The sequence below is a fragment of the Cheilinus undulatus genome, linkage group 23, assembly GCF_018320785.1.
Source record: "Cheilinus undulatus linkage group 23, ASM1832078v1, whole genome shotgun sequence".
NCBI classification, from domain to species: domain Eukaryota; kingdom Metazoa; phylum Chordata; class Actinopteri; order Labriformes; family Labridae; genus Cheilinus; species Cheilinus undulatus.
Genome location: NC_054887.1, coordinates 19,949,403 through 20,021,491, shown reverse-complemented (window position 1 = coordinate 20,021,491; position 72,089 = coordinate 19,949,403). Strand labels below are relative to the sequence as shown.

General features: G+C 40.0%; 1 protein-coding gene across 1 annotated transcript; it reads left to right on the top strand.

The window, feature by feature from the left end:
* The first annotated feature begins 21,318 nt into the window (after positions 1-21,318).
* gpr37b (G protein-coupled receptor 37b) lies at positions 21,319-50,515 on the top strand. The gene is made up of 2 exons (XM_041781138.1): positions 21,319-22,728; positions 49,450-50,515. The coding sequence occupies exons 1-2, from the start codon at positions 21,700-21,702 to the stop codon at positions 50,266-50,268; spliced, it is 1,848 nt and encodes a 615-aa protein (XP_041637072.1). The 5' UTR covers positions 21,319-21,699; the 3' UTR covers positions 50,269-50,515.
* Positions 50,516-72,089: the final 21,574 nt, after the last annotated feature.

Sequence of the window (72,089 nt, the reverse complement as noted above, 5' to 3'; positions counted from 1 at the left end):
TGCCTGTTTTTACCAATTATTCCCCACTTTTTAACAGCTTTTCCCCATTTTGCCACCAATGTTGTCACTTTTTCCCCTTTTGCTGCCTAGTAACCATTTTTTATCACTTTTTATTGCCAATTTCTTTTAATCCATTTTGCCAACTTTCATCTTCATTTCTTTATGCATTTATTTACTTATTTTTTCCCCCTTAAAATTATTTCAGTTCCTTCTACTCGATTCTCTGGCACACATTTTTACACTTTTGCTGACCATGGCTTAGCTCTGAAGTCTGGTATTACTTTCCAAATGGTTTAGTCAATGGGCCTATCCACACAATGGGAAAATAAAATAATAATAATCTGTTTTCAAAAAAGGGGGTTGTTTCTTTGATAAGAGATGTTATTGTTCACGTTAAATGTAAAATATGGTTATCACAGATACATTAAATAATTACAAAAATAAATAAAGGCAACAATAGGCTAAAAATGTACAAAATTGGCCAAGAAAAGGTGATGAAGGGAGCTTACAGAGTAGCAACAAAAGGGGCAAAAATAGGTAGAAAGATGCAATAATTTGATAAAGGAAAGTGCTGAATGGTGAAAAAAATAGAAAAAGTAACAAGTGGCAAAACTGGTTAAAAAGCAGCACAAATTGGAAAAATATGGTGAAAAGTGGTAACAGACAGGCAAAAATTGGTTAAAAGTGGCAGAAAAATTAGTTAAAAGAGGCAAAAATTGAAGACATGCAAGAAATAATGACTAAGATGGGAATAAAGCAGTAAAAATGGATGGAAATTTTTGAAAAGTGGTTATAAAGTGGCAAAACTATGTTAAAAGTGGCAAAAAAAAATAATGATAATTGCCAAAAGGGTTTAAGAAATGAAACGTGGGCTGAAAGTGGTGAAAAGCTGTTGAAAGTGGCACAAATGGGTTCTCAATGGAAAAAATTTGATTGGTTTGCCGGTTAAGATGTTTTTGTTTTTGTATTGTTTTTTGCCAAAAAGCCAAACTATATCCACCATTACTGATCAAAAAAAAAAAAAAGAAAGAAAAAAGAAAAAAAAACAATAAAAGGGTAATTCTTGGTCAGACTTGAACCTGGACAACCTGCTTTTTGAGCTGTAGCCCTGACCGAACCACAAGGCCACTGCCAGTCCTATTTTCCCCTTTAAATTGCATTTCCATTGTTGGACATCTGTGTGCTTTTTTGAATTTGCTTCCTTTTTTTTTATTTCTAGTACCTTTCCTCAACTAAATATATCAATGCCTGATTTACCATTATTGGCCACTTTCTGCACTCATATGCTTACTAAAGCCTGAAAGACTGATTTCCCCCCTGGTCATACTGTAAATACATATCAGCATATCGTTTCCATGTTTTATTGTGTTATTTGATGGCACTCCATGACCAAAATCTAATAATACAAAGATTATCCCTGCTTACACTAAAACCCCTTCAAAGACCACAGAAAGTTGAAATGTATAATAGAGTAAAACTACAGTATAAGAGCAGTATTAAATATTCATGATATCTAACCCTTATAGCAGCTCTACATGAGCACAGAGTGCGGTAGAAGTGCAGGGATAGCAGCTTGAAGCTGTCAGGCAGTAGACAGTGTGCCCAGCGGGATCCCGGTAGAGCTAGCTCCTCCATCCCAGAGTCTTCCTTTATGTCTGGGTCACGGACTTGTACTCCTCCTCCTCCTGCTTCTTGTGAGATGGAGGCCACAGGACTCCCTGGTGGTCTGTAATGAGCTGCAAAGTCAGCACCTATATCACACAAACATACAGAAATGTGTATGGTCGCTGACATGCTTCTGTTTGTGTGAGGAAAGGCTAACACTGCTTAAGCTACAGTAAAACCAACACATAAATGTAACATGGAGCATTATGTCTTAGACACAGACAGCCTTACTATTAAAACTGAAGTCTGAATACTGTGTAAGCACGTCTGCACACACCTGCAAAGGCAGGGCCGCTCTTTAGACACAGGATTAATGAATCAACAAACAAGGCCACACGGAGCCACGGTCTGCTAGAGCTCTTCTGTTTCTTTACTTCACTTCTGAAACACTTTGTCTGTTGTTCGACATCATTTATCTGTCTCTGTGAGATAGCCTATACCTCTCTTTGTAGTGTTGTAATTTAGCTTGTTCCACCTTCTGTTTAAACAGCTTAGTGGAGGGATTGGAGAAGCGATTGCTCAAAACAGTGGGCTTATTAAAGTAGTTACAACCATCCTCTGTCTTCATAGCCTGTTTATAGCACTCCATGTACATGTGTACATATTATTTATACTAAAAGCTAACAAAATAGCTATCATACCTGATGCCTACTCAGATAAGGGAAGTTAATAATAGACAGATAATGTTTGCCATCTAGTGACACTACCTGAAATTAACAATGAATTCCCGTTAAAACATTTCCTTAAACCAGCTAGCTTGAGTACCTAGCTAGCTGTTGTAAGGAAACATAACAACAGCTAGCATGAGTACCTAGCTAGCTGTTGTAATGTGAGAGTACCTCGGCTGTGCTAAACTTACCCTGAAATTCCACATACTCCTGCGCTGAGTTCTGTGCATGCAGCGGCTTCACTCCAACCAAGGTGCATAACCTGGAAATGTTCCAGCAAAGCAGTCCAAGACAGTCTGGCTCAAAGCAGCTATGGTTAAGACATTCTATCAAGTCCCATCTGTTTGGTTTGCAATACAATGTCAAAAATTAAGAGGAACCTGGGGCGCAGATGGCTTAGCAGTTAAGTTCAAGACATATGCTGTACCTGTCAGAATGGAGGTAACTGATTATATGAATATGATGTGAGTAAATAAACAGAAAATGACTAAATGTGATATTAAAGAAATGATGCTAACCTAGTTTGATGGAGAGTGGATGATTTGAGAATGAAGACAAACATAGTTAACGGCATAGAATTTGGAATATAAGTTTGGAAGAAATTAGATCTGAATTAATCGCTGGTTTTAACGGAACTTTTGGAGACACCATCACCTGGAAGAGTTGAAACGGGTTTGCCATAGAAGGAGGGCGAGGAGAGGAGCTGTCTGAGGAGATTCTTGAGTCCGGGGGCTACTGTTAGTATCAGCTTAGTCGGATTTTTGATCGTTGAGCTGGTTCGTTCAGCCACGGCACCAAAGTGGATCCCTCAGAAAGACAGTCTCATGAACACAGCAAGCACCTTCTCCACGGACTAGTCTCGTTCCAAAAACAGTTCTTACTTCGTCCAAATAATATCAAATTACTGTCTCAGGATGGTTGACATCACTTTGATTATGGAATCACAGTGAAGTCTGGGACATGTGAGGAAAAGAAAACCTGCATTGGCTACAAAAATTAATGCACAGGCTATAAAAGATTAAAGAATTTGTGCTGGATCAAAACAAAGTTTCAAAGTCTCAGAGGACTTGGCTCAAACTTGAAGAAAGAACTGGTTTCACGGAGAAGATTTAGAAAAAAAAAATAAAAGTTGCTTAGATAACTTAACAAGGCCAGACGAACAAAAAAAACTTGAAGAAAAAGGCAAACTCTCTTCTACAAGAAGATTAGAGAAAACTCCAGAAATGACAGGAAAAGATTTTAAGACAAAGCTTGAACAAAAAGACTGAAGACACAAGTGGAGTCTGTGAGTTCTAATGTCCACTCTTAAAGAGGAAGAAAGGAGAGGTCACCATACCAGTTCCTAGCTAGCTTTTGAAATGTTTCCTTCCAAGAGCTAGCTTGAGTACCAGGGAAGAGAGGTAACTGCCAGTACAATGGATTTTTTCCCATTATAGATTTTTTTTTTTTTTTTTTTTAATTGAACTTTATTCATAAACAACGTCTGACAGTTGCATTTATGAAGTAACCACATTGCAAAAATTAGAGAGACTCAGAAACATTTCTTAAATAACAGAAAAAATGTCAGCAGTCCAGTTGGGATTGAATTATGTACAGACCCCTTTTAGAAGTACTTTCACAAATGGTGTCTCACCTCAGCTTCATTAGCTTTAGCTAAAGCTGACATAGCTACACTAGCTTTGTAATTAACATTACTATGTAAGCCAATGTAGCTAAGTAAGCTTTAGCAAACATGACTATAGTTATTTATGTAGCTATGTAGATAAGCTACATAGTTTATGAACCTAATTTTAGCTGACTCCTATTTAATGGGAGGAGGATCAAACAATAAAAACAGAGAAGGTAAAGTCACACTTTCCACACAAGAGCTCTGATTTAGATGGAAATTTCCAGCAGTTTTGTCCAGCCAGATATGTTCGAAAACAGCAGAAACGTGTTTTTTCTTTTTATTCTCAATGAAATGCCAGCTTAAACTAGATTATAGTCTGTTTTCCCTCATATCCTATCCTCATAGCAAGATGAGTTGACTTAAAAAAGAAAAACAGAAAAACTCATTCTTGTGAGTCATGGTCCAACTCTCCCCAACAGGCTGTCAAATTGCTCCCCGCTCTGCCTTAACTAGACCTGGATGTAACTGTTGTAGAGCCATGATTCCCGGACGGGTCTAAACTCTCCTAAATCCTGTCTTGGCCTGAGGATTTCATAAACCTGCACCCTCTACTTCTCCACTGCTCTTCTCCTCCTCAGCTGAATAAATTCCAGGGCTTTCCTCTAATAAGTGGACACATACATGTATATTCAAAATAATATTCTTAAACATATCTGCTTTTACTGAAAATGTCTATTTCCCCACTATTATTTCTGTCAACTAGCAAATTGTGCTTTATTACCTGCTTTGCACCCAGTTCCCAGCAGCAAGCATGGCACACACCTTATCCAATCCAATTATTCAGTCTGACTTGTAATTGAGGCAGGCCATCTAGAGTTGCAGCTTAACAACTGGCTAGTCAGACAACTGAAACAAATAGTTCAGAAACAGATTATTTTGCCTGCTACTAATTTTTTATGACTTTTCTGAGTGACATTTTATATACCAATCCAGTTAAATAAGCTCTTTAACAAGTGCTATCCAAAGCTAGCTTAAAAATAAAACTGCCTGATCCACACTGAGGAAATATTTGACTATCTACAGAGCACAACCTCGCCATTGAGAGAGGACGCCACAGATAAAGCCAGATCTCTAAAGTAGAATGCACCCACTGCTGCCAACGGGAGGTGGACACAGAGCTGCACTTTCTAACCATCTGTCCTTTATAGAAGTACGTCAGAGACATGTTTTCTGCACTTTTAACCAGTAAACAAAAACAATTCACCAGCATGAACAATGAACACAGAAGCTATATTCTGGTCGAAGTGCAACAGCGTGCAAATGTTTCAGCACATTACCCGAGCTGTCACAAGCTGCATTTGATTTTAAAATATATATTTATTACATAATTTCTACATTTTTTAACTATAAAGCCAGATTTATGAAACACTTTCTGATTTTTTTTTCTGTAATTAACATAATTATAAATGTGTATATTGCTCTGGCAATGAGAGTGGAGATGTTTTCCATGTCAATAAAGCCAACTGGGTTTAACTGGATTGTTTTTTTGTTTTTTTTCAGGCAACTATTTTTTCATCTAACTAAACTTGCATTTAAAGTGCATTTGATCAACTAGTCAAAAGAGAGAAAATGCCAGAAAAACAGTCAAATTCACCACAGAGTCAGCGTGTGTGTATATGAAGTGAGGCTGATATGGTGAGTAGAGTGTGGCTAAAGTTAGCTGCTGGCTCCACCAGCTTTCATTCCTCTTTGCAGGTTAATAACATGCTTAATGTGGTTGCTGATCATTTAAGTTGCGCAGTTACACTTCAATAAATATCCTTAACAGTCTAGATACAACTTTAGATAGGTAAGTAGGTAGGTAGGTCTGCTTCTTTTCGTCCTCTTACATTACAGCAAGTACAAATGCATTTATTGAGTGGGTGCATATTACCAGATCCCACATGGTTAAGTTGAATGCCAGGGATATTAGGTATCCTCCCTCTGACCTCAATACTGAAATAGTATCATACATAAGGTAAGGAATCAGATTAACTCAGAAACAGGCAGAATAAATAATTTGTATGTAACTGGCTTAGCTAAAAGCCAGAGTTGTTGTATCTTCACTATGACACCTTGCTTTTTTAAATCCTCTCCAACCACTGCAGCATTTGTTTCTCTGTCTGGGGGCAGGAAGCTGAATATGGCTGAAATATGAATGTCAGCTGACGCATTTATATCAGCCAACAATCATAATGTAAAGATGTTAAAAACCAGCACTGTGCTGTATAATCTACCTCCCTTTCTCTCTTTTTATGTGGCACAGTGACACCTGCTGGCCATGTATTGAACTACACACAGGTGGTTTTCTTCAAGAATAATCATACGCCAGACAATATTCCATCATCCCCCCCACACTCAAAGTACACACTCCCATGCAGATATGTACACACAAGGAGAGACTCCACACTACCTTAAGACAAAAACAAATTTATCTTTCTGAGACTTCCATTAAAAAAAATATGCTGAAGATAAGAAATCGGGTTGCATTTGGTGCTTCTGTTTACCTCCTCCAACTGAGCAGGAAATGTAATTCCCACTGTGTTTGAAAAGCCAGAATATGAAATCTCCTCCATCTGTGCTCTGTTGAATTATGGCAAAAACTGAGCAGCGCTCCTTCAGTGTCAGGCAGACCTTTGGGTGACAGAATGGAGAAGATGAAAAGGCAGAGGGTGAGCATCAGGTGGCTGTCATGGTGGCCTGGGGTGCTTTAAATGTCACCTTTTGGAAACTTGAATGCATGGAAAATGATTGGATTTATATAGGATTTGTGCCAGATGGCTGCACTGTAAAGGCAGCAGACAGGCATTAGCATACATTTGAAAATCACATCAGCAGCTTCAAAATAATAAGAACCAATTATTCCATTAAAATACCCTGTTGGTGTCACTCCACATTTTCAGTGTAGTCTGAGGAAAATTTAGAAATAATTTTCTACTTGCTAATCAGATTTTAGTCACGGAACAGCTAAAACAGCTATATTAGGTTATAAAAAAACAAAGAATAAAGCCTATAAAAATAGAAGTAGTGAACTTGAAAGTAGTACAATGTATCTGCTTCTAAAGATAATGCTTTTATCTAGGAAATATGAAATTGTGGTAGACACTGGTGGGTGTATCTAGGCCTGTGTTCTACCCTAAAGGAAGACCTGCAGTCCTCTTCTGTGGCACTTGTCTCTGGGTTAGCTCCTCCCAGATGCCTTCCTGGATGGCGCCATTGCTGTTACCCCATACCCCCACACCGCTGCCACCCCCAGTCCAGCACCCTGAAGCAAAACTACTCAAGGTCTGCCAGGTTGCACAGGGATCAGGCTTCTCTATTGGATTGAGGTCTGGGCTTTGACTCGGCCACTCCAGAACATTCACCTAGTTGTCTTTGAGCCATAGCCTCTCAAAGTCTGAATAAGATTGTCCTCCAGGGTTTTCCTATTTTGCTGCATTCATTTTACCCTCTACCTTTACCAGCCCTCCTGGGTCAACTGCCATGAAGCATCCCTACAGCATGATGCTGCCATGATGTTTGTTGTTCATCAAACCTAACGTCTCATCTGATGGCCAAAAAGCACAACTTTGGTCTCATCAGTGCAAAGAACTTTCTTCCACTTGACCATGGAGTCTCCGACATGCCTTGAGGATAAATGGTAAATGACAAGAAATAGGAACATTTCTGCACCGACAGGTTGTTTGCTAAATGACCACTTTTGCACCATAATTCAGTCACATTGATAAAGTCCTGAAAACCCAACTGTTCACTCACAATAGAACAAAAGAGGCTTACGAGAACCACTCATTTAACAGTGAGATATTGTCTGCTTTAGACTACTTTTCGTTGATTTTGACTCTGTTTTCATTGCCATTCTGTGTCATCTTGAGGCTTTAAACCACTTCAAAGTTTTAGCATTCTCTCTTTTTGTGAACAGCAGTACAGATTGATGACAACATCCAAAGCCACTCTCATGAACCCACACTGACCGCCGGGCCTATTTCTTTTCAATCTCTGCATAAAAAGACCTATCACCAACTAAAAGGCAGCACAGTCAATCGATAGTTTCCAGTCTACTTCATTTTTTAGTGTCCCTTTTATGCACTTAGCTTAAAATTCAAGATACAACCACGTATTGATTCACTTAAACCATTGACTCTTCACCAACCAGCACTTAAAAGCATTCTCTATTTTAACCCAAACTTCAACCCACTGATACAGATGCCAACTCCTGACGTTTACCCTCCTGCTGGCACCGACATCACACCTCATTCAAGTGGAGCCAAGAGTAAGATGTTGTTAGCCTGCTTTTAGACTTCATCTCTGTCATCGTCCATCAAAGAAACTGTTGAAAATGGTATTTCTTGATTTTATCCAGACAGATGAGGAGATCAATGTCATTTTTGTTGGTCCAGGATCTGTACCCTGTGTAAGACTGTATCTGTATGCTAATCTTTGCCAGGAAAGTTCTAGTGATCTCTCCTAACAGCTTCTAAATTTACTTTACTGTCCCCATTATACACAACAACACTATAACAAATTCAAAAAAGATGCACCAATGTAGGCTAGGTACACTGGAATATCTGGGGAGTCATTTTTCCAGAGTTAAAAATATTTCTTAAATAGTCAGTGTGCCCTTCTTTGAGTGATTTTATTACAAGCCACTGACAGAGTTGGAGCAAAAACATGGATGAAACCCTGCTGGATTAATACTTTAACCACACATTTCTGAAGTTTGATTCAGCTGCTATCACGTAAGAAAGAGCTGGCTGCAGAACTATAGAGGTTAGTGACTTTTCATTATCTAATTTGGAATAAAAATGTTAGTTAAGTTTAAAATATAATGCAAACAAAGTGTATGAATTAGTGTCAGGTTTACATTAAGCCAGAGCCAAAAGGCTAACTTTCCAAATAGTTTATTGCACAGTCAAATAATGTTTCTGTCACTCTCTGTGTTTAAATTTTAATTTTTGTTGGAGATGTCTCTCTCACTGGTGAGGGCAGGAGCACTGGGCAGTCACAGCTGCAACTCGTTACTTCCAATTTCCACATACAGCAACCGTGCAAGGATCCACCGGCAAATCGTACTGTGGAGTAAATCGCTCCCTCTTTAGTCTATCAGAGCAGTTTTTGAGGACATTAGAGCCAAAGAATTTGGCAAAGTTTTTGTATGTCAAAATTGCGGGTTAGGTGTCACAGCTGCAGTTAATCCTTGCCCTTCAAAATCCCTTCGTAATCACCTTATGTTGAACCGTCAGACAGAGTATACTACAGCTTCCAGTGTGGTAACCCAGCTCCTTTTCAGCCTTTGATTCTAGTGAAATTACTAGGGAGTTTTTTGCGAGTTGTTGCCTTGTCTAACACCTTTTTATCCTCTTTTGTAGCGCCTCTATCTCTTTGCCAGTGCTTCTGCCATACCAGCCAGTACAGACAAAGTTATTCTCAGTTTTCTTTTTCTCTCTGTAGACTCAAATTTTATATTTTTAAGAGTACATATTGTTCATTTTGAGTAAAATTAGAGCACCAACCTTATGCTAATCAGTATCATTTCATTTCAAGTCAGAGGTTTCCAGCAAGTCAGCAGTAAGCTTCTGGTACTGTAGCTCCTAAAGGTTTTGAAAGACTTTGAAAGACAGCCTAAGTACCCCCTCTATTTTACTGTGAAGCCATGCTGTTGTAACTTATGCAGACTGTGGTATGGCATTGTCCGTCATGAATTTACATTTAGACATTTTTGCTTTAATTTTCTGGTAGTTCCTGTTGTGTCTTTTGTTTTATCTTATCCTTCTGTTGTGTTTTGTACAAATTCTAGTGTGCATTTTATGTTAAGATCAGCCTTTTGTGTTTCTTGTTTTATTTTTAGGGCTCTTATGTTTCATGTCTTTCTACTTCCTTTGTAGTCCTACTGATAATCATTCCCTAGTTTTAGCTCCCTTTGTTTTCTATTTCTTTTGAGCTTTTCATGCCTTGTGTGATTTTGTATTTGAGTCAGAAAGTTCTAGTGTTTTCTGTTTTTATATTGTCTTCTACTTCCTTGTCTGATATAGTATTTCCCTGGCTTCTTGTCTTCTATTTTATGTTATTTGGTCTTGTGTATTTCCCTCCACTGGGATTGTGTCGTTAGTCTCACCTGCGTCTGATTATCTCTGTGCTCCTGCCCCTCTGTATCAGTTTGTCCTACCGTTTGGCTTTGTTGATGATTCTCCTGTGGTCCCTCCTAGTGTTTTTCTGGTATTTGAACTTGGTGTTTTTAGATTTCCTGAAGGTTTTTTGCCAGTCTTGACATTGTCTTGCTGAAATAAACAGGAATATCCCAGTAAAAGACATCATCTGGATGGAAGCATGTGCAGTACAGCCCAAGACCTGTATGTACCTCTCAGTATCAACGGTACCCATGCCATAGGCACAAATATGCCCACATATCATTGCAAATTCTGACTTTTAAAGTTTGCGTTAATAGCAATCTGGATGGTCCTTTTCCTCTTTAGCCTGCAAGACTCGACAACCATTATTTCCTTAATCACTTTAAAAAGTGGACCCGTCATACCACAGCACCCTTTTCCACTTTAGATCAGTTCATCTCAGATGAAATGGGCCCAGAAAAGTTGGCAGTGCTTCAGGATGATGCTTGCAATCATAATGTAAAGATGTTAAGACTCTTAACTGACAGTGGTTTTCTTAGGTGTTCTCCAGTCTGTGTTGTAATATCATCACAAAATGACAGTTATCAATGCAGCGGCACCTAAAGGGTCACAGATCATGGGTATTCAGTGTTTGTTTTTGGCCTTGCTTCTTACATGCAGAGATTTTTCCAGGTTTTCTGTATCTTTGGATCATATTATGGTCTGTCGATGGTGGAATGTCTTTGTTACTTAATATCGCACATTGACAGACACTTTTCATTAACTTTCAGGGTGTTTGCCTGGGCAGTATTTGACAAAATGGTGAACCTTGAACCCACCATATTACTATGAATGACTGAGACTTTCAGGAGGCCTTCTTTTAAACCCAATGGTACTCTTAACTGTTACCAATAAGGCTATTAATTTGTCTTTTTTTGCCCCTGTCCTAACTTTTTGGGAACATGATGCAGACATCCATTTCAGAATGCTTATTTATTTCTCATGAAACAGGGGTGTCCAAACTTTTTGCACTGAGGGCTACATACAGAAAAATTGCAAAGATGATGGGACCACTTTCATACCTCAACTCCATGATACTGAAGACAGTAAATTCAGCCTAATTTAGGTAAAAATGTATACCTCGTGATTGGATATGCTAAAGCGGCTAGTTTATTGCTGAGAATGAGAATGGCACCAGAGAATTTACAGCATTGTCTCAGCTTAAGTCATGAAAAAGTACATCAATAAATTGTCCCATCAAAATGTTTGTTTACAGAATCAGCACAGTAGCACTGCCTAGTGCTGAATCTAAAATTATTCCAGATAAATTCATACCGTCTTTGCAAATCATAATTTTTCTTATTGGCAGGAGAGTATAGTTTTGTGTTTTCTTCCTGGACGAGCCCCCAAGGGAATACAAAATAATACTCATCTGTCATTGAGCTAAAATATATACTACAGTCAGGCACAGGCTTCATGTTCTAATGTGGACCATTTTTACCCACGCCGATGAAATCGGCAGGTGGTTATGTAAAGGGTTGATAGTAATCAATGGGAGCGTGAGTTCCTCGGTGGCGCTGCTTAGGCGTGGGTCTGCCGCCTCAGACGGCCATTCTAGTTCATATATGTTGTAGAATTTTCTGTGGGCCAATAAAAAATGGGCCAAGGGCTGCATTCGGCCCCCAGGCCATAAGTTGGACATCCCCACCATAAAAAAATAAAGATTATCAGTTTGAATGTAAAATGTATTGTCTTTGTGTTGTAATTTACTGAATAAACACTGAGAAAGATTTGTAAATCACTGTATTCTATTAACAGTAACATCCCAACTTTTCCGAAATTGTGGTTAGTAGTTTGGTCCCTTTACATATTTGAAGTGTGACTTTTACATAAACTGAGCAGAAATGTCAAAGTTTGATTAAGTTAAAGAAACAAAACTACTTGTTTGGTTCAGGAGAAGGTGATGATTTTGACTATAATAATTGTCAGGCCAGAAGTCACTGAATTTTGATTTAAATTTAATCTTTTTTGTATCAATTTTATCTATGGGTACAGGTGAACTGATAACAAAGACTTTCAAATACTTCTTCAAATATTCCTTTCTGTCTTCTGTCATTTACCACTAGATGGCAGCATTGTGCTTTGAATTGTCCTCCAGTGATCCTGTCTGAGTAAGTCATCTCATTCTAATGCCTGCAGCATGGCAGGAATGATCACTGAAAGCATCCTGATGCTGACTCTATTGAGAGATAATTCTCTTCATCATAAAGGCATGCAGCTTAGAGGATAACAATGACTTTGGGTGAAAAGCTCTCAGAACAACAGGCCATTGTGCTGGATTGTAAGCAGCGTGTTGAGAGGCTCATCATGCCCCACAGCAGATTAAATGAACTTTGGTGAGACAAAAATATAAATCTAGAGGTCTCATTGATATGCCAGCTGTGTAAATGCAAAAAGAACAGCCAATGGCTGTGATACCAGACTCAGTGTTAGCATTGCAGTTTCAGTAAGAGTCTATTTTCTACTTTAATCCAAAGTTTATGAGGAAAGTCTGAAGAACTGCAGCTACAGGCCTAACAAGGCTTTTTCCCCCTAAATCTTCTCTTGTAATGGGTTTACAGCTGAAACAGACTGAAAGTTCGGTAACACTGATGTCTCTATCTGACCCTCAAAAGCAAACAAGATCATCAGCAATAAAACGCATGTTTTCTTTGTTGAAACTGTTATGCCTTGAATCACAGCCACACAGCACAACAAAAAGGGATGAAAACAGATATGTTTAACTGTTTTTTTACAAAGCACTTCCTGGTTGGTGGTTGCCTTACAGCAAGAAGGTTCCTGGTTTAGATCCTGGTCAGACAGGGCCTTTCTGTGTGAGGAGTGCATGTGTTGGTTCTCACTGGGTACCTCCTAACTTTACAAAGCAGATGGATTTGCCTGATGACAGTCTTGATAAACTCCAATCCACAACATTTGTGCAGAGCAAAAAATGATTCTGACCTGTCGGTGTCATTTAAGGAGTAGCAAGGCAGTAGTTCCGATCAGGGTTCAGCTGTACTGTGAGGCGTTGGTAGTCTACAGACCAGTCTTTCCCATACTTAAGTATGTGACTAGATTTTTATTTTATTCAAGAAGTTCCATGGAAGTGCTTATTTTTGTACAGAGACATTAACATTACTTGAAAAAAGGCTGTGATTATATTTCTTCTGATCAGGCATCTGCAAAGTCCCCTATTTTGTCTTTTCCAGGGGTGTCCCAACTATGGCCAAGGGGCCAAATGCAGCCTGCAATCCATTTTTGATTGGCCCTCAGCAAGTTCTAGAAGAAAAAAAATATGGCCCACATTTGAACATGAAGCTTGTGCTTGATTGTATTGTACTTTTTGCTTTCAGCACAAGGCAGTGCCTCCATGCTAATTCTGTAAACAAACATTTTGACTCGAAGAATTAATTGATTCGAGTTTTTAGTGACTAAATGAAGACGACACTGTGAATGGGAAGCATATTGGCAACCAATATGATAACAATATTTTGATTTATAATGCCCTGATGGATTATAAAGGCTAACAGCAATATTGATGGTGTTTTAGAGGCAGAGCCAGCAGGAGCTAGGGCTGACCAGGGCCCCCTGAAATCTGATTGGCCATCATTGTACCACATTTGAAGTCACTGAGCTGTTCAGAATGACCTATTTAGTACCACCAATATTTGCTGCATGGCTAGGTGCTTGATTTTATACACCTGTTGCTATGGGTCTGATTGAAACACCTGAATTCAGCGGTTAACAGGTTTGGCCAAGCACTTTTGTCTGTATGGTGTACATCATAAACATGTTTCTAAAACTGGAGTCTCAAATCCTGGAATCTGATTGATTTATTCTTTTATTTTGAAGCTCTCTCAGCTTTGTTCCTGTCTTTATGTGCATGAAGTTTTCTGCTTTGTTTACCCTTTGTCAGTAACTAATCGTTTGGTTTCTAAACATCACAGCATTTGTTTCTGTAATTTTCATGTATTTCTGTGCGTGCATGATCCATTTTCAACACACATAGCGAGGTCATGAAATCTTCATGGTCCTTGCATGTTCTCCTTGCAGCCTGCATGCCCTACTAACCTCACTCTGTGTTGTGTGCGTGTGCTCCTGCTATGCATGCATCGACTCCATTATTTGTGTTTCAAGTGCGTGCGCGCCTGGTGTGTGCCCTTGATGTCCCTCAGCGTCTGAACCGTCGAGTGTTTCCATGCATGAGTACATCTGCGAGAGAGAAAAACCTCTTCTTCTTTTATCTCCACCCACACACGCACACTCCAACAAGCAGCAGAGTCACCATGGGACCACACACACTAACACACACACAATAGTCATGATAATTACATGTGAAGTGTTGCCCTGTGCCTTCACAGCTGATTAAAACCATGTGGGAAGTTGTTGTGATGGTATTTTCAAGGTCAGATAAACAGTGGGAAATGAAGTATTTAACCTGTAACATTAACTGAGTCATTAGGGTTGCCAGGTTTGACAAATATACCCTTTAACGTTAATTTAAATGAAGCTACTTACTTTGTCACTTCAAAGTAAAATTAACTGCTGGAAAATGAATTAAAAGCCTCTATCTGAGAATTTCCAATTCATCCCAAAGCATTCTGGGAAAATTCTCAGTGCTTTACATGAAGAAGTTTTTCCCTTGAAGTCAGGTCCAGATGAAGATTTTGGCATGAGTTATCTATCTTCAGTACCCTCATCCCCCATGCAACTTGGCTGCATAGGAATGTGCAATGCTTGTGTTTGCCTCCCTGGATGGATTTGGCTCCAGTCACCTATTTGATGTAGAAGGTCACCAGCTAGCCGTCTGCTAATGTTTGCCAATTCTCTCCCCCCTCTCTGTGGGTCTCTCTGCATGACTGCATATATTTTTCAGAAAACACACATGTCTGCACTTGTGTTTGCATACTTTATGAATGATTTTTACATTTCTATAAGCTTTAATGTTTCATTCATGTGCATGTTTGCCCTGTCAGTGATTTGTCTATTTGACTTTTTCTGTACTTTCCCTTTAACCTGACATAGTTTGATGTAATGTTTGTGGTCTGATACTAAGCGGTGTGAGAGGTCCATTTACAGCACTCAGAACACTTGAGACATAATGTGCCCATTTCATTTACTCCTGAGAGGCTCTTGAATTATTGACCGAGCTACTGTACTGGTTGTGGGTTGTGTTTGTGTGTGTTTTTTGGGATGTAGTTAATCACTGTAGCCTGATAGCCTCGAGTTGTGCATTGTGTAGCTAAGAATCTGTGTCTACTGACACTTTTCTCAGTTATTTATGAGCTTTACCAGCATATTGTGGCTTCTAACTTATTAGTTATGTTGGGAACCTACCATGAGTGAAATAAAATATCTCAAAGACCTGAGGAGACCCTGCAGGGGGTCCAAGGTGATAAAAAGTCTCTCATCTGAGGCCTTTCCATGGTCTACTAGCAGCTTTGTACAACATCTGCCTTCCACTCAGTGCTCAATGCTCCCAGCTTCACCTGAAAGGTCAGAACAGTCAGCCACCAGGCAGGTCTAGTAGAAAGGGTTTCTCCTCATTGAGACACCCCGGCAGTAGTGCTGCAGGTATCCAAAGAAGGACATGCAACTCATCTCCCTCCTCCCGAAGGACGTTACAAGCCCTACTCTTATCCTCGAGCTGATTCTTGATGCCAAAAGACTATTAACTTGCTGGAACCCTGGAGGACTTTCAACTTGCTGGAACTGTGGAGGACTTTCAACTTGCTGGAACCGTCAATGACTTTTTAACTTGCTGGAACTGTGGAAGAGTTTTAACTTGCTGTAACTGTGGAAGACTGAACTTGCTGGAACCGTGGAAGACTTTTAACTTGCTGGAACTGAGGAATACTTTTAATTTGCTAGAATCGTGGAAGACTTTTAACTTGCTGGAACCGTGGAAGACTTTTAACTTGCTGGAACTGTGGAAGACTGAACTTGCTGGAACCATGGAAGACTTTTAATTTGCTGGAACTGTGGAAGGAACCCTAATGAAAGCATTTCATATGCATTGTCTGCTTTTGTGTTGTAGTTTGCTCTGCTGGGTAAAAAGTTTATTGTAGTTCAGTTTCATAACAGTTATTTGTTTTATTTGTTTGAGTGTCATTGATTCTGCTTTATTAAATAAATTCTATCACACGAAAAGAAGTAGTCTGTGATTATTGTCCATATACACTGTAATAATATGCTACACTGTGAGACCAAACAGTTAAAGGTTGTTAAAAAAATGAGTTGCGTTGACTTAAAAAATCCAAAATAGCTAATTTATCTCTATTTTTCTGAGTTGACTGAACTTGTTTTTAGTTTTAAATAAACTGTACTCAATAATTTTAAGTATTTTTTTGTCATCGTAGTCAAATTATTTGACGATCATCCCTAAATCTACACAGTTTTCCCAGAATGCCTTTGGAGCATTAGGCACTTTGCACCATGAGTGAAGTTACTGACTCAGTTAGTGAAGAGACACCTGTAGGGAGCAGCTACGTAAACGACACTGGCTCTGGTCCCACATTGGGTTTAGGAACTTGCTATCTTCAAAACCTCTTATCAAAAATAACAGATATTGTGGCAGTTAATTTATAAAGCTAGTTTGAAATAGAGTCATAACACACTTTTCTGCAATTACACTTGAACCCACTCCCTCACACTTCTATAAAAGCAGCCATCCTGCTTTCATCATCATTGTTTCCCATAAACATGCCCGTAAAATCATCTCCAACACTTTATGTACATGTGTAATGCAATCACAGTACGGAAACGGCAAGATTATTTACCTCAGTGGGAGGGGAAGGAGAGAAGAATGGAGGAAATTAGTTTGATGGAAGACCTTGTGGTGAAAAATAGCAGCACTTCTGCCATTTGGATGTACTGTGTATCAGAACAGATGGCTTGTTACTCAGTAAAGCATTCAAACAGTAGAAAGAACCAAATACTTAGATCATAGCTGAAATGTAAGCTAAAATGATTGCTTATTTTTTACTCATTGTAAAACATTACTGAGCATTTTTCTCTTATCATACAGGCATTAATGTAGAACAGGAGACCACTGAAGATCTGCAGGTGTATTTCATATTCACCATTTAATAAAGTCTCAAAATAAGAGTTTCAATCAATGTTATAGGCCTTAGATCACTTCAAAGCCTCCTTTTATGTGAGAGTGGACTTTATGGAGAAATGATTCACTTATTGATTCATGCAGATGTAAAACAAGTCACAATCAATGTTCACACCCCTACAGTTTTATCAAACAGAAAGTAGATGAAGATCACTTTTCATGGCTAACAGCTACTTCACTTCAGAGCTGAAATGTGTGTGACGCAGTTCTGATGGGTTCTGATGTTCAGATTCACTCATTCACTTCATTCACTTTACTCAGAATTACTTATTCAGTCCACTTTAAAACCCATTGTTGCCACCCATTTTTCCACATTTGTCCCACTTTTAACCCATTTTTTTCTTCTTTCACCATTTTCTGACACTTTGAGTCAGTTTATTCCTTCAGGTTTTGCCCCATTTTTTGCCTTTCTCAGCCCATTTATACACCTTGTATCCACATTTTAAAAAACTAAATTTTGCCAATTAAAACAAATTTTGCCACTTTGTACCTGACTTCATTACCTTTTTCCACCAGTTTTGTCCCTTTTTAGCCAATTTTTGTCACTTTTTAACTGCGTTTCACCAATTTTTTGCCTCTTTCAGCCTTTTTTAACGCAGTTTTGCTACCTTTACCCTTTTTGCCTCTATGTACACAATTTCACCACTTTTTTCCTTCTAACTTTAACCCATTTTAATCAATTTTTTGCACGTCTTGCCTTATTTGTAAATTATTTCATTATTATTTTAGTTATTTGAGTTGCCACTGCTTTTTTTCTAGCACCATGGCATTTGTGCAAACCATGGCTTAGCTATGAAGTCTGACATTACTTTCAAATGGTTTAGTCAGTGTGCCCATCCACATCGTTGTTAATATTACAAAAAAAAAAGAAGTTATTCTATTTTCAGAAAAAGGCTTTACATTTTAAAAAAGGCTATGTTGTACTACATCATTTATAAATAAAATTCATTTTTTGTTTCTTTGATAAGAGTGGTTATTTTTCAGGTTTAATATAGAATATGGTTATCACAGATTAACTTTACAATGGACCATGATTTCCCTAGCTATGCTAGCTACAAAGTTAATGTAACAATGCAAGCCAATGTACAGTGCTCAACAAAATTATTAGACCATCACCCAAAGTAAGCTTTATGCCACAACTGACCTAAATTAACAGCATTGGTAATTACCAAAATCATTTGTAATGTTTCTGCAATGGTTAATACACCAATATGTAGAAGCTCTTTAACCCAAATGATATTTTTAATGCTAAAATATCATTATTATTGTTATCCATGAATTTTCAAATTTACTGATTTACATAAAAACTGAAAAAATAGTAAAGCACATTAATATTTCTTGATTAATTTGTCAAATTATAGTTATTTACTTGCATTCCTGAACAGAAAAAAAATAATGTTTTAGTGGTTGAGTGTTATGCTTGATTCATTTCTGACTTCTCAGAGAAGCCCAGTGAGCCGGCTCAAATTTGGGTATAAAAAGGTGAATTCAATTTGAAATTCCTCATTCCTGTTCAAAATGGTAAAACATGGAGTGCTCACTGAAAATGAAAGAGTCCGCATTAAATCACTTCATGATGCTGGATGATCTCTGAGACAAATATGACAGGTGGTCTAATAAATTTGTTAAGCACTGTAACTATGTAAGCTTTAGCTTTTTGCAACATGAGCTTAGGCAAACAGCTCATTGCCAATGCATCTAAAGCTGAGCAAATATAGAATCAGCTAACATAGGTAATACTCCTCTAGCTTTAGCTATGTTACGTTTTTGCATGAATAAAATATGGGTTTATGAAGTTTGCAAAACTGCAAAATGTGTACAGCCTTCAGCTATGTTACCTACAAAGCCCACATAGCTTATGTAGCTTACATAGTTATCGTAGCTAATGTAGCTCTTCTAGCTTTAGCTATGTAGCTGTTTTGCATGAATAAAATATGAGTTTATGAGATTTGCAAAACTGCAAACTGTGTACAGCCTTCAGCTATGTTACCATACATAGCTCACATAGCTTATGTAGCTACATAGCTAGCGTAGCTTCTCAAGCTTCTCTAGCTGAAGCTATGTAGCTCTTTTGCATTGACAAAATAAGGGTTCATGATGTTTGCAAAACTATGGAATGTGTAGTCCTCAGCTATGTTACCATACGTAGCTCAAATAGCTTATGTAGCTTACATGGTTATTGTAGCTAATGTAGCTCCTCTAGCTTTAGCTATGAAGCTGTTTTGCATTGACAAAATATGGGTTTATGAAATTTGCAAAACTGTAAACTGTGTATAGCATTCAGCTATGTTACCTACGTAGCCCACATAGCTTTTGTAGCTTACATAGTTATTGTAGCTCCTCAAGCATCTCTAGCTTAAGCAATGTAGCTGTTTTGCATTGACAAAATAAAGGTTCATGAGGTTTGCAACACTCTGGAATGTGTACAGTCCTAGTCTATGTTACCATATGTAGCTCACATAGTTAATGTAGCTTACATAGCTAGCGTAACTTCTCAAGCTTCTCTAGCTGAAGCTGTGTAGCTCTTTTGCATTGACAAAATAAGGCTTCATAAGGTTTGCAAAACTATGGAATGTGTAGTCCTCAGCTATGTAACCATACATAGCTCACATAGCTTATGTAGCTTACATAGTTATTTTAGCTAATGTAGCTCCTCTAGCTTTGGCTATGAAGCTGTTTTGCATGAATAAAATATGAGTTTATGAGATTTGTAAAACTGCAAACTGTGTACAGCCTTCAGCTATGTTACCTGCGTAGCTCACATAGCTTATGTTGCTTACATAGCTAGCGTAGCTGCTCAAGCTTCTCTAGCTTAAGCTATGTAGCTGTTTTGCATTGAGAAAATAAGGGTTCATGATGTTTGCAAAACTATGGAATGTGTACAGTCCTCAGCTATGTTATCATACGTAGCTCACATAGCTTATGTACCTAATGTAGCTATTGTAGCTAATGTAGCTTCATTAGCTTTAGCCTGTTTGGACTGTTTACAAATCTTTTTTAAAAGTTAGTTAGGTTTTTCAGTTAAGTTTTTTTGACATTTCACCTTGGTATCCTTACTGTTGCCTTAATGCTAACCAACAAATGTGATCAGATTTTATTTAAAAGGTTTTGGTGTGTATTTCCATCCACTCAAGGAAGAGGTCTGCAGCAACACTGTCTTATGAAATAGCCATACAAAAAATTGTGGTCTCAAAATCTCATCCTGCTTTCTTGCGGTATCCAATACTAAACTATCTATATCTTTACTTAAAATATTGAAAAAAGTCTTATTTGAAGCTGTTAAATCTTCGCTGACACCTATCAGCTGGCATAAAAAAGAACTTTTAGGGGAAGTACGTTCTTATTTGCTTTCAAAGGTCATAAAGAAGCTTCAGTATTTGTTTCAGTCTGTTTCATATCAGTGAAAAACTCCAAACTGGAGCTGGAACACAGATCAGAATTTCTTCTGGTTTTCAGAGTCCTTGTTTTAGCCACACAGATCACATCAGGATGATTATCCTACAATAAATAGTTTATCTGTTCAGAGTTGTCTTCGGTTTGAATCAGATGGATCTATCTCCCCCTTCTGTCAGTTTTCTCTCTCAACAAATCAGATGAGAAGATGAAAAGGCACGATTCACTTTTTGTCCAACTCCATCGATATCACAGCGCCGCCTGTGCGTAAAAACTCAGAGCTTGGTAATATATTTATTAGCACGTCTGTCGGGCGTGGCTGGCTTGTCTGCCTGGAGGGGGGGAGAGGACCGTAGCCGTATAGTCTGCTCTGGGGGCTGCTGGATGCTCCGTGATGGATGAAGAGTGACAGATCGGGGTTAGCCGCCAGGGGAGCACCATTTTCTTCCAGCGCACGGTCTTCAAAAAAGGAGGTATAAAGACGCTGGACGCGGAGGGAGGAAGGGACAAGAAACAGACCCATCTCCACCCCTCCTCTTCCTCCCTCTCTCTCTCTCTGACTCTCTCTCTCCTCGTCCTCTCGTGCATCACAACATAGTGGGCTTTACCAGGACTGCACCGCATTGACGCTTCTGCTGTTGCCGCGACCCAACCCACCAAACTAACGCAGCCTCAGGCAGAGAGAATCGCCTTTTAGGAGGCTGGAAGCTGTGCGTTTTTGCAGACTCTGTGCCTGGATATGCAGCGTTTCCCCCTTCTCCTTTCTGTGATTCTTTCTGCGTGGATTCGCCGTCCTGTTCGGTGATGTCAAGACTTTTAAAGCAGGAGTGAATCTTGGAGGTGGGGGCGTTTTTTTTTTTTGTTTTTTTTTTTGCAACTACTGCATAGTGCACAGCAACAAATTTGGATCTAACTTGCAAGTTTGCAGGGCTCACATCATGGATGCAGCTGGTTTCTTGCAAGAGTGAGCCCCTTCTCTTTGCTGCCTCCAGAATGGGTGTTGACTGAGGTACGAGGATGCACTTGTAAGGATTAAAAACTGCGCGCAATCATTCCTGGATCATGCAGATTCTGCAGCCTAGGACGTTATTTGTGTTGTTAGCACATGCATATGTAATATTACCGCTGAGATATAATGGGGAAGCACGGAGCAACAGCAGCACATACTCTTCCAGGAGTTTGCATGGGTCACTCCGCGAGAGTCATCAAATTAAAGCACGGGACCGTGCGCTCTCGCCGGGGTACGCCACAGGTGCGTCCCCGGCGGAGGGCGCGATAATCCGGGGGACTCTTAACTCCACTCACCCCTGGAAGAAGGTGGTGGCAGAGGAAACGTGGCGGATTGGACACAACAAACGCGACTTTAGTAGGACTGTGACACCCGCGGAGGATCCCAACGCGGGCTCACATTGGGGCCTGACGCGCCACCATAATAGGAGGATAAAGTTGAATGGCACGGGGACGCCAGCAGGTGGACACTACAATGCGGCTAAGCTCTCTTCAATGGGAAGGGGAGATGGAGGAGGGGGACCCGAGGAGGGCGACAGGCACAAGAGAGGCACAAAAGACGAGCAGAAGAAAGCCTGGAAGAGGTGGGGGAGAAACCGCCAGAATAAAAGCGCGGCGGCTTTGGCTCAACCTCACGCGTCACCCTGGGAACCCGTCCCCAAGCCGGTGGCCCTCACCTCCACCGATCTGCCCTTTGATCTCTTCACCAGGAGGCCGGAGTTCTTCACTTTCAGGGAGGAGAACCCCTGGGACGCCACGCCGATTACCCCACCAAACTCCAACGACTTCGGGGACGAGATCAAGAACCCCTTCTACCCTGTGACGAGTGAGACTTATGGCGCGTACGCAATCACGTGCGTCTCTGGGGTTATCTTCCTGGTTGGGATAGCGGGGAACATCGCCATCCTGTGCATCGTGTGCCAGAACTACTACATGAAGAGCATCTCAAACTCGCTGCTGGCTAATTTGGCTGTGTGGGATTTTGTCCTCATCCTCTTCTGCCTGCCTATGGTGGTGTTTCATGAGCTGACCAAGTCCTGGCTGCTGGGGGAGTTCACCTGCAAAGTTGTGCCATATGTGGAGGTAAACTGACTTTATATGCTATCCTTCGATTGTAGCCTACCTGTAATATGTCATGAACTATTACAGCTCTTTTACCAGGGGCACAACTAGAAGGTTGACCAGGGGGGCCTGGGCCCCAAAATCTGATGGCCACCTCAAAATCCTTTAATTTGCTATTTCTCTCTCAGAGTTGTGTTCAAATATCTTTTAGGGCCATGCTGCAATGGTCTGCCAGTGTTGCTTGAATTGCAGTGCAGTACATTTACTTTTATTTCTGCTATAAATCATAAAAAGCTATACTTCAAACACCTATTTCAGGTTCTGCGAGGTTGAACAGGGATCACATGTGAACAGTCCTTTTCAATTCCAGCCACATATTCTCTATTGGATTGAGGTCTGGGCTTTGACTCGGCCACTCCAGGACATTGACCTTGTTGTCTTTACAACATTTCTGTGTAGCTTTTGCTAGTAGTCAGGTCATTGTCTTGCTGGAAAATTAATCTTCTCCCAAGCCATTGTTCTCTTGCAGACTAAATATGATTTTCCTGTAGTTTGCAGCATTCATTTTACCCTCCACCTGTATAAGTCTTCCAGGGCTGGCTGCTGAGAAGCATCCCCACAGCATGATGCTGCCACCACCATGCTTCACAGTGGGGATGGTGTGTTTGTGGTGATGTGCAGTGTTTGCCAAACATAGCATCTTGTCTGACGGCAAAAAAAGCACCATTTTGGTCTCATCAGACCAAAGAACTCTCTTCCACTTGACCATGGAGTCTCCCACATGAACTCTGGTCGGGATTTGATTTGAGTTTGTTTTTTTTTTTTGTTTTCAACTGGGGCTTTCTGTTTGCCACTCTGTAGAGCTTTGACTTGGTTTCCATCCCCTGTCTTCTACTTTTCAATATAATTTCTCTTAGTTGCTTGGGGTGTTCTTTTGTCTTCATGGTGTAATAGTTGCCAGGTAGACTGATTATCCAGTGACTGGACCTTCTAGACACATCTCCATCCATATGTGGGTTCTCTCCATGTCCTCTAGCTCCCTCCTACAGTTCAAAAACATACTTTAGCACACTGGTTCCCAACCTGGGGTCTGGGACCCCTTTGGGGGGGTGCCAGAGATTTCGTACTAACTAAAATCATGATAAAACACTTCTGAATAGTTAATGCAAAGATCTCTTGATAAGAGAACCTTTGTATGGGGCTATGTTATACAGATTTGAACAATGAATAATTGTAGATTTTATGTTAATTTTTGACATCCATGTATCCCCGTTATTTGTGTGGGTCCTGGGGGTCCTCTACGATACAATTAAAACGGGGCTCATAGGAAAAAAGGTTGGGAACCACTGCTCTAGCAGGTTAATCTGTGAGTCTAAATTGCCCATACGTGTGTGTGAGCTTTAGTGGCTGTTCGTGTTAATCTTTAAGCCCTATCATTAACTGGTGACCCTTCCAGGATGTACTCCACCTCTTGCCTATGACAGCTGGGATCAACTTCAGCTCCCCATGACCCCTAAGGGATCAGTGGTATAGGTGATGGATGGATGGAGAAAAGGGTGAATCCGTGCTTTTTGTCAGCTATACTGTGTACACAAGTGCCCTGATAGGGCCGCCCCAGTTAGAACATGCCCCTTATGAAGTTGTTGTTAAAGTTTGTAGAGGCGCCTGCAGGTTTGCCATTTGACAGATGGAAACTGAAGCTCAACTAGTATCATTTACATGTCAACATCTTTGTCTGAATGTGACTGCACCTCAAGAGTAAAAACAGACAGAATCTGTTGGGGTAAAATGAAACTCATTCAGTTAAAAACCTCTGACTGGCCAGTAGGTAAACAAGCTATAGGGTATCACTTTAGCTGATAACAAGGGGACTCTGTTTGACACTTATACACCTGTTTGAGAGGAGGAAGCCTCACCCAGGCCTGGAGGCACATTCACAAACATGCAGACATGAATGCACACCGAGCTGTAAGGTAATATCCCCTGTCCACTTTGACTTCTACTCACTCTCTCACTCTGTCTCTTCTTGCTTTTGTCTCCTGTAAATCTGTGTTTGAAGATGCTGCACGGATTATTTACACTAACCTTCCCTTTGTGTGCTCGCTGCAGCTACACCAGTGTCACATTCACCCACAAGGTGCTGCGGTCTAAAAGGGGGTCTTAAGCTTGTTTTGAATGGCTGCATTGTCACAACCTGGCTTAAGGAAAAACACAAAGGGGGATTTGAAAGCTTTATCTTAACCCAAATGCATCTTAAATGAAAGAAAACTGAATGCGGTGGAGTTATGGGTGGCGCCTGAGGTGCATGAGTAAGTGCTAGATTTGCTGTGTGCTGCAGCAAAAATAAGGAGGGCAGAAAAATGTAACCAAACTCCAAAAAAGAGTAGATTAGAGGAGAGATAGTTGCTTTAGCTTCTGTAGCGAGGCAGGCCTCGCCCTCCAGAGAGTCCAGACAGGCTGTTACATCTTGCAGTGATGATACAAGCAGGTGAAAGGTGTTTTATTACCTTCATCTGGCTTCCAGGATAGACAATTGGCTTTTTCATGAGTGTTTTCACACATGGGAAGACATTTTTAGGTATTCAGTGACAGAAAGAGGACGCATTTCTCCGGTGTTTTGAAAGCAGGTGTGCAGCCTCTTGATTTAAGAATAATTGCTCTCACAGTTCTGCAAGAAAATACTTCACTTCAAGAGGGATATAAATATGATTTGGGACATGGCTCATGCACATTTTTGTTTTCAGCTCTTTTTATAGATTAGCCGCACACTGGGTAATTTTCAAATCATTATAGGTTTCAAAAACATGGAGAACAGACACACATGGACAGTATCAACTGATATTTAATGACATAATCCTGAAAATGCATGCACTAGATCAGGGTTTCCCAAACTTTGTCAAGGCCAGACTGCAAGCTACATGGCTCACTTTTCATGCAGCTACACAGCTCTAGCTACATTTTCTTAAGCTCACATTGCTAAAGCTAACTATGTTTGGCTACATTAGCTACATAAGATAAGAAAAGATCATACAGGATAAGATTGAGAGGAGAATCAGCCTGATAACTCACTGAGTGTTAGTCAATCACTGCACCACCAGTTGTGTTTGTGGCTGTTTGCCACTGATTGGGGCCAGGTGTGGCAAAGTTATATATAGTCCTGGGCTGCAGCACTCTGTGCTGACTCATTATCTCACCATTAGAGGTATTGAGACAATCTCCTTGTGTTTCTTCGTGTGAGTGTGAAAGTTAAAGGTCACATAAGCATTGTCTAATATATTTCTTGATTACATTCTATGAGAATAACTAGTTGCCTAGGATTAAAGATTATTGGGGCTGGGAAGCATTAACCAGTGTTTTGGGTTCTCCTTTTCACACCAGTCTGGTGATCTTTGCTTTCTTATCCAAAGATACATCAGTCTCCCTAGAAGCTTGCATTCCCTTCAGCTGCACAGCAGCAGTGGTTTAGTTTCCCCTTTTCTCAGTATTGTCAGGAACTGGAGTTTTCAGCTTTGGGCTAGTTTTCTTGAGCTTTTTGTTTTCCCCCTTTTCCCATTTATCACTTGCGATTTAGTGGTTATCCTTCTGGGATAACTTTTAGAAACCTGTTGTCTGCAGTTGTGTCCCACTGCCCCTCCCACCTGACAAAGATAGGGTAACGTAGACTTTGATGTCCCCAGAGGTAAATTTGTCATCGTCCCACAGTTACAAAATCAATAAACTCATAAAGTTAATACAAATGACATACCATTTCATCCTGTAGCAGCAGCAATTTTCCACATGTAAATAAGAAAACATCTGGCAGCAGTGACATACTATTGCACAACTCTTTGGCACATCTTACATTGCCTGTTATTCAATAATGTTCTGGACGTGGGCACAAATGCATGTTTGTATTAGTTCAGTCTGGTTTGAGGGGCCCTCAGTCTTCTTCCTGAAGGTAAGAGCTGAAATTCAGAATAGAGAATGTGGGTTGGATCAGATACGATTATCTGGGCTCATAGAGTGGTTGTAGAGATGGGTACCTGTTATTTCATGCTATCTGTGATTTCAGCTGAATAGATAACAACCATGGCAGGCTGTTGTCTTGTATCTAATGATGCTTTCCAGGACAGCAGAATAAAATAACATTAGCTTCTGCTACACAGCTAACATAGCGAAGGCTAAGCTCACAAAGCAGCAACATTAGCTATTTGGCTACAGTCTCTACGTACCTACATTAGCTCTAGTTTCATTGCTGAAGCTCACAGTGCTAAAGCTAACTTATCTACATTCGCTTGTGTAGTAAGGTTAATTACGTAGCTAGCGTAGCTATGTTAGCTTAAGCCAACAAAGCTCGTTTCACTATTTTCAAAGTATGACATTGTTGACAGCACCAGACATTTTTGAATAATATGAACAACCCCACCCACCACCCCTGCCTTTCCACTTCAGCTAACAAAGCTCACGAAGCTAAAGCTAGCTACAGTTCATGTAGTTACCGTTGAAACCGTATACATCATTTAATCCAAGATTAGACCTCTGACTTTTTTCTGTTTTATTCATGAAATATTGCTTAGTCTGTGATGTCTGTGGTGCAGAATGTAACTGCCCTATCTAAATCTAAATGTAAATCTACGTGTATATGAAGCAAGACTGTCTTGAAAATGATTGGCTATCTGCCTTGTCAGCCGTTAATTAGCCATCTAAGCATACCCAAATGCTGAGCATGTCTTAACCTACTTTGATTGGTTTTACAAACTTTAATATCCTTAAAGTGAGGTATGTGAAAGTGCCACACCACCGTTATATATTTTCTATTTGGCCCTCAGTGGAAAAAGTTTGGACCCCCCTAATTTAGGATTTAGACACCCTTAACCGGAGCCAAATCACCTTTAAAAGTTCCTCCTGCATACATTTATATGCAGCATTAACTTGCTTGCATTTGCACCGTCTTATCGTCACTCTTCGTCAGCAATATTCCTCCAGCTCCCTCTCGCTGACCACATACTGTAATACATGTACAGTATCTCATTTCATTTGCAAACACCTTGTGAGTGCATGTGTTTTAATTAATGGGGGATCAGAGAGACTCAGCCCCCTCTGTGTTATTTCAGATGAGCTACCCAAGAACCGCAGGATGTTTTTTAATAACTTGCAGCACAAATGACAACTTTGAAAGCAGCGCATGTGTAAGGGGATGTACATTTTGTGGAGCATATCTATCAGTATGTTAGTGGGTTCGGTGTGTTTGTGTGTGTGTGTGTGTGTGTGTGTGTGTTTTAAAACAGGCTGTGAGTAATGCTGCCCAGGGCTCACTCTCTCCCAGTGGAACATTCAGGGAAGCACACAGACATGCACATACTTTCACCCTATGGAGTGACTTTATTCCTCACTTAACCTAAATTCACTCACTAGGGACGTGAACATTTGGCCTGAAAAAAAGACACAAACTCAGTCGCACATGCTTTAAAGGTACACAAAACACTGTCACACACAGGCACATCCATGCAAACATTAACCAGACTTCACATGTGCATTCATGCATAAATAGAAGGTGGTATAGATATAATATCAGAGCCTCCCATGGCGATGCCTTCAGTAAACCTTGTTCTATTCAGTGTTTAGTAGAGCGTGACATTTTCCAAACATCAAAAAGAAAGCAATTTTTAGGTGTAAGATGAAGCAGGAAAACTAAGGATGCTGCACAAAATAGAGATGTGGGCTGCAGCCAGACTGTCAGACACGCTTCTGTTTTATGCTGCAGATGACTCCTCTAGGAAGTGATGCTCAGAGCAGCAAAAACAAGCGAAACAAATGTGCAATAATTTGCTTTACACCTGCTGGCCGCTTAGGAGGAGCCTTGAAAGTAGGCTAAAGTAGAAAATAACAAGTGCAGTAAGCATTTTATAAGCTGGAGGGAGGACTGAGTCATTTTCCAAGGTTCATTTAGAATCACCGTAATGAAGAGATTGTAAGAACTTTTTGTCTCATAAACTCTAAAGGAAGACGTGCTAACCAGTGCTGGGAAATTAAACCTGGTTCAAAGTCTCAAAGTCATGGAGAAGATAATTGCGATGGAATAATTAATTTGTCACATGATTTGTAGCACACATTTTTTCATCTGGTGCATATTTTAGTGTTTTCAGGGGTTTTTTGCTCATTTATTTCTATTTTTCAAATGTGTTAAGAGTGTTGAAGTTTGATGAATACATGCGATGCAGATGTATCAAAATTAATGAGTATTATTGTTCAATAATCGTGATCTGAGTACCAATTTAAGATTATCATGATTATAACTTGTGCCATAATTTCTGCAGCCCTATTGGTTAACCAGATGTTAGCTGATGTTTAGCAGCATAAAATCATAGTAACAGACAACATCTACAGCCCCAATAACAATAAAGTTGGTGCATGCTGTAGAATATAAATAACAACACAATGCAAATCTAATAAACCCATATTTTATTCACAATAGAACATAAACAACACATCAGTAGTTGACGTTAAGACATTTTTCCATTTTATAATGGTATTTTAAATTGTGATGGCAGCAAAAACACATCTAAAAAAAGTTGGGATGGGGCAACTGAAGGCTGGAAAAGTGAGAGGTACTGATGAAAAACAGCTGAAGGAACATTTTGCAACTTATTTGGTAACTGGCAACAGGTCAGTAACATGACTGGGTATAAAAGAAGCATTCTAGAGAGGCAGCGTCTACAAGAAGTAAAGATGGACAGATGTTCACCAGTCTGCAAAAAACTGCATCTAAATATTGTGGAACAATTTCAGAAAATGTTCCTCAGCGTGAAATTATTAAGACTGAGAATATTCCACAATCTGCAGTATGTAATATCATCAAAAGAGTCAGAGAATCTGGAGAAATCTCGGTACACAAGGGACAAGGCCAAAGGTCAGTATTGGATGCTTGAGACAAAATGGAAAACTGTTCTGTGGTCAGATGAATTATCATTTGAAATCCTTTTGGAAAGTACGGACACAGTACTGCAGACTTAAAAGGAGTGACCATCCAGCTTATTACCAAAATCCCGCATTTCTGATGGTATGTGGTTGCATTAGTGCCTATGGTGTGGGCAGCTTGCACATCTGGAAAGGAACTATCAATGCTGACAGTATATAGAAGTTATAGGGCAACATGTGCTCTCATCCAGACAACATATCTTTCAGGGAAGGCCTTTCATATTTCAGCAAGACCAAGCTAAACCATATACCACATCCTTCACAACAGCATGGCTTCACAGTAGAAGAGTCCAGGTGCTGAAGTGGCCTGCCTGCAGTCCAAACCTTTCACCAATAGATAATATACTGCGATGAAAAATCCAGCAAAGAACACACAGGACTATTGAGCAGCTAGATATCTACATTAGACAAGAATGGGACAACATTCCTCTCTCAAAACTCCAGAAACTGGTCTCCTCACTTTCCAGGTGTCAGACTAAAAGAAGAGGTGATGCTACACAATTATAAACACAGTCCTGTCCCTACTTTTTTGAGGCATGTTGCTGCCATCAGATTCAAAATGAGCTCATACTTTTCACTCAACAGTAAAATGTCTTGGTTTTAACATCCGATATGTTTTTATGCTCTATTGTGAATAAAATATGGGTTTATGAGAATCATTTACAAAGGGATAATATGCTGTTATGTTACCATCATGGTGTATTTCTGTTTATATGGTAATCATCCATGCTATTATTGATCTAGTGACCGCTCCCATTAGTAGGACGTACCAGCTTTGTTTTTTCCTAACCCTGATTTACAGCTAACAACGTCCATCCCATCGCCGGACATAAATCTTTCAACTCTCTCAAGGCTCATTCAGTCCTTGGTGGTGTATTGGCCTTTACACTAACAGGCCATCTATCATTGTTACCGTTTGCTGTGTAGTATGAGGCATAAGGCAAGTATTAGTGGATTTAGAAGTCTCAAAAAAGTGTTTTCTAGTGGCAGAATATAGTACAACCTTAGGGAATTTTCATGCCCCTAATTGTAGATAAAAAGGATGATATCATCTGCATAAAAGCGTATTTGGGATGTGAAATTGAGTCTTGATCTGCTAAAATGGTGCACTAAAAGTTCCACAGCTCAAATATTTCCCTCAAATTCTCCCTCTGCATTTCTCTGTAATGCTCTATCATGTCACACTCAACTCTGTGGTGAATCCTCCGGTTTATTTTCCACACACTTATCTGGCTGCTGCTGTGCTGTACAATACTGTAGGCCGTCTTTGCCATGGTACAGTGGGCTTCAGCATGCGGAGGGGGAGAAACAGATTATTGAGGCAGAACAGGAAATAGGCTGAGGAAAAGTGAGAAAGTGATAGATTGGGAAAGAGGGGGGAAAGAGAGTGAGCTGCATGGAGCCACACAGGGCCAGAGGTAGACCCATGTATTGTGCTGGAATTGGCGGTAATGGCAGGACATACATCAGCTTGACACGTTCACATTTAACTCTCTCAACTCACAGGAATTTGGTTTCTCTCCACGGCTGGGTGAAGTCCTGGAATATGTGGTCATTTCACAGTGACCAGGAGAGCTCAGGTTCCTTTGATTTGTTACCTTATTCTAAATTTTAATCATCAAGTAGTAGCTGAAAAAAGGCCTGGTATATAGCAGTCACAGTCTGTCCAGACTTGTCATACAATATGGCAGCTTGGTCTGTGCTCCTATACTTCAAAGTATGATGATGTAGATTATTCACTGAAGTCTTGATAGGACTTTACATCAGGATTTTAAATTTTTAGTCTTCGGACTGATGCAATGATAATTAACACTTGACTGGTATTGATACCAATACCAGGATCTATACCAATCTCCAGTACTGTCTTAACTAGGAATTAGGCATTGGCGAGTATGCTTGTCAGAGCAATCCATACCATGACAAATTGGTGTCCCTAAAGACTGTCCCACATGCAATGGACCGGGTGACTATGTCCACCAAGTCCAGAGCTGCAAAATAGATTGCAATTTCATGGTAACTGCAATATAAGCACTAAAAATAAACACATTTTCAAGTTATACTGAGACCTGGATACAATAGTGTTCATTCTATATCAATGCAGGTGGATAAAACTAAAGCCAGCTATCAGCCACCCCTAAGATTAAGACCCTGTGTCCTTTGATGGCTTTTTTAGCTCTGGTTGAGCCCATGACATCAATTTCAGACCACATCTCACTGGTGCTTACTGTTTCTAGGTCACACATATTGGCTCACAGCACTTCCACTTTCCTTTGCCGTGACCTTTGGGTCACTTTTAAAGTGCTCCTTGTGGTAAATACTTGTTTTTATTCAAGAAAGGTTTACAAGAAAACGTGTCCTGGCATTAGCATTAGCATAGCAGCAGATTTGAAATGAAGGCTGTACCCTTAAAAAAATCAAGCAAAATCAATTTGTCCTTTACCTTTTTGTTGCAAAGTTGATATTGTAATGATATTGTAATGTAAATTAAGTGACTGCATAAATTTTCACCCCCTTCAAGTCAGTATTGAGTAGACTTTTGGCTATAATCACAGCACTGAGTCTGTGTGGATCAGTCTCAATCAGTCTTGCACATCAGGACACCACAATTTTACTCCATTCTTCTTTGTAAAGCTGCTCAAGCTCTGTCAGGTTGCACAGGGATGGAGTAGGAAAAGCCCTTTTCAAGTCCAGCCACAAGTTCTCTATTGGACTGAGTTCTGATCTTTGACTCGGCCACTCCAGAACATTCACCTTGTTGTCTTTAACCATTTCTGCGTAGCTTTTGCTGTACACTTTCAGTCATTGTCTTGCTGGAAAAAATTAATCTCCCTGGCTAAAATTCTTTTGCAGACTGAATAAGAATGTCCTTCAGGATTTTCCATACTGTGGCATTCATTTCAAGCCTTCTGCCAAGAAGCACCCCCACATTATGATGCTGCCACCACCATGCTTCACAGTGGGAATGATGTGTTTGTGGTGATGTGCAGCATCTTGTCCAGTGGCCAAAAAGCCCCATTTTGGTTTCATCAGATCAAATAACTTTCTTCAACTTGACCATGGAGTCTCCCACATGCCTTTTGGCGAACTCTTGTCAAGATTGGATATGAAATTTCCTCAACATTTGGCTAGTGGAGAACCCAGGCAACAGTTGTTGTAAGCAGAGTCTCTCCCATCTCAGCTGCTGAAGCTTGTAACTCCTTCAGAGTAGTCATGGTATCTTGGTGGCCTCTCTCACTAGTCTCCTTCTTGGATGGCCACTCAGTTCGTAAGGACGGCCTTGCACGTGTATCATATTCCTTCCGTTTCTTGATAATGGATTTAACTGAACTCAGTGCCTTTGATTTTTATTTTTCCATTCTCAGACTTAAATTTTCAGTAACCTTATCTCTGAGTTTCTTGGAGTGTTCTATTGTCTTCATGGTGTAATGGTTGCCAGGAACACTGATTAACCTGTGACTGGACCTTCAAGACACAGGTGTTTGTATACTACAGGCAACACTACTGTTTGGGCCAGTCAAGTTCTTCCACACTGAACTAATCAAATCATGTCTTTAGAGCCTTCCCCAAACTGTTGCCACAAAGTTGGAAGCACAGCATTGTCCAAAATGTCTTACTATGCTAAAGCATTATGATTTCCCTTTACTGGAGATAAGTTGCCTAGCCCAAAACCCTGGAAACAGTCCCATACCATTACTACTCCTCCACCAAATTTCACAGTTGGCACAATGTAGTCAGGCAGGTAATGTTCCAAGCATCCACCAAACCCAGACTCGCTCATCTGACTGCCAAACAGAGAAGCATGATTCGTCACTCCACAGAACACTTTTCCGCTGCCCCACAGTCCAGTGTCAGTGTGCTTTACACCACTCAATCAGCACATTCAAACAGAAATGACACTAGAGGGGTATTTTTAATATTTTGATTCACAGGGCACTGTCCAAGCTGCAATTTCTAAGAAGTTGGGAGAAACAATCTCTGGATTATCCACATCCGTTCCCATGTCTATCTGTCCTTCTGTCTCTATAAATCTAGCCTGTAGACACACACACCACACACACATGCATAAAGTCACTAGAGTGTGCTGATCTTCCAGATGGGTGGGATGGCCTTCCCTGTTCTGATCACTGCCCACGGCTCTTGTCCCTCTCTCTCTCTCTCTCTCTCTCTCTCTCTCTGCATCAGCTATCAGTGATTAGAAGCAGGCCTCAGGGGGAAACACACACACACTTACATACATAGAGTATGAGAGCTGTGGACACTCACTGACACATTTGTGCATACTGGCTGACTACACAGATACAGTATCAGAATAGACACTGGATGCACACAGTTTAGTACCACGCACTGGGTCTCATTCCTGCTTCTGCCGTCTATTAGGAACGCGAATCGCAGCTAATTGGAAGATATGTAAATTATTCAGGGTATATAATTAGCAGCAGCTCTACATAATACATGATGGTGAGTCTATTCAGCCAGCTCGTTGTCCATGGATCACTACATATTGTGTTTTATATGATGAGACAAGTCCACACAACAACACAAGCGAAGATTAAGATTGCTTGTTAGTTGCGATTAGCTAAACTGATAATTACCCATGTTAATTAATATTCATGTAAATATGTCCAGGATAAATTGGAGATGTTGGTGAAATTGAGAGAACAGCAGATCAGTTTCAAATCAACATGTCCCAGGTTGGCGTGCAGCCAGATGTCATAGAAAAGAATAGAAGGGAATATGAAGGCTACTGGATTTTGTCTAGCCTCAAACATAACACTCCTAGACAGGGATCAATGACCTGGAACTGGACTTTTCCAGCAGCTACAGCACACTGAGAGCTGAATAAATTCTTAATGTCCAGGGGAAATCTGCCACAAGTCAGGATTTAATTTAATGGAGGAGAAATGTATTGTTTGGAAGTGGGAGAAGACCAGCTTTAAAATTATAAAAGGCAGAGAGCAACAGCAAATACTATATCGGCTTCTTGGATAGAATTGAATTGATGCATGAAGACGGTATATTAGAGCCTGCTGTTCTTGCTCATGAATTTTATTGGATTTACGTTCCAGCTGGTGAGACTGCTTCTTGTATCGATGGATTTAAACAGAGTGAAAGTGACTGAAAGTTAATTTTTCTCTTTGAAAGAAAAAAAGTGTTACTATCAAGGCCAGTTCAGACTTTTCATTTGAATCAGTCTTTCTCAGATGGTTGTGTGGCAACATAATTGGTAGGACTTGACCTAAAATGAACTACTTCTCTCTGTAGTTCAGTGGTAGTGTCCTTGTTTTCAGAATAAAATACACTCTCAATGTGCTTTCAGGAGTTTTTTCAATCAAAGTCCAAAAGGTTTATATACCTAACAGTACCCCCCCCCCCCCATGCATGATAATGACTAGGGCTGAACGATTTGGGAAAATAATCTAATTGCAAATTTTTTTTTCCCAGTATTGTGATTTTATGTGTGATCATTCCTTATGTTCCTCATCTAATTTATTTTACAACAAACACAATCAATATGTTATTCTTTATTATAACCAACACAATATTTGATTAAATAAGGGCTTATTTTTACTCTTATTGTTGTGTTGAAGGAGGGAATTTTTGTCATTCTCATATTTAATGAGAAAAAACTGCAAAAATGAAGAAGGTACAACATTTTGTATAATATTCTAAAATAATGTCACTTGAATGGTTGCATGATATTTAATGCATAACATCTCTGCAGAAAAAAAAGTGTTTTATACTGGCTTTTTGGCACAAATTTCAGGTAACAGAAGTATTGCACCTTCTGCGATTTGAAGATTGCAGGAGGCCCTAATTATGATCTAGTGAGGGAGAAACTATGGTGAAAAGTGGCACCTACCTAACCTTGCAAGGCCAGTGGATTAGCCAGACTATGTCTGTCATCAAGCAGATCTAGCTTGCAAAGCTTCAGTCTGGAACAACTGTGCCAGGTCTGAGAATAAACCCGGCCCAATAAGTGACGTTTAATGTGAATAAGGCACTAGCTACAGGCGTGGTTCAGTTGTACTGGTAGTCAATGGCTGCCACTGGTGTAATAATTAACTTAGATGTAGCTTTAGCATGGTGGTAGCTTCAGCAGAATTGGACCACGTTTCTTTATCAAAACAAGAGCAAACGAAGAACTGGATGTCCTATAAGTTGAACTAAGTTCAACAGAGAGGGCTGTGAGTGAAGGAACAAACAAAAAAAGCTGATGTCCTTTAGATGGTGAGGGCTGAAGACACTGGACTCAATCAGTTTCAGACTGAAAATGAGCACTGCCAGCTATGTGGATGCAGAGCTTAAATTAACCTGACATTATATTTCTTAAGGTGTGAAAATAGATGGTTCACCAACACATACTCTGCAAACTAGTTTTTTTTTTTTTGGGGGGGGGGGGGATTTTGTGCCTTTATTAGATAGAGGAGGACAGTGGATAGAGTTGGAAACAGGGTCAAGAGTTGGGGAGAGACATGCGGTAAAGAGCCTCAGGCCGGATTCGAACCCAGGCCGCCCGCGTACATGGGGAGCACCTTTAACCAGTAGGCCACCTGCTCCCTTGCAAACTAGTTTTTGCTTAGAATTTAAACATTGAACAGCCTCGACTGAGTAAGCTAATTGTTGTTATGGTAGTTTAGCTTTCAGTTTGTCTCTATTGGAGCTTGTCAACCCTTTGTTAAACCCCTGTTATACCCAGGACTTTGCACCAATGTAACAAATATAAAGCTTAAATTAAGGAGATTTAGAGGTGCAGGGCTTTTTGTTCTGTTCTGCGCTGAGCAAGCTTTTTTCCTTTGTTTTCTGTCCTTTTGCCAAGCTAGGCTAAGCAAATCTAATCATATGGGTACAGTTAACAACATTTCCTCGTGTATTTATTACACACATGTTGTAATACAGTCACGCCCACATGAAATCAAATTTAGTTGCTCCGCATGAATGTGGATATGCACAGACACACATTCGGGCGCATACCCACCAGTTTCCTGTCCCTGCCCAGCTGTGAGACGGATGGCTGCTGTCAGGAGCTCTGTCTCTGGTCAGAGTTATGGTCTGCTGGAGCCTGCACTAGGTCACACACACCACCTAGAAACAGGTCTGCAGATGGAGTAACCCTTTGTCTCTGTTCCTCATTACGATCAGACTGTAGGCCTGTGCGTGTGCGTGTTGTTGTGTTTCCCCGCATTAGCCCATTCATCTCCTGATATCACCCATTATCCCTGACAGTGGCTGAAGTCACATTGCGGCCACACAAGCTCCACCAGCCCTTGTTAGACACAATTAATAACACAAGGCCTTTGTGCCACCAGCTTACAGGACCTTTAATCAGGGAGTTAATGGGCCGTTATTAAAAACAGCACTCAGGAAAATGTCTTTCTCACCTGCTGTGCAGCTTGACATCAGAACCTGGGAAATGTTTTGTGGATGAAAGACCTTTTTTGTTCTTTATTTTGAGCCCTTGAAGTCCAAGCCTGAAAGGAAATGGATTACAGGGAGTGAAATACTGTCTAGACGAACCCAATTTATGATAGACTTTTTTTAATTGAAGAGGTCAAAGAATATAGTTACAGTGATAACAGAACCAACTAAAAACACAAAATTGTATCTTGAAAAAAAATCTTCAATCAATTTGTTAAATATACCAGAGATGCGTGCAGTTAGCTGGCTATGAGTTGGTTAAATTTTCTATCATTTTTTTTAAAACACAGGCCTGAGGCCAAGGTCTAAGGCTGTTTTAAAGTTGCAATGAAGCCTCCTGCCACAAGTAGCCACCATAGCTTCAGTTAATAGCTTCTGCCTTCCTGCCAGAGCTTTCGCCTGGCTCTTCACCGAACATAAACATAAGAAGCTTAGCATTTAGCGTGTTTTAGATACTGCAGTATTTTGAACTAGGAAATGGATATAAAGTCGTATGAAGGCTGTTGAAGGTTATATTAACCAAAGTGACGAGTGACCACATTAAGCAAGATATTAATCTGCAAAGAGAAACGAAGGCTGGTGGAGTTAGCTAGCCAGTTAGCAAGATAGCCACTGATAAATTTAGCTAGCTGGTTCCTGTGATTTATTTGGTTTGCAGATACAAAAGAGGTATCAATCTTACTCTCTAACTTTGGGTTGCAAGCAAAAATTGTGTTTTTTGTTTGTTTGTTTGTTTGTTTTTTTTAGTTAAGAAAAAACAGCCTTGTGCCAAAGTAACAAAATAATGATACTAGTTAATGTGTTAACAAGGGGCTACATGACAGACTCCTCAACTGAACACATGATTTAGAAACACAGCAATAATAGGCTATAATGTATATTTGATGAAGCTTCTGCTAATGTAAGATAGCTAGAAAGTCAATGTGCTACTGGTAACCTATGCTAGGTGGCTAATTTGCTTTATTGCTTATAGACACAAACAGGAAGACTATCAATCATAGCTTCAGACAAGAATCTAACATGAAAAGTTAGCAAATCTTGTTTGCTCTTGAAAAATGCATTTACCCATAGTGACATAAGGACGAAAAAAACACAAGTATTCAAATTTTCAAGGGAATACACAGCAGACTGCTATTTTGCTTGATACAAAATGTAAAACCATAAGCTACTGCTAATTCAAGCTAACTAGTTAGTAGGTGTGCTACTGGTTAACCAAGCTAGGGGGATCATTAGCGTTATCACTTATGGACATAAGAAGGTAGCCTATCAATCAAACATCAGGCAGGAATCTAACAAGAAAAGTTAGACAAGCTTGCTAACTCAAGAAAAAAACAAAGTAGCATTTTTTTAATCTAGCATATATGTTCAAGGGAATATACAACAGACTGCTGCTTTGCTAGATACAAAATGAAAACTACTAACTAATTCCCAAAGCTAGCCTACCTAGCCTAGGAGGTTTTGATCAAAACATTGGGCAAGAATATAATTGATAATTAGCAATTCTGCTTCACCAAAGAAAAGATTGTTTAGCCAGAGTAACAAAATGAAAAAATACAGCTAGCATTCACAGTTTTCAGATAAAAATATAGCATACTGCTTCTTAGCTGGGTTCAAACCCATAACATGCACATCATATGACAGAGAATTAAATAAACTTTTGCTAATTTGAGCTAGTCAGCCAATAAGCAAGCTAATGGTATACAAGCTAAGTGGACCATGCGCTTTAGTATGCCCATTTCCGTGTTTCTCATGAATCCATCTTGCAAAAGTCCCCTCTGTACAGTTTGGGCCCGGTTAGAAAGTGACAGGACCAATCAGCGACGAGGGGCAGTACTTTCAGGCATGGCGGAGTCGTGACGTAAGCAAACAGCAACAAGAGACCTGTGCAATTATGGCGGAAAACATTAGCGTGGATGCTGCTAAAGTGCCAGTCTTATCAGAACTTGACAACATTTCTTCGTTAAAAGAAGAACAAAAAACAGCAGTGAGTTGGTTTTTTTTTCAAAAACAAAAGTTGTGTACTTACATGTCTATAGTCGCCATGGTTCGCGTTGTGTGTCTATATGGAGTTTACTCCTTCAGTAGGGGCTACGTCACGTGTTTTGTTGCTCTAATTGGCCCATAAAAGGTGTGACAGACAGAACGTTCATCCAGTCACACTCTGTTTTTTTTAAGCCTCTGCCCTTTCCCAAATGCTGTCTATGAGTGGTTTTCCAGATGGATTACTTTGTTAAGCCTTCAGACACAAATAAGAAATTTGTGTCAACTTAAGAAAAATGGGTTTTAACAAATTTGAAGCAGGCTACATTGTTTTAAAAGAAACAGACAGCTTACAACTTGTCAACTTGATACACATCATAAAACATAAAAAAATCAGGGAGTGGCATCAAATAAACTATAGTTATTGCTAATTTAGGCTAGCTATTAATTAAGTGGAGAGGCATCTGGCTGCAGCCCTCTGGCAAACCTCTACACTGGGGCGTTCGGCTTGAGACCTCTATGGTGGGGCGAAACCTCTCTGCTGGGGCGTGACGTATATTACCTGTGATGAAATTTCAGCTCTATCCGCTTGCCGACAGGCTGACCCTAAATCTAACCAGTCGGATTTAAATGCCTAAACCGAACCAGTCGGGTTTTAAAAGAAATGTTTGAATGTTAAAGGGGATACATTTATAACCCTTACTCATCAAGAAACACTACATTAAAATAAACCCCCTAAAAACAGGAGATGGCATGTAAATAAATAAGCTACTAATACTAATTTAAACCAGCTTAAATAGGGAGTGAGCTACTGATAAACTAATCGTGTAAGAAGCTGATAGCAATGCTTTAAAATGCTTTTAAATGAGCAGTAAGATTTGAGCAATAATATTTAAAAACATAACTGAGCCTAAGGTGACAAGGCCTGTCATCACTGCAGCAGGTTAAATGATCATGAACATGACAGGGTCAAGCCCCCATTGTGAAAAAATGTCACATTAACATTGTTAACCATTCTGAAGATTGCCTGTTGCTCTCTTCCTGTCACTTTAAACTGTCTCTAACTCACGTGACATGTCCCCTTGCTATTGTCTTTTATCCTTCTCTCTCCTTTTCTCCCACTCCTCTTCCTTTTTCCATTCTTCTGCCCTTTTTTTTCACTCTCTGATTTGCATAACCCCCTTCCACAAACACAGCTTCCATCACCCCACCAGGCCTGACTCTTGGACTCTCTATCTGTCATCTCTCTTCCAGCACAAAGCTTCACTTGTTCACCCCGGGCTCGCTCTCCACCCCAGACATGCTGATCAAAGCTGGCTCTCCTGGTTCTCCATGACAGCCTTTAAAGCCATTCCAGCCCTGTTGTTTAAACCATGAAATATTCAGCATGTGCAGGCACCTGTTCATGTGTGCTGGATGGGTATTTGTGTACCTTTGAGTGTTTGTTCACTTAAAGCCACCACATGGAGAGACGGCTGTGTTTGCCTGTTGTGCATGTGTATAAAGAAAGAAGGAGGTCTGAGATATAGATTTAAAGGATCTCTTCCTAACTTTTTGAACAACAAGAAGAAATCTTATTGGATGTTGGGCCAAGCTTCTGGCACAAGTGATTGAAAGCTAGTCCTCCAAACCACCAGGTCTCAGAAGTGTCCCTCGCAGGCAACATTGTAGTAGTGAGATGGTAGTCTAAATAACAGAGCAATTTCAGTGAATGGTATCAACATTTCTGGACTGTAGACAGAATCCAGTGAGCACAGGCGCTATGTATCTGTTTCAGCAACAGAATCGCTGGTGGGATATATTTTTATTATTGTTTTCTCAGAGAAGGGAGGAGAGAACATATGTCAAAATCCTTTTTCAATTTCAGGGGCCAAAACTGCTCCAGAGTGCCACTCATCTCTTCACTGATATTGCCTTGAGTACACAAGAGCACAACAATCTTTATCTCTTTATTACAGAGCGGATTTGATGTTGTTAATATTCCCCCAGAATAAAGTAACATCAATTTTAGGGGCAATTTAAAACTTTGTTTTTGTTCAACAATTCACCTCCATGCCAGATAGTGGTTTAACAAGCTTGTTTACTGTAATGAATTTATGCCCCAGTTTATGCTAATTCACAAGGATTTTTGCAGGGCTGTTCTAAAACATTTTAATTTTTCAGAGTGCAACTAACACCAGACAAAATGAAGCTCTAGATATGGGCAAATGTGCCAGCGGTGGACCAAGAGCACGACTTCATTACTTGAGATACAGTATAGATACTCCTGATCAAATACCACTCCAATATAAGTGAAAGTTGCTCAGTCAAATCATTACTTGAGGCAAAGTAGAGTACTTTCTTTCCTTTATCTTAAAACATACAGTCATGGGTGCAACCTTCAAGACAATCAGGTCTATTTTTGGCCCAACTTCCTCTTCAGAAAAGTCAGCAAAGGCCCAATTATGACAAGGTTGGTAAGATTATCTTACCATATTTTCCTGTGATGTTTTGGTGTTAAGAGGGAGTTTTACTCTCCCTGATCTGCTCAGAGAATGATTGGGCTCAATCCAAATTGAAATCATCAAATTATATGTATATGTATATATACGTAGAGGAAAAAGCTATGTAGATTACGTGTCTGCTTTGTGAGCTTAGATTTTGCTAAATTAGCTACGTAGCTACATCAAATTCATCACAGGGTCGTTGTACCAAGGTTGTAATAGTTTTCAGATTTTTCATTGTTTCTACTTGTATTTTGTTTTCACTTTCTGTGCTCGATTTTAGTTAAGTTTTAATTCATTTTTACTGATGGTTTTTCAGTTAAGTCCAGTTTTTATTTCGCAAAAATGCAAAATATTAATTTTAGTGTTAGTTTCAGTTTTTTCTGGATAGATGTCGGGGATAAATGAATTTCATACATTTTTAAAAACATATTCAAACAGGCTACTCTTCACTTTTCATTTTATTTACTTAAAGATGATGTTAGAATACAACTCCAGACATAAAACTACCACTGTGTCAAGTCTTAACCAATCAATTAGGGCACTTTAACACTCCCCATCTTTGGGTGTAGGTGCCAGTCGGTATTGACGTGTCAAAGACTAAAACTAAGGATATTTTGTCTCTTTTTTAATTTCATTTTAGTTAGTTTTGTAAGCGCACAATTCAGATTTAATTAGTTTTGGGGGGTTTTGTAAAGCTTAGTTTTATTTCAGTTTCAGTTAACTAAAATGATTTTAGATGAGTTTTAGTTATTTAGTTAGCTTTAGTTAACTATAATAACCTTGGTATGTAATGTGTGGCTAATAAGCTGAGTAGATTGAGGCTAAAGTTAGCAGTTAGCTTCGCCAGCTTCACTCCTATTTGCAGGTTATATTGTGCTTAAGTGATTGCTCTTCACTTCAGTTAAACCTTCAACACATACAATGTTATTTCTATTTTCAAGTTCAAAACACTGCCATGCTAATTCTGGTTCTGCAAGGTGCAAACCACTATATCTCATGTTAACATCCAGTTTGAAGCTGCAGCAGGAAGGCAGGATGCTACTTCAGCTGCTAGTGGTGGGAGGCGTCATTGCAGTTTTAAAAGAGTGTTTGCTAGGGATTATAGGATATTTTAAAAAGGATATGTAATTAGTTTATGCAACTTGTAAATCATACCCAGCTATGTTGATTTCCAAATTTTGCCATTTAGCAAGCTAACTGCACTCATCCCCAGTGTGGTGTGACTCGGAAGAACAAATGGTTGAATCTGTCAGTACTTGTTGTCAAGTGTAGGGTCTTACATTTTAAAAGATTTTGCATTTTTAAATCTTTTAATAAGTGCCAAGTTTAGACCAGTGGTTCCCATCTGTTTTCACCTTTTGCTGTCAAAACTTAGTATAACTAGAAAGCACTCGGAGAGCGCAGACCTCCACCATTAGCCCTATCTCACAATAGTAAAGAATCTTTTAAAAAATTCCTGGATCCAAATGGTGATCCAGATCACTTCAAAAATCTAATCAGTTCTTCCTTATGCCATTTCTGACATTTCCTGAAAATTTCATCAAAATCCGTCTATAACTTTTTGAGTTATGTTGCTAACAAACTAACAAACCCTGCCTCCTTGGCGGAGGTAAATATCACTGTGTTCTTGATAAAATCTCAACAGATTGGGACAGTACACAGTTGCTCTAGTGACTGTGTTGTTTGCAGTGACTTTGGTGTCCTTATTTTAGTACAGACCTCAGGCAGGGAACCAATACTTTCAACAAACCACACAAAGACCTCACAAGTACAGTTTGGATTTTAGAAAAGACATGATAATTCATAAGCTGACTTCAGAGCAAAAGCAGCAAATAATGAGAACATTAAAAGAAATGTGGTCGAATCAATAGCACAGTATTTGTTCTTGAAATGTTGACAAGTCAAAGAAATGTTTCCCTCCGATGTGATACTCAAGTAAAGTACAGATATTTAAAAATGTCAGTACAGTGAGGTACAGTACTGAAATAAATTTACTTTGTTACTGTCCGCTATTGTAGTCAACCAATCAGAGAAGTAAAGTTTGTCAGTAGAAAAATGGTTTCAGAAAGTTCAATTTTTGCTTCTGGTTCAGTTTAAAGATCCAAATCATACTTGCAGATTTACATCATTAATATTTCTGAGGTATTAATGCCTTACTCCTTCCCTTTTTTAAGGTTCTTACTTACCTGACATGAATGAAAATTAGCCTTCAACTCCAAACTGCTTCTCTGGCATTTCTCTGATTTTGGCTGTCTAGCCTCCTGAGCATGCATAACTTACTTTAACAGGATGACATCAGCCAATTTTACTTAAATCCTGACAGCTGCCCGAATTCTCATAAAAGATTAATCTTCCCAGAGTGTGAATAAACTACTCGGATAAACATGCTTGGCTTAAATCTACACCTAGTAGCTTTGGAGGAAAAGATACCTGAAGTTAATGCTCACTGAAAGATCATTGTTCTACTTTAGCTTAATGTCAGAACAATTTTTCTACCATAACGGTGACAAATATGCAGCTTTATACAGGTGATAAACTCCCAACACACCCATAGAGTTCTGTGTGATCTTACTGATTTTTTACATTTTTGCATTTTTGTCACTATAAATGATTCAGATCTTCATCAGTTTTTAAATAATGATTTCATTTATTAAGATAAAAAATCCATATGAACCTAAAACATATCACACCTTAAACCTAATAACTGGTTGAGCCAGTTGCAAGCAAGCGTTTGGGATATTTGGAAATGAGTCTCAAAATTGTTTTTGAGCCATTCAAAGGTAGAGTTGCTGGTGTGTTTTGTATCATTGTCCCCCTGAATTACCCAAGTGCACTTGAGCTTTATGCCACAAACTAATGGCCAGATATTCTCCTTCAGGATTTTCTGGTAGAGAGAAGAATTCATGGTTCCATCATTTACGGCAAGTCTTCCAGGTCTTGAAGCAGCAAAGCAGCCCCAGACCATCACACTACCATCGTCATGTTTGACTGTTGGAATGAGTTTCTTTTCATGAAATGCTGTGTAAGTTTTCACCAGATGTAATGACTTCCAGAAAGTTCTAATTTTATCTCATCAGAAGAATATTGTCCTAAAAGTCTTGGGGATCGTCAAGATGTTTTTGTAGAGTTGTTCCAATGCCAGAATCATTCTTGGAGTTTGTAGGTCAGCCATTCCTGGGAATGTTCACCATTGCTACAAGTTTTCTCCATTTGTGGATAATGGCTCTCACCATGGTTTTCTGGAGTCCAAAAGCCTTAGAAATGGCTTTATATCTTCCACAAAGTTCAACTTTTGTCTCATCAGTCCACAGAATATTTTTCCAAAAATCTTTGGGTTCATTAAGATGTTTTCTAGAGTTGTTCTGATTCTGGTACCAGTATCCAAAATGTATGTTCAGTTCTGATGAAAATACAGGTATTGATAACGGCAGGTACAGCTGTTAATGCAACGTTTTGATATTAATATCAATATTAATTCTTATTTTTATTCAGAGAAGCACCATTCTTATATGACTTTCGTATACCACAAAAAATGAAACGTTATCAAAAGTTCAATAAACTTTGAACCATAAATCACAGCTTTTTACTTTTTTTTCCTCTTGAAACTAGAAATTGCTGCCCCATTGATGCTATCCAAGCCTTCATAGTCCTCACAGAAGATTTTCTAGCGAGCCTGAAACTTGGATGACTTTTCAGGGATGTTAAAGATCAAATCCACACTGGTAGATCTGATGTTGAGTGACTTTTTATCCATTCTTACCTATTTGCTATCATTTATTGCTGCTAGCTTGAAAGCTAAAAGGCATATTGTTTACCTTTTTTTAGAGGGGCTGTCAACCAATTGCAGGCTGTTTCGGTTATCACATCATGCTTCATGAAACTGTGATGCTGAAACATGTAGGTTATGATGGAGGAGCAGAATCGGCCCACAAAGTTTACAGCGGTATTGGATCACTTCTACATATCAGACGATAACCAACGCGCTGGTATTGGGAAGGAAAAAAGAGGTATTGGAACATCTCCAGTTTTTGTCGAATGTGAGATTAGTCTTTAAGCTCCTTTTTGGTAAGCAGTGGTTTTTGCCTTGGAAATCTCCCGTGGCTGCCATTTTTGCCCAGTCTCTTTATTATTGTTGAATCATGACCACTGACCTTTACGGAGTCAAGTGTGGCCCGCAGGTATTTAGATGTTCCGAGTTCTTGTATGACCACCTTCCCCATTTGTGGATAACGGCTCTTATCATGATTTAATGGAGTCCAAAAGCCTTAGAAATGGCTTTGCAACCCTTTCCAAACTAATAGATGTTACTGACTTTATTTCTCACCTGTTCTTGAGTTTCTTGTTGCTTTTGAGATCTTTTTGAGAGCTTGGCAGTAATCAGGCCTGGGTTTGGCTGGATAATTGAGCTCAGCTTTCCAAAACATGTGGTTAATCACAGTTTATTCATGATTAAATTGGGGCGGCTTCTTCTTCTAATAGGGCCATGATTGTTAAATGATCTGACACATTTAAGTGTGACAGTTATGCAAAAAGTAAGACATCAGGATGGAGAAAAATGCTAATCCACAGCACTGTAGTTTGTAGTTATAGTGTGGGGTGCTGGAGCCTGTTGTTTCTTCGTCTTCCCTCTTTCCTCTCTCTGCCTTGCATGGTCGCTCTTCATTAGCCTGGTTAGGACATCCATGTATGTCAGGAGGTCAGTGTTTGTGAGTGTGTTTCCGGCCTAGATACACAGAACATCTTGCAGTTTGAGAACATCTATATCTGTCCAGGAAGAATGTGTTTGGAGCTCTAAAGCCGAGGCTCACTGAGGCCATCTGGGAAACTGGCTGTTGTAATTAAATCTGATATGAAGGGAGGAGAGAGGGAAGGAGGGAGAGATGTATAAAGGGAAACAAAGCATGAGGAGAGAAAGGAGACATAAGGGAGAAAAGGTAAGCGAAGGTAAGGCAGGACGGAGCGTCAATGCTGGAGGCGAAATCACAGAAGGAGCTGGTTCATGCAGGGACACACGCATGCACACGCTCCAGCTGCAGAGCAGTGCTTTGCAGGGTGCCCACTCTGCCAAAATGGCTGTTAATCCAACAGATGCTTTCCCATGCTGCGGAAATTTACGAGCTCTCTGACATTTTTTTGCAGAGTGAATTCGATAGCAATGCTGTCTAATTAGCTGTAGAAAAGGAAAATTTGAGCGTCACATTAACAGGAAAACAATGGACTGTTTGGGAAGTCCGCTAATTAGTATGTCTCCCATTGAAGAAGGGGTGTGAAAACACATCTGAATGAATGAATGCGGTGACGACAGCTCTTAATCCTCCATGTAACTCGCTGGCTGTGTCTCTATTTCTGTCTCCTTTCCTTTCTCTCTCTCTCACATTTAGCGATGCTCCACAGTGTTAATAGCAGCTTACAGCTTTCCATTGTCCTCCTGTTGCTCCACTGCTTGTAATTACACAAGTGTCAGGTGCACCTAAAGGCCAATACCATTACAGTGTGTCCAGTTGTTTATTATTTTTGCCGGCGGCCGGCTTGTCAGCTGGCAGAGGGGCCTTTATTTGTGTGTCAGGCAAGTGTATCTACTTGTTTACTTCACTGGCAGCTTTTCTTTAAGATTCTGCAAGATAACGTCAGACTCTTTCTATTCTGGAGCTACATCTGTCAGTTCCTTGTCATCCTTTTATTCATTAAAGACTGACGGCCTGACAAGTATGGCTTCAGTATTACACGCAGATCAGCCCATCTGTCAGTTGGAAAATAATAGCAGATTTTATGCTGTTAGAACAAACTCCGAGGTGTTTATTAAAATATTTCCCCTTCTGTCATTTGTGTTGAGTTTTAAGTTTTCAGCCTAGGGGTTAAAGACCCTGTAAAGTGAAAATACATCTGTATTTAAGTTTGTTGTATGACAGGTCACTGTGTTATGAACCCCAGGTCAAATTTCAGTCAAATAAAACATCTCCACATTTATAAAATTAAGCTTCAAAATCATGAAAATGAGGCAGTGAAATCTGCTCCAGGATGGTGTGTCACGCCACACCCACTCAGGAGAAATACAAGCCTCTCAAATTAAAAAAAGCTACAATCTGAATAGACGAAAAATAGACTGTAGAAAGAATTGGACAAAGCCTGTGTGACGTCAGCTGTCTGCTTACAATAGGCGGAATCGAACAGCTCTTGAAGCCAATCCGCGGAGGCTTCCACATTGAAATCGCATGGATTTTGGATCAACCTAACGGCCTGCCCACTAAGCACGACTTCCTGCCAGCTAGCTAGCTAGCATTCTGGTTGACAGAAACGTAGCCTCTGCCTGTCGAGCTATCTGTCAATCAAATGAGGCGTGCCAATCAGCATGAAATCACTCCCTATTCACTATATAGTGCACTATATAGTGAATACGCCATTTTGTCGTGGTGTCTGAATTCTGATTGAGCATTGTTATTCACTATATAGTACACTCATTCTATCCCACAATGTATTTTGAAAAGTAGTGAACAAGCAATGCTCACTAGCTCAGCAATATTTACCATCATGACGACAGGAGGAGCACAGGAACACATATAAAAACTTTTTTTAAATACTTTTTTGTTGGTTGGCTTTAACCAAATCTGTAAGAAAATGTTAAGGATTTCAAATGGAGTAAGTCCGAGGATTACAAGACATGAGACCGTCATCTTTATGCAAAAATAAGTTACATTATACACAAAAATGTAAACTATTTTGCCACTAAAGACACAAGATTTTTATTTATTAGTATTTTTATTTTTGGGGGCAAAGTACTTCACATTTAGCGTCAGTTTTCAGTAAAGTTCTACCGTTAATTTCGATCCTCAGCCGGTGTCATCACATTATACGAGCCGTTGTTGTTAATCGTTTTAAATGTGAGACGGCGATGATGTCATTAACCGCGGCCGGAGTAGTTTCCGAAATCGTTTTTTTTGTATTTTGCAGTTGAGTCCACTATATTGTCCATTTTATGCTGCTCACTATATAGTGGATAGGGAGTAGGGAATGAGTGTGTGGTTTCAGACACAGCCTCAGTCTGTTTTCTGGGTCAAATCTTTGTTATCATGCTTTTAATGGTCCGTAGACCACTGTGGCTGGTAGATTTGGCAAATTTACCTCATAGTGAAAAAAAAACCCAGCATTTTTCTGGCTTTTAATTTTCAAAAAAGGCAGTGACATCAGCTAACAGCAGACTGTACTGAGATTACTTCTATTGTAGTGTTAGAGGGGCGGGATCATTACCCGCCCATATTGGCCCCACCCAAATTAAACCCAGCCATGAAAGAGGTGAAAAACTTTCACGTGTTTACAGCAACCGTATTCCAACATATCTAGTGTGTTAAGACACAGCTCTTATATTCCACTTTACAGGCTCTTTAATGTACTGATTTATGTTTTGCATTGGCTTGTTCTTTAAGATCTAGCTTTGGGCAATTTTAGCTGTTATTAGATTGGATTGAATACAATATCAAGGAAACTGAGAGAGGAAAAAGTGAAAGAAAATACAAACACTAATACTTTAATACGTTCATACTATACAATCTGTTAAGACTAAATCTAGCCTTTGTACAAATGTAGATGAAGACCCCAGCCATCATAAATTGGGGATGACCTTACCACAAGGTCATCTAAGCAATAACAATTAAGTACTTAGTACTTAGTATTTAAGTACCTCCTCCTCTGCTGGTTTTCTGAATATATAGCAAGTTCTTGACCAATCTAAAATAGCCAGCATGTCTGTTTTTAGCCCTGTGTTTTTGGAAAGTACAAGTCCTTGAGCAGAGACCTATTATAGGAAAATGTTTGAGGAATTAACCTAGCTTATGCTGGAAACACAAAAAGTTATCTCTGTCGTTTTTAACTCTGATGACTGACATTTGATTTCTGTTTGTCTCCTCAGGTGGCCTCCCTCGGTGTCACCACCTTCACCCTCTGCGCTCTGTGCATCGACCGCTTCCGTGCGGCCACAAACGTCCAGATGTACTACGAGATGATCGAGAACTGTACCTCCACCACTGCTAAGCTAGCCGTCATCTGGATCGGCGCTCTCCTATTGGCCCTCCCAGAACTCCTCATCCGACAGCTGGTAACTGAAGACACTGGGATGCCGGACGAGCCTCCTGTTGAACGGTGCATCATCAGGATATCCACTTCCCTCCCGGACATGCTCTACGTGCTTGGGCTAACCTACGAGGGTGCTCGACTTTGGTGGTGCTTCGGCTGCTACTTTTGCCTCCCTACTCTTTTTACAATCGGGTGCTCGCTGGTGACCGCGCGCAAGATCCGACGTGCCGAGCAGGCGAGCGTGCGCAGCAACAAGAAGCAGATACGACTCGAGAGCCAGATGAACTGCACCGTCGTGGCGCTAGCGATCGTGTATGGTGCTTGTGTGGTGCCTGAGAACATCTGCAACATAGTTTCTGCGTACATGGCGGCAGGTGTGCCCGAGCACACCATGTCCGTGCTCCACCTTCTCTCCCAGCTGCTGCTCTTCTGTCGGGCTGCTGTTACCCCTGCACTGCTGCTACTCCTTTGTCGCCCACTCGGCAGGGCCTTCCTGGACTGCTGCTGTTGCTGCTGCTGCTGTAACCACGCCCCATCCTCGGCGACGGCCAGTGATGATAACGAACACGAGTGCACCACCGAGCTGGAGCTGTCACCGTTCAGCACCATCCGCAGGGAGCTCAGTAATTACACACCGGCGGGCTCCAACTGTTAAGCAGACTAATGAAGGATGGGTATTTCACCAGTGTGCTATTAGCATTTGGCTAGCATTTCTCAGACTTGGCTTGGAGAGATTTGCCTTACCTGGTTGGATTACACTTTAAAAAGGGAGCACGTCGGACACTGAATCATCATATTCAGCCAGTGTTTTACATCCTCAGTGTTTATTCCTCACACTAAGACTGTACATTTACAGTAACTGTATAACACTTATTTTACAGGAAAGCTAACAAAAGCAGAAGCCTCACTCTCACGCCCTGGGGTGCTCTCAAAACAGGGTCAGTACATATTTTTAGCAATTCTGCCAGAAACCTTTAAAACACAAACCTCCCTGCTGTAGACCATGTATGCCTAAATATTTTTGACAGATGGAGTGGCCTTTTAACCCGTCTGATGTTTGGATATTTTCAGGGGATTTCAACCAGGGGAGTTTATCTAGATTACCTTTCTCTAAAGCAGAAACTACATGCTATACAGAGCCTATAAAAAGTATTTACCTCCTTAGATGTTTTAGCCTTTTACTGATTTTATAAATCAGTCGTGATCAATATAATTTGTCTTTTTTGACCAAGAAAATTGTAAAAAAAAAAAAAAAAAAAAAAAACTCTCGAAGGTCAAACTGAAGACAGATTTCTACAAAGTAAAGTCAATTAAATAAATATATGCAAGTTAAAATAAGTGATTGCATACATTTTCTCCCCCTTTAAAGTGACTTACCTAATTCAAACAGAGGTCCAGCCAATTGGTGCTAGGAGCCTCACAATTAGTGAGATGAGGATCACCTGGGTGCAGTCAATGTGTCTCAAGTGTGGTATAAAGGGAGGTCCGGTTACTGGCCAATCAGTATCCCTGGCTACCATTACACCATGAAGACAAAAGAACACTCCAAACAACTCAGAGGAAATGTCAGGGAATCAAAACAAAAAATTCAGAGGCATTGAACATCCCCCGGAGTTCAGTTAAATCTATCTTCAAGAAATGGAAGGAATATGGCACATGTGTAAATCTGCCTAGATCAGGCCGACCTCACAAACTGAGTGACCGTGCTAGAAGGAGACTAGTGAGAGAGGCCACCAAGACACCTTTGACTACTCTGAAGGAGTTACGAGCTTCAGTAGCTGAGAAGGGAGGTTCTTTACCAGTCAAAGCTTTATGGGAGAGTGGCAAAGAGAAAGCCACTGTTGAAGAAAACTCATTATCTGAATTAAAGCTCTCCAAAAGACAGGAGGGCAACTCTATGGTTCTTTGGTCTGATGAGGCCAAATCGGTGTTTTTTGGCCATCAGACAAGACCCTTTCTGGCAGACACCAAACACTGCACATCACTTAAAACACACCATCACACTGGTGGCAGCATCATGCTGTGGAAGTGCTTCTCAACAGCTGGCCCTGGAAGGCTACTAAAGGTCGAGGGTTAAATGAATGCAGCAAAATATAGGAAAATCCTGAAGAAAAATTTTACTCAGTCTGCAAGAGAACTTGGGAGAAGATTTATTTTCCAGCAAGACAATGGCCTGAAGCATACAGCAAAAGCTACACAGAAATGGTTTAAAGACAACAAGGTGATTGTTGTTGAGTTGCCAAGACAAAGCCCAGACCTCGATCTAATAGAGAATTTGTGGCTGGACTTGAAAAGGGCTGTTCACTCCTGATCCCTGTGCCACCTGAAGAAGAAGAATGGAGTAAAATTGCGGTCTAGATGTGCAAGCCTGATTGAGACCTATCCACACAGACTGTGATTGCAGTCAAAAGGGCATCTACTAAATACTGACAGGAGATGAATATTTATGCAGTCACTTATTTTACATTACATATTTTATTAAATTGACTTTACTTTGAAGAAATCTGATTTCACTTTGACATCAAAGAAGTGTTTAAAAAGTTTTTTGGTCAGAAAGCTAAGTTATATTGACCATGTTTGATGAATACAATCAACAAAAGTGTAAAACATCCAAGGGGGTGATACTTTTTATAGGCACTGTAACTGACAGGTAGAGGTAATAATGGGTTTCTAGGCTGTGCAGGATAAATACCACAATAAGGTCTAATTAGAATGAGTCAGTCTTCTCTTAATTATAAATGTATTCCACCACAATTAATGCGAAAAACTCTGCATAAGTGAGGTGAGGAATAGCCAATGCGAATCACCTTAATGATATGTCCATTTACAATGATGAGGTTGGATTATTAATGGAATTCAGAGTTGAATAATAACAGCATTCAGCTAAACATGTGGGCTGACACTGCCTATAGACCTACAGGACCCATTGTACAGACTATACAGCTGTAAATGTACAGTTCATACAATGCAGCACACATGGGAGCAAGGCTTATGGTAATTAAACTAGTGCAGGGCGTCTCTGCAGTAATGACAGTTTGCAGAAGGAAAACTCAAAGAGAACAATGGATTCCCCATGTACACAACACTTACACTGTATATTGAATAATATCAAGCAGACTCAAACACAACTGGGCTGGTCTCAGAGATACTTCAGTGAGGAATTAAGATGTTTGGGATGGACTAAATGGAATTAAGAGTTAAATAAAGTGGACTGGAATCAAATTACAAACAGATTCAGTTGAATAAAGTGGATGGGACATAACTGAAAGGGATGGACTGAGCATGGACTGGACTGAAAATAAATATCTGCACTACACTGTTGTATCATGTTACGCCTTACACGTTGGGCTGTATATAAACTGTACACTTTCTTTGGTGCTCTTATGATGAATGCGCTGTAAACAACAAATCCATTGGTTCGACTTAGAATAGCAAGTAATTGAGCTGGGGACTGTGTTTTTGGTCAAGAAGACAGATTACAGTTATCTGTGACTCTGGGATAAATGAACTATAGCGAGGTATGAGAGGGGAAAAAAATCAATGTAGAGTTCCACAGAGCTGCCATAGACACAGTGATGGGATATCAGCTGAATCTCAGTGTATATACTGCTTTTGTTTCCAACTTTTCAAAGGGTCTATGTCCATAGTTTCCCATTTGCACCACGTTTTTTTCTTTGATTGATGATGCAGTTTTATTTTGAAATTAGGTGTAAAAAAAATGGTAAATTAGCATACAAACAAACATTCTTTTGGCTAAAAAAGTATGTCTTTTAATTAAATATTTCTCAAAATGTACTATGTTCCAGGCAGGCCAACTTCTTCTCTTATTTTCTGACATGTAGCATTAGTCTCAGCAGTCCACTGACCACATGGTCCAAGCCATTAAATAGCAAAAAACGGACAAAAAAATATCCTCTTCCTATGACTTTATGGAGTTTAAACAGGTTTCTAACCAACCACAAATAATTGCTTTTCCTTATGTTGGATGCTTGAAGACATGATCCATATATTAACACATGTACAGGCTTTTGTCAAATACATATGTGGATATGAGGGCTGACTTCTACTGGAAGCAGACTCCACTGAAAAAGATTTGGTACTAATCTTGAGCGGAGCACGGTGGAATGCTACATCTGGCACATGCCAGATGCAGTAGAAGCCGTGGAAACCCAAAGCATTTGGACTTGGAAGGGAGCAATTTGCTAGCTTGGGGGTTCGAGTGACCTTTGAGTGACACCAAGGCAGCAACAGTTGCAGCTCTTTGTTTTACAGTTCAGTAATTACTTAGTGTTGAAGGTCACCGATATACAAGAAAAGCTTATTTCTTATTGTAAAGACTTCAGAAAATGCAATAAATAATAAATAATAATAAATTGGTATGTACATATCTACCACTATCTTTCTATAGAATCATAATTTAGCATAGCTGCTTCTGTTATGATGTTGAAACCAGCACTTATTAACCACTTATTAGGTAGGCTGGTCACTAAATATTAATTATTATTAAAAAAAAGTGCCAATCCCACATACGTACATTGTAGATACAATTGATGGAATGTTAATATAAGTGGGACTTTTATATTTGTAGCAATAATTACTTACAGTTTTGCTGTTTAAATTGACTGTTAAAACCAAACAGGATTTTCTTTTACAGGATTTTTTAAATAAAATAATGTCAAATTATTGTGTGAGTCTGACTAAAACTGGACTTGTAAGTAGACACGTTAGTCCAAATGAAATTTTAGTGAGGCAGTTTTTCAGACTACAAACCTAGCATTAATGCTAAGCATAGCAGAAATTTTGTCGCTGTTTGCCTCCATAAGCTGCGATAATGTTCAATACATTTGTACTAAAGGTGAAGCTTAGAGCATGTATACAATGTAGCTCTGAATTTCGTCCACGTCTTCACTCTTTGATATACAGCCAGTAAGCTGTTTGCTAGCTTGTTAGCACGGACATGTGGAAGAAGGTTAACAAGGGGAGAGATAACACCCCACCATAGCTGCATGCTACAGGCAGTAAATTGATTTTCTTGCTATGTATTTATACTAGGACAGAACGGTAGTCCAGTTTAACAGCCTTGTCAATCTAGTAAAAGTAGCTTGAATGTACTACATAAACGCACCTGACTCAGTCTACTCACTGCTTTTAGCTTGGTTAAGCTAGCTAGCTAAAGCTGTTTAAAGCAGTTATTTTAGATCGTACAATATGCCGTTTTCAGGAGAAATCCAAAAACCTACATGTGTCTACTACTATTTGCCAAAATTAATATTCTAGTGTGGCAAATCAACCTTTTATTGTTACTCTTAATATCATTTATATGCTGAAACAGACAACTATATGTTAATAGCAACAGTTGCAAGTGCATGAGGCTTTACAGAGTCTTTACCAAGTGTAAAAAGTCTGACTTCTTGACCATTAACGCTCTTTGCAGTTGAATTACTTGGGTTTTTAGGGAGAACCAATGAAATGTTTTTCACAGTGTATGAATTTACAAATGTATTGTACTGTAAATCTGTTTTCTGAATCCTATCATATCGGGGTCAAAACAAGGTTCAAATCAGTTGTTACAACCTATGTACAAGCAGGTTAATTGAAGTTATGATAAACTGAACAGCCCAAATATTTAGCTCATATGCCAAAAAAAAGCCCTTTCTCTGCTAATTTATTAGAACTGGATTGAACCCTGTTATGACCCAGCTGTGATGCCCATTGTTATATATTGCGATGAATCTTTTGCATATGATTCTGCACTGCCAAACACCTTCTCTGTCTGTCTCTCGTGCTCTTGTGGTAGTAACACACTATCTCTGGGTGTCTCTTTTAGCGTGGAGGTCTGTTTACTCTCACCTGCATCAATACAGAAGGAGGTATATTACTTCACAATATAAATCAGGAGCAGTTTAAAAGCATCCAAGGCACAACAAACTCTAAGTAAAAGCTATTTTTACCTGCAGTGGCTGGAGGCAGCAACCCTTTGGCTTTAATGAAATCCACTTTATGAGCTCCAAGAGATCCATGTGGATGTAGCCTGGCGTTGGTGTTGTCTTCAGTTTTTTATTTGATCGAGGAAGTGGACAGGAATTCAGCAACTCTGCAACACAATGCCCTGCAGCATGTTTGGCCTATGTTTTTATGACCATTACCATCAGCGTATTTTGAACCTATGTGAATCTGTCCAGTGAGTTTATTCCTTTGCTCCTGTCCAGTTTCTACCTATAAATCACTTGTAGTTTTTTGTGTTTATTTCCCACAATTCCCCCGTCTGTTTTTTAATGCAACCCAAGTGTAAACTGACCTCCTGCATCTGATTCTCTTTTTCTGCATATTTCTGGGAGCATAGCTCGTTCTAAATGGCTCAGTGTGTAGTAACGTGGTTCAAACTATTGATGAAGTGATTCTTGTAAATCAGTCAGTGAGACATTTCTTCTGAGTTTTGTGAATATCCTCTTCACTCTGAGAAAATTGTGTCTGTATTTGATACCTAAAAATGTAAGCACACAACCACTATTGTCTCTGAAGTCTAGTTCACTGGTTTCTAAATAGCTTTTTATATAGCAAAAAACTGTCCCTTTGTTTATCAAAGAACTTTATCTTTAAAAAACTGTATATTAAAATCCTAAATGTACAAGTACTGTTGTGTTGGTGTATTTTCTAGCACTGGCTATTTGTGTGAGATGTGTGCATTGATACAGTGCTTTCAGAAAGTCTTCAGTACTAAACATTATGCAAGGAGGAAACCAGGCACTGCTAATCATCTGACCAATACCATCCCAACAGGGAAGCATGGTGGTGGCAGCATCATGCTGTGGGGGTGTTTCAGCAGCAGGGACTAGGAGACTGATCAGGGTTGAGGGAAAGTTAAATGGAGCAAAGTACAGATATGTTTAATGAAAACCTGTTCTGCATTACTCACACCTCAGACTTGGACTAAGACTCACCTTCCAGTATTGGCAGTGACCCTAAACACACAGCCAAGACAACACATGAGCGGCTTATTCTGATGGAAATGCCAGTTTAGACTGGCTTCAACAGATGATTTTAAACCTGATTTTTGCAAGACAATCTGACTGCTGACCATAGATCTCAGACACCCCCTCTTGAAGACTGTTGATGTGAGAAGCCATCTCTGTCAGAATGGAAAAACATACAAAAACTTTTGAAATAAAATCAGATAAAACTTCTTTATAAGGTTAAAATAGGGTGAAGGTAAGGGTTAGAAAACAAAAAGTTAAAAGGCTGAAATCTGACCAGCAAAACCTAACTGTTCTGCTTACAGGATAAAATATTTTACTCCGTAAAAGCTAATGTAGTTAATGTTGCTTTGTTAGCTATGTAAGCTATATAGATAACATAGATACATCGCTAACATTACTAAGGCTAAGCTCAAAGAGCACATGGATATCTATACAAACAAATCTACAACATTTACTTTAATTATATATGGTTTGTAGCCACTTTGGCTTAAGCTACATTTACTAAAGCTATGTTTGCTAAAGCTCATGCTGCTTAAACTAACTTAGCTACATTGGCTTAAGTAGCAATGTTAACTATAGTTACTGTAGATATGTTAGTTTTAGCTAAAGCTAGCGGAGCTAAAGCAAGACACCATTCATAACTACTTATAAACTAAATTTTAATGCCAGATTAGACCTCTGCTCTTTCTCTGTTTTATTTATGAACTGTTGCATACTCTGTAATGTCTGCAATTTTATGAATGTAACTGCCAAACTCTGTTCATGAATTAAGTTGAGTAAAAAACTTTTAAATAATCTCTGCAAATTACAGCTCTTCTGTTCTGACAGAAACGGCATCTCACATTTACGATCTGCGAGAAGGGCCGTCTAAGATTTATGGTAATACAGACCTGTTTTGAGGGGAGAAGGAGGGCCATAGGTACTAAAATACATTTGCATTGTACGTAAAGCATGCATGCATGTTCTTTTAGGGCTTCTGTCATGTAGACTGTTGCTGTTTCCATTAGATTTTATATGATAGCCTCATTTGGGCTGTGTGCAGAGCTGATGCCATATTCTGGACACATTATTGCTGTTGGTGCCGTGGCTGTACAGTGTGCTTTTCTTGTTTTGGTAAAGATTTTGTAATTTTTTATGAACCATGCCTTAATTCTGAGCCAGAATTTTGTCCTCGATGTTCTTTCCTTTGGCAAGCATTATGTACCAAAGCACCTCTGCTGCTCTCAGATTTGGTTCAGTCTGTGTCAGTATAGATAAATCAGTCAGAGCAGTGATAATAGTGTCTGTCATTTACATGTCTGCTCTATAATAAAAGTCAGTTTTGTCTCAAACTTTATCAGTTTAAACCATTTGGTGGAACCAATTTTAGGTTTGAAAAGAAGCAGTGCTTCCAGTGCTGGATGTGGCACTGGTCCTAACAGAAGAAGCAGAGAATCATTTCCATAAATGTGGGGTCAGATGCATGTACAGTATTGCTTTAATCTTGTATCAAAGTCCAGATTCTTAACTAGAGAAATGAAAGCGTAACATTGTGAAAAACATTCTTAAGTCTGTTCCTCCATGGAAACGAGTCTCAGTAGGTGTCCTCATGTCCTGATTTCTTTAAGATCCTCCTGTGTCTTCATTTTTCTTCCTCTTCACATTTAAAATATTCATCAGCCATGTATCACTGTTCTCCCAACACATCCTACACACCCTCTCCTTTTCTGTTTCATCCAAAATATTATACAACCATGACTACGTCCTGGCTCTGTGATTGTGATACAGAGCAGAACTGTTTATTCCTCCTGAAACAGAATAAGATGTCATGTTGTAACACCCAGAAAATGCCAGAAATCTCCTGCAATCTCCAAAGATGTCATACTGGGTTCCCTCAGAGGACAGCGCTCACTCCCACTGTGTTGAGGAGGTGGTCTCTTTCATGTCTCTGTCGCTTGCTCTGTCCTATGTTAAGACAGAATGTGAGAGTTGGAGCAGTGCAGGGGGGGAGTGAGGAAAACACAGGCCAGAGGAGGAACAGAGATGTAGTAGGCTATGCCTGATCTTTACTTACATAGGGTGCACAAATTAACCACACTAGAAAAAAGGGCAGTTTTGAACATTAAATAACCCATAATAAGAACCATTTAAACATTTAAAAATCCTGTTCTTTTGCACTTGAAAACTAAGATTGTTGTCTTCTATCATTATCAAGTTGTACTTTTATTGCTGAAGTAGTGGCTGGAGCCTATCCTAGCTGGCATTGTGCGAGAGGTGGGGTACACCCTGGACTGGTCAGTCTTGCTTTCAGATGAAAGTAAATTTTGCATTTCATTTGGAAATCAAGGCCCCAGTCTGGAGAAGCACAAAATCCAGGGTGCTCGAGGTCCAGTGTTTTCAGTTTCCACACTCAGTGATGGTCAGCCATTTACCAGGAGATTTTAGAGCACTTCATGCTTCCATCTGCTGAGAAGCTTTATGTAAATATTGATTTCCTTTTCCAGCAGGACTTGGCACCTGCCCACAGCGAGGACAGAACTACCAGAAACTGGTTTGATGACCATGGTATTTCTGTGTTTGATTGGCCAGCCAACTGTCCTGACCTGAATCCCAGAGAGAATCTCTGGGGTATTGTCAGGGGAAGATGAGAGACACCAGACTCAACAATACAGAACAGCTTAAGGCTGCTTTCAGGGCAACCTGGGCTTGTAACACCCCAGCAGTGCCATGGACTGATCGCCTCAATGTCACATTGCATAGATGCAGCAATTTATGCAAAACGGACTTTGTCTCTTCTTCGAAGGTCAACAAAAGGTCAAGAGATAGGCTAATGGCATGGGGGCTTTCCTCCATTCAGATTGTAGCATTTTTTTAATTTGAGGGGATTTCTCCTGAGTGGGCGTGGCCTCAGCTCTTTTTTCTCAGAATTCTGACTTGAATCTCAGAATTCTGACTTTTTTCTCATGAGTAAAAAACATTTTGCATCTCAAAATGTAATTTTTTTTCAGTGGCCCTTATCCTCTTCTATAGTGAGTTGATGTGGCATCACGGCAGGAAATGTGCAATGTCAAAAGAGAAACCTGCACAAAATCAGACATTACAATCCAGTTTTTCCCTTCTACATGTAAATGTTTCTAATCTCTACACTGGAAAGAGTTTTCTAAATGGTGGATTTTCAGTGACCTGGAACACTGCGATCAGAATGCACAGGAATCTTCTAAAATACCCAACTACCTGTGGACGAGACCTGTGAGTACTCCTGCTTCCTCCAACACTCCAAAGCTCCTAAGGTTAACTGCTGACTCATAGTCTATTGGTGTGAATGTCAGCGTGACTGTTTGTTTGTCTGTGACTGACTGTCGACCAGTCCAGGGTGCACCCCCCCTCTCGCCCAGTGACAGATGGGAATTGGCTCCAACCTCCTGCCATCCTGAAAATGATAAGCAGTATAGATAATGGACTGATTGTCAGACATCATGGTATTAAAACAAACAGTTTTTGCATAACCATTATGTGGCAAGTAATATTTATAGTTCATTACTGTCACATCAGTGTCTCACGAGGCACTTTGAATCAAATCTTTGTGTTATTTGTCTCTCAGATAGAAATGAGTAAGCCCAATTATGAAGCGTCTGATGAAAAAAGAGGAATTGTTCACTTTGAAAAGCATCGCAACTGAAGCTTTTATCAGTTCTCCCTCCTATCTCCTCTCTCCTGTCGCAAAAGCAGGACTGTGTGTCTGTGTGTGTGTTGCACGGTATCTCATCCCAAAAAAGCTGACAGGCAGTGTGCCACTCATCTCTGTAATTTCCCCAAAACAGTTGGCCTCCCGCCTGTGCACTCAATCAGCCTCAATCAGCCACAGACTTGCTAAAGTGTCTGCAGCCCAGACAGTGACTGTCTTTGTGTTTCTTCTTCCTGTGATTCTCCTCCCATTTTAGCCTTCTATTGTAACAAAGTCTACCTCTGATCAAATGCAGAGACACTGATCCACTTTTTTCACCATCACTTTTTAATCTCTTTTATTGTGTTTCTATTTTTAGACTCTGACGGACCAGTTTATTTTAGCATCATAACAATGCAGCAGTATGGAACCAGTATTCACAAGGCAAGGACAGCTTTGAATGTTTGGTTTACACTTTATTTCTGTAAAAAATATATATATAATAAATATGAGTGGCAACATACCACTACATCTTGCAAAAAAAGGGGTCACCGTTGTTTACAAGGGGTTCAAACTGTGGCAGCATGGCATTACAGTCAAGACAGAACCTGATCTGAATTATGGGCATGAACGGATTTTAAAAATATCGTAACTGACTTGTAAATCTGTTACCAACCCTGCAACAATGTTGGTCAGACCAGCATTTTTTGTGTTTTGCTGCTGGGAGTAGCATGACAAGCATTGACCAGGCTAAAACCAATCTAGAAAAAAGTCCTACTAGCTTTTAACAACAATAAACCAACATAGACAACCATTAAACCAGCATAGACCAGTATTAAACCAACATAGACAACCATTAAACCAGCATAGAACACTATAAAACCTAGACAGAGCAGCATTTAACCAACGTAGGCCAGTATTAACCCAACACAGACCTGTACTAAACCAGCATTGATGAGCATTAAAACAACACACCCAGTATTAAAGGTGCAGTGTGTAAAACTGAATATCATCATCTAGAAGTGGGTTCTATTGCATTTCTCTGCTGGAAACTGTGGCAACCAGTTGAATTTAATGTGTATCTGTAATGTGAATACAATACAATACAATAACTTTATTTATCCTTTTTTTCTTCTATGCTACCATGGAAACATGTAAAAATCCAAGATGGCGGCATCCATGGAGGGGACCCTCCCTATGTATGAATTAAAGGTTTATTCTGAGTTGTTTTTTTTTTGTTTGTTTTTTTTTTCAAAATAGCTATTTTTGATGATGACCAAACACTTATTTCGATAGACCGTCTTAGAAACGTTTTGCTTTATTTTACCAAGTTTGTTCAGATAAATGCTACTAGGCTAAATATTACACACTGCACCTTTAAACCAACATAGACCACTATCAAACCAACATAGGACACTGTTAAACCAACATAGACTCTATTAAACCAACATAGGACACTATCAAACCAACATAGACCACTATTAAACCAACATAGGACTCCATTAAACCAACATAGACCACTATCAAACCAACATAGAACACTGTTAAACCAACATAGGACTCTATTAAACCAACATAGAACTCTATTAAACCAACATAGGACACTATCAAACCAACATAGAACACTATTAAACCAACATAGAACTCTATTAAACCAACACAGGACTCTATTAAACCAACATAGAACTCTATTAAACCAACATAGGACACTATTAAACCAACACAGGACTCTATTAAACCAACATAGAACACTGATAAACCAAGATAGCTCAGCATTAAACCAACACTGACCACTATTAACCCAACATAGACCACTAATAAACCAACACTGACCAAAATTAACCCAATATAGACCAGCAATAAAACAACAGACCACTACCAAACAGCACTGACCAGTATTAAACCGCCGTAGACTAGCATTGACCAATGTAGACCAGCATTTAACCAACATAGACCAGCATTAAACCAATAGACTGCTATTTAACCAACACAGACCACTATGGACATTGACCAGCATCAGACTATAGCTAACCAATATCAAACCAAAATGACCAGCATCAAACCAACATCAAGCACCTCAAACCAGCACTGACCAAATCATGCTGAATTTTTTAAGTAGTGGGAGAAAATGCTTTTCACTGTTTGGCTGGCTTTTTGGACTTATCCCTATTTGCATCCTAGTTAAAAAAACTTAGCCTCCTGGTTATTCTGGGTAAGTTAGGTTACTTTTATTTGCACTTTGTTATTTTAGATAGTCCCGCTGATTCTCTGCAGCTGTCTGTGGTACAGGCATTGAAGTTGAATATTTAAGAATTTGATTCAGCCAATGATGCAAAAGATTCTGAAATAATATTGTTAAATATGACCATCCCTGTGTTAAAACGAAATGAGAGGACAGTTTTCTCAAGCAGAACAAGTGCTGGTGTTTACACAGCATCACAGTTTGCTTCAAAGTTCAGTTAATAAATGGTTAGCGTTTAAAGGCTTCTGTACTGTACTCCATTGGTTTGAGCCTATTGTCTAAGTTGAGTGACTGAGAAAAAAGCTGATGAAGCCATTGTTAGTCATGATCTCACTTGATCTTCCTGTCCTCCTGTTTCTGTTTTCTTCAAGAGGGTGCTTGGAGTGTGCCACAAGAAGTTTTTTTTTTTTTTTTTACTTTTCTCACTGACAAATCTATTTAGCTTCTTTGTTTAAGGTGAGACAGTGGTGCATATCCATTTATGTGGTTACCATGTTCTTACTTGAGTTAACAGAGGTGAAATTACACCGCTAACCACTGTCAAAGCTTGTCAGCACAAAGCACCAGTCCCGTTTCTCCACTGTCAAAATAAAAGGGCTAGATGTCATAGGAATAAAATGAATCAGGAGTGAAGGTTTCAGTAAGGTGGCAAAATGTTGTCAGCATCAGCTGCTGAGAAGTCATGGTGTCAAACGGCAGATAGGGTTACCATGATGAGGCTCTTTCCAGTAGATGGAATACATCATTTATTTTTATCTATCATCAGAAATCCCTGGATGTTTCTATTTGACCTATGAGACATCAGATCTGTTGAAGTCGGACATCGAACTTATATAATATGAAGTTTTAAAGTGGAGACTGTAATGAGCAGTTACATTTTCATGAAGTCTAAATTAGCAGAATGACTTTGAAATTGGTGAAGAGCCAACTCCAGTACCCGTGTCACAGTATGGTTCGACTGCAGCTGGAGCATATAGTATACAGTCTAAGTACAGAGGAAAGATGGCTGCCATTGTTTCTGATAACGTGTGATTATCTACCCAGGTGTCTCGGTGAATACAGTATTTTTGGGTGTACTCAACATCAAAGACATCCGAGCCCTTCTATCCTCGGACCCACCCAACATCCCCGTGTAAGCTTTGTTGTCTTCAGTCCAATCCATAGAGAAAAAACAACAACATAAAGACTATTTTGAGGCCTCTGTTCAGAGAGTCTTCTTTATCCCTGCTGGGTTTGGTGTTTGTTCACACACACTCCCACCTTTCTGCTTTTTCCAAGTGAAACTGGGCATTCATTAAAAACAGGAAGTTCCAGCCAAGCGATCCGACTGTGCTGAGGTTTTTCTGGCTAGGGCTTTATGAATGGTTGCTAGGTAACTATGGAGTTAAGTTACCATCTTTCTAACTTTCTCCTATTTTACTTTTGTGTTGAGTTTCCTTCATTGAAAGAGACAAGCCATACAAGAGCTGTGTTTGGTAAGCATGTATGAAAGGAGGAAATAAGTGTGAGCCACAGCTGTAACAGGGAAAATCCAGACATTGTGCAAATTTGCATGTGTAAATTGCTCTTTCAATTTTTTAAACAATATGCCAGCAACATTTTGACATTGACATAAATATTCAGACCTTTTACTCAGTACGTACTTGAAGCTCCTTTGGCAACAGTTACAGCCTCGAGTCATTTATAATACAACAGAATTTGCAAGCTTTGATTGTGGGACTTTCTGTCATTCTTCTTTGCAAATCCTCTCAGGTTGGATGGGGACCGGCAGCTGGTTTTAGGGCTATACGGAGATGTTCGAAAGGGTCCAAGTAAGGGGTCTGGCTGGGCAACTCTAGGCCAGAGTTGTCCCTAAGCCACTCTGCTGTTGTCATTTTGGAAGGAAAACCTTTGGCCCAGTTTGAGGTCCTGAGTACTGCAGAAGAGGTTTTCATTGAGGATATCTCTGTACTTTGCTCCATTCAGCCTTCCCCTGCTGAAAAACACCCCCACAGCATGATGCTGCCATCACCATGCTTCACTGTTGGGATGGTACTGGGCAGGTGATGAGCGGTGCCTGGTTTTCTCCAGATATGTCTAGAATTGAGGCCAAGCAGTTCAATCTTGGTTTCATCAGACATGAAAATCTTGTTTCTCAAAGTCTGAAGCCCAAAACACACCAGTGCCAGGCTGTCACATCACGTCGGCTCAATTGCCATCCCCAACACACAGCGACAGCAGCGTTTTAACAGTCAGACTCCCCACAAGCCAATGCTGGGTTGAGTGCCTGATGCAAGAGCCTAAAGCCCGGTCGGGGATCGCCTCACCGCCATACTGGGTTCATCAATCTTTTTAAGTTCGCAAACAGAGCTGCTACTACAGCAGTCTAGATGGACAAAGCAGCTGTTCTCTCTGGGAAACACTCCACCAGCCATCACTGGTGTGAGTTTGTTCATAGAAAATAATCGTTATGATGCATGTGAGACTGCATAGGTGTGTTTTTGAGAGTTGTTCAGGTGCTTTTTGGCAAACTACAAGAGGGATTTCACATGTTTTGCACTGAAACATGGAGCACTGCAGTGATGGTTGTCCTTCTGGAAATTTGTCCCATCACCATACAGCACTGATCATCAACTGGCGGCCATCAGGTCCCCCAAAGCTTCATGTCCAGATCATTAAATTCAGAAAATGAGTAAAAGAAGATGTTGTGGTTTTAAGGGTTTCCTTTGGCTTTAAATGTCTGCAGCTGTTAAATCCATCCCACAAACAATTAATATTAAATAGTTTTAGAATGACTTCACATTTTATCTGTTTTTACTGAAATTTACTGTCATAACTAGTAGATATTTTAAAAAGGGTTAAGGTTGGCAGAAGTGCTGCAAAAATGACCAGATAAAGTGGTGAAAAGGAGTAAAAGAGTGGCAAAATGGGTTGTGGAGTGGCAAAAAGTGGCAGAAAAAAATGTTAAAAAGAGGTTAAAATGTGGCAAAAATTGGTAAAAGAGGAAAAATTTGGCAAAGGTTTAAAAAATCAGTTATGAATGACAAAAAATAGTGCAAAAAAGTAATGAAAAGGGGGTTAAATCTGGCAAAAATAGAAGAAGAGTGGCAAAAACAGATAAATGAGTGGCACTAAAGGGATAAAACATGCAGGAAAAGGAGGTGAAAAGTTTCAAAAATGGGTTAGAATTGGTTTTAAAGTTGCAAAAATTGTTAAAAATGGAATGAAAAGAGGTTAAAAAGTGACAAAAATAGAAGAAAAGTGGCGAAAATGGGAGTGGCACAAAGGGGATCGAACATACAGGAAAAGTGGTTCAAAAGGGATTAAAATCTTGCAGAAAATTGGGTTAAAGAGGCAAAAAGGGGTTTAAAGTATAAAAAATGAGTAAATACAAGTACTGAATCACAATTGTGGAGGGCCCATATTCTGGGATTTCTAGGGGTCCAGCCAATTCTGTTGTCAGAAATGCATGCATAAATACTACAACTATAATATTTCAGTCAGACCAAAATATGTGTTTACTTTTTGTGTTATTAAAAGCCTGGCCCCAAGAGTTTCTGTTGAGACTAAATCAGACCCTCGTGCAAATGTACTTGATGACCCTGCCATACAGGATCTCTGGAGCTCAGTCAGAGTAACCATCAGGTTCTTGGTTATCTTTCTTACTAAGGCCCATTCCCCCAGTTGCTCAGTTTGGCGACCAGCTCTTGGACGAGCCTTGGTTTTGCCAAACATCATGGAGACCACTGTGCTTTTGAGAACCTTCAGAGCAACAGAAATGTTTTTGCAGCCTTCCCCAGATCTGTGCCTTCCAACAATCCTGTCTCTGAGCTCTGCAGGCAGTTCCTTTCATCTCATGGATTGGTTTTGTTGTGAGGCCTTCTATTGAGAGGTGTGTGTCTTTCAATTTAGTTGACCACAGGTGGACTTCTATCAACATCTCAGCAATGATAGAAAAAAGTGAAAGGGATATGAAAACTTTCTAAATAAATTGTAAGTCAGCAATTAAAGGAACAACTAACTTTGCAGTGAAACCAGGCTAGAGCAGGGCAACCTGTTCCTCCAGATCAGCTTCACATGCTCAGGTGTGCACACAGAGACGGCAGGGTGACCAGGCAAACATGACTGCACTGATATTACATTTCAGTATTTACTAAGTGAGACTTCTCATTTCTGAAGCTCATGTCATATTGAAGATATATTAAGATCATCCATTGGGAGCCGCTCAGTAACACCTCCTCCTTCTATAACCCTCTCTTCTTCTGCCTCTCCATCCTCTCCTTTGTCACCTCGTCTGAGCTCCATCCTGCTCTCATACATTTTAATAGCAGCAGTTTGATCCGAATGGGCAAAAAAACATTCAACTACATCCATTGGTGTTGAATAAATACATAATTTAGCAACACAAGTCAACTTCTGCCCAGTGTTGTGGAAAAGACAAGATAAATATTTCACTTTCTGAAGACTGGGTAGAATGGGATCTGGTTAGATATGTGGTGCTGATGTGTGTCTGGCTGGAGCCGACACTGAGAGCTGTGTATTAGATTCTTTATAGGCTGTTTTTTTTTAATGCAACAGAGAAACATCACAAATCTCATGCATACCATTTTACCTTGCAGGCTTAAGGAAATAGGTTTGAAATAACCATATGGTAGATGGAAACTAGGCTTTTCAGCAAGTAAATACACCACTAAGATAACTAAATGTGCACATATCAGCTACAGAAAAGCCTTAAATTTAAATAATATTTAAATTTGATAACAGAATTATGCTTTGTGTGTGAATTCTGCCCACACATCCATCGGTCTCTCCATTTTCTCTCTACAAAAGCGAGTAGAGCTGAACACATGACCTTTATCTTTCTTCCTGTCACTTCTAGCTTCTTCTAGGGGATCCCAAGGCATTCCCTGGATGGATGGAAGAGATAACAACCAGAGTGTGCTGTCCTTAAGTCTCCCTGACCTTGTCTGAAATATCTGCAAAGAAGAGCTGACAATTTTTAAGGCTTATGTGAGACATTTTCTGCTGTTTATTAAAAAACTAAAACTAAAATTCAAAGCCAGGTTGTGACTGCTGGCACTGGTAGATGAGGCCAGAGTTGGGTGTCGGGCCTCTCTCATGGGAATAAGGTTTAGACAGTCTTCCTGCTTGATGAATTCATTAGCAAAGTCTATGACGTGCAGTTTCTTTGCAGCTCTGCAGCATTTTTACAGCCATCTGTTTTACCGTAAGAGTTTGCATCTCTGTCTTTAACTGAGCATTTCTTTCATCAAACTTCCTCGGATCAGAGAATCTTCTTTCTCAATTTCTGAGAGTCTACACAGGGTACACACTGTACGATTTCAAGACAACTGTATGACAGTCATGGCAGAATTTCAACTCATACTGTGCATTTGGATTGCTTACAACACACAACCATCGTGCACTATTTATATGGTCACACTATACGGTCCGATGGTCGGGCCCGACCTGAGTGCTCACACTGTATGAGTGAAGTCGGGACGGACTGTCAGAGAAATCCGCAGAGTTTCAGAAAGTCATTCCATCTGTTGTCATGGTAATTTAGGGCATTGTCTGACAGTTTACAAAGGAAAACAATACCCCAAAGTTTCTTTATTTTGCCTGCGTTTCTGCTCTCACTGTGAAGTGTCTGGAGTCGTACAGCCAAAATATCAAAAATGCCAGAAATCCATCCAACCAGTTGGGAGCAACTCGTCGTAGTTGGGCTGTGGTCAGCCCGACTTCAAAGTGAGTTGTGCGACTCAAAATTCATAGCTGAATCAGACGAAAATTGCACGATGTATACCTGGCTTTATAGGTGCTTTGTTGCAAACTCCAAGTTGGCTTTCATGTGTTTTGCACTGAGGATAGGCTTCTGTCTAGCCTCTCTGCCATAAGTGCAGATCAATGGAGGGCCTCAGCGATGGTTGTCCTTCTGGAACTTTGTCCCATTTCCACACAGAATCTTTGGAGCTCAGTCAGAGTGACCACAATCTTGTGATCTCGAGTATCGAGCTACCCAGTGTGCAAGGTCGCGCTTCTTTAATCAGAGCGAAGTGCTGTGCATCTGGAACACGACGCAAGTGGAGTATGTGAAAATTTTAGGTTCAGGGTGATAACATATAAGTATTTTGTCTTGCTACTCCTCTACGTTTTTTGTTCTGTCCAAATAGTTTTAAGTGTTTCCTGTTCAGGTTTTCATGGTTGTGCTGTAGGTGGTGATAATGCTTGCCATGCTTCCTCTGGAAGTAGCCACAACTGTTTTACACAGCAACTTCGTTTATAGCACACCATCACTCCTCAATTAATTCATCCCCTCTCAGACATTATTTGTGATGGTTATCATTCATTTACATATTGCAGTGGCAGTGAAAATGCAGTTAATTGTTCAGCCCTAATGCTGGCTTGAATTAGCATTTACCTAGAAAGCTGCCAATGATGGAGTCTAGCAGACAGGTTTATCAAATACTTTCAAAATGTAACATGTATTGCATAATTAACTTCTTAAAAATGTGGACCACAAATTAAAAAGATGAAAAGATCTGTTTAAAACAAGCATTTCAAATCTGTCTTTTAAAAAGCCTTTAAAACCTTCATTGTGTGGAGTGCAGTGTGCACAGACATGGCTGAGCTTGAACCCACTTGCTGCTCATCATGTTTATGTATAAGACAGAACAAGTTGAGATGTGACTCAGTGGGTCGGAACCTCATCTGCTGCTCATTTCCAGTCTGTGTCAGTCGACATGTCAGTCAGATGTAAGTTAACACGGATGAGAGCGAGGCCACTCTGTGTCACTCCACACTGTGTGTCCTTAGATTGTCTCCAGTTTTCAGCTCAAAACAATCTTCCTGTCCTCACACTCAGCCTTTTGCTATTTGTCCAGCATTGCATGATATTTGGAAAACAATGAAGAGGTGTGGTTATCATGTTTTTGACTTGATTCCATTAATGCATTTTGTCTTTAGTGTGCAAAGACTAACATAAAAGCCTGCAGAGAAAAATGTGCAAAAGAGCCTGTGCTGCAGTCATTAATTTTGAAATGGTGTAGACGGGTCATAATCATCATACTTCATGTGCACAGTCACCTACTTTTCCAGGGCACCTGATTACCCTTGTTGCCATGGATACCATTCAACACATCTCGTGACAATAAAGGATGTATTCAAGTTAGCTCCACTAAAAGCAGGCTGCATCTTTCTTCTGTATTTACTGTACCACAGCATGGTGCTAATAACAGCTCCTGTTAGACACAGGCATACAATCAGCAAAGGCAGTGGCTTGGTTTAGTTTCTTTACCTCTATTTCTTATCTTTGTGTCAGATCCAGAACAAAGGTTTTACTAGCAATGGCTGTGAATTACATCCACATTGTGTCTTTTGCTTCCTTAAGGCATTTTTCAGCATGCTTATCTCTAAGACTGTGTCAAAGACAAGCAGAAAACACCTATTCAACTATTTATTGATAGGACAAGGAAGGCGCGAGTTATCCTAGCAGATAATTTACTTCTTTCTCTGCCCCTTTCAGTGGACAACAAAGAGTTATGCAATTTGTTTCACGAACACAGGTGATATGTGCAGTGAGCTGCGAAGATAAAATTGGGATGTATTTAAAGAAATTCAAGAACCTTAAGAACCTGGAGGCCTTGGGACTCCAACAAACCACGGTGAGAGCCATTAGCCACAAATGGAGAAAACCTAAAGCAGTGGTGAACCTTCCCATCACTATAGCCAGAGCCTCCCAGTGTTTAACCTGAAGCTACTCTAAAGATGATGAAGAAGAAGAAGATGTGGCCAGTGTGTAGCCAATGCCACAGTTTGATTTATGGACCATGCTTTCAAAGCCTTGACGTTTTGGCATTTTGGCCACTTGCCATCTTGATTTTTGGAACCACAAGCATGGCCATATTTGGATATCATCATGGGCAAGCTGTCAGTCAATATGGAACCAATCTGTAATCACAGGGAGCCACAAACTGAAACCTTACATTATTATTTCCCCTCTAAAAAGGACCATATTTTTGCAGCCAGTGCTGCAGAACTGTGACGCTGATCCGCAACCAGTGAAGCCACCCCATGCTGCCAGTTGAAAAGAGAGATTTAAGGGCCTTCTGCATTCATTTAAACTTTAACATCCTAGGTTTTTCCATTCTCTCTCTGACCAGTTTCTGTGCTATGGAGGTGGTTTTCAAATGACTGTGAAAGCTGCAAAGACTTCTGGTGGACTGACAGGTGTCCATCATCTGACATGCTCTGGATTTTCACATATTAATGTAAGGCACTGTTTGAAATAAAGATCTCTTTGAACACATGTCAAACAGCAGCTCTCAGCAGTAGTTAACTTGCTTACTATATATTTCTTGAAAAAGAGATACAAACTGAAGTGCTTCAGGTGTCCCTCAACACACTGCTGCTCAGGGAGGGGATAGAAAAAACACTGGCAGATATAATCCAGGTTTAGGCATTCAAGATGACTTGAAAAATGTAAAAGGTCTTTAATTCATAGAGCTAAATACACCAACCTATACTAGATGTGCCTACAGACTGTGAGAAACAAGATTCTCTGGTCTGATGAAACCAAGATGAAACTGTTTGCCTCAATATTAAATGTTATGTCTGGAGGAAACCAGGCAACACTGATCACCTGCTCAGTACCATCTGATCAGCAAAGTATGGCAGTGGCAGCATCATGCTGGGGGGTGCTTCTCAGCAGCAAAGGAGCAGAGTGCAAAGATATCCTGAATGAAAACCTGTTCCACAGTGCTCAGGACCTCAGACTGGGATGAAGGTTGACCTCCCAGTGACCATGACCCTTAGCAGACAGCCAAGACGACACAGGAGGAGTGGCTTGGAGTGGCCTAGCCAGAGCCCTGATTGAACCCTGTTGAACATCTTTCGAGAAAGACCTGAAAATGGCTGTCGACTGACGGTCCCTTCTTGTTCTACAGAGTTACCCACCATGCCTTTAATCCATAACAGGTTTAGTGAGAATGAGACATCCCTGATAGGCCTTATTGTTTGTCATTAAGCCTTTCAAGCTGCCTTTTTACTTCTGATGAATATTTAACATGATGACCTCCATCTTTGAATACCTAGTGGAGGTCAGTCTGACCAACATACTGAATAGAAAAAACATGAAATAACCCAGTACACAGCAAGGCAGCATTCAGGGTTAGAGCAAGGTTGAACCTCTAATTTGTTTGCTGTAATGTAACAACATACTCTCTGACATTGGTCCTTTTCAAGGAGCATAAAGCCTTTAACTATGTCACATTCATTCAAACTGACTGGAGTTGTAGGTTGATCATGATTTCTGTTTAAATGAAAACTTTTCTGAGGTTCCCCTGACCCTTTTATTCTAGTGTTCAAAAAGCCTCATTGTAAGAAGCATAATGTTTTAATACCTTCTAGATTTGTTTCTGACAGATAGAAACTTCCTCGCTCGATGACATATTTCATGAACCTTGGGGAAACGAGTGGAGCTACTGCAGCTTTTGTTTGCAGTGTCATTCATTTCTAGGTCACTGGGATGACTGAATGCTTGGCTGAGCTTGAGACGTGCTCAATGAAGGATCTCCACATCACCATTCCCGTGTGTGTGTGGATGTATGTGCAGTCATGCAAAAGACCTTCACCCT

Excerpts from the sequence above, each read along its gene's own strand:
- gpr37b (XM_041781138.1), top strand. The coding sequence starts at position 21,700 with ATGCAGATTCTGCAGCCTAGGACGTTATTTGTGTTGTTAGCACATGCA. Across the intron at positions 22,729-49,449 it reads AAGTTGTGCCATATGTGGAG|GTGGCCTCCCTCGGTGTCAC; the intron begins GTAAACTGACTT and ends TTGTCTCCTCAG.